A 72089-nucleotide genomic window follows, 5' to 3' on the forward strand; every position below is an offset into this window, starting at 1 on the left:
GACATTCCTATTGATGACATGACAGGAAGATGTTTATCCTTGTTCTTTGTATGTGTATTCTTAACTCATGATTTTCCATTTCTGTTATTTATGTGCTTATTAAACCGTAAATATTGTTTGCTTCTTGAATGGGCGTTTACATGACGTCATAAAATGTCATACATCTATGTTTTTTGTTCGTTATATACGTATTACATGAGTTTTTCTTTTCCATTAAATCACATTAAGTTCTTTTTACACCGTTACCGACTCTGTCGTCTTAACTCATTTGTTATCTTTGTTTAATATCTTGGTTAGCTCTGTATTTTCGTAATATCTGACCTTTAAATAATGTCCATACTGATACGATCTCGCAAATTCATTGAATTCGGAAACTCGTGGTATTAGATTTCAACTCAGCTATCCATAACCTTGAAGATCCTAGGTGTTGTTCTTGATGGAATCTTTAGTGGGCGATGTTTAAGATTACTAGGACATGATAGCCTTACCTATTTTTTTTTGATGGTTTCTTCAATAATATCTCAAAATTATATCAACCTATAATGAAAACCAGCTATAAAATAAAAATAATATATTTGTAAATATTCCATTGATGGGAGAAAATAAATTTTTAAATAATCTGACGTTTCGTGACTCACTGTAAACCACTTCTTCAGAGAATAAATAAACAAATTAAATTAGTATCTGAAGGGGATTTTTGTGGATATTATAGTAATTTGAATAGTTCAGATCATGAGTTAATTGAAACCAGACCACCATGGAAAACTTGGAAGCACTGGAAGGCCTACTATAATATCCACACAAAAAACCCTCCTGATATTAATCAACATACTCTCACTAGTGACTGGTTTCAACAGGTATTTCCTGGAGTTCTAGTGAGAAGCAGTGACCAGTGAAGTTCAACCAGGTCTGTTGTGAGATAGTAACTCACTAAAGACACTGGTGGATGTCTCACTTAATTTTGTGGATCGGTAGACATTAACACCGTTGGATACCGGCTCAGTGGTCTAGAGGTTAAGCGTTCACATGCGAGACTGATAGGTTCTGGGTCGAATCTCATAAGGCGGGATCGTGGATGCTCACTGCTGAGGAGTCCTACACTAGGATGAAACAGTAGTCCAGTGATTTCATGTTTTCCATTGTGGTCTAGCTACAAGTGACTCATGATCTCAACCATTAAAATTGAATTAAACCAAGTTTAAATAGTACAAAGGAGCGATGCAAGAATATTTGATGCGATCAATAAAAAATACAGGTTTGACCAAGTCAGTGTCATGTCATTCTGAACAAGGTAATTTATGTGAGGCATGTCTGTATATTTGTGTGTGTATATATGTTAAAGAATAATAAAAGTGACATTTGTGGTGAGAAAGGATAGAGATGAATTTGTATGTACTATAATTTATCTTCATTAATTTATTTGATTTCCCACTGCTTCATTAATTTTTGAAATACACAATAAGATATCAATTGATTTAATACCAAACGTCGTTATCATGATATAGTCAAACTCAACATTCAACAACATCATATATTGGAAGTCATTACATTGTAAGATTCCTTCTGGAAGCCTCCGATAATTCCTCAATGAAGTCTCTGTAAGCCCAAAATGACTGAAACGTTTCATTCATTCAGCATCAAATAGAGGTATCTCAGAAACACCCAGAAAAACGAAGGATTATGTGTCATATTTTAGTTAGATCATTAGTTATTTTTGTTACTAAATTCGGTATGTTTCCAGACGCTTCTAGTAGGTCATGGTCACTCACGAACATATAAATAAGCTCTCCTTCTGAACATAAATTAACCTTAGCCTTTTATTTACTTCGCTTGGGCTTTTTCTAGTATTCAGTCATTGGTACAAACTTACAAGCCAGGATAGAGAAAGGCTCTTAATTAACGTCAAGGGCTAGACAAATACGACACTGGTTACTACACAGTGATCAATCAATACAAAAAGGTGTCCACTTTGACAGAGTCCCCAAACCCATTAACTTGACCACAAAATATTTATTTTCTATTAATAATGAGGAATGCTTTACAGATAAGGGACATTTCGTCAATAGCGTATAATGATAATTTAGATATCCAACTTGCCACTAATGAGCTAAATAGGTAGGGCACATTAGCACAGATATTTCATTGATATTTTAGCCAATCTGACACTACGGTTTTCTGTAAGAGATTGAAGGTCACCAAATCGAATTACTAGTTCAGTATAGTTTCGCACATTGATCTGGATCCTATTATATTTCTATTTGACATAAGGTAGAAGATTGAAGGCAGTGAGTCTTCACTAAATGAATATCGATAGACATGTCTCATGATCGTTGGCTAATTGCTCTTTAGATATTATATGATAGTAATATGTCAATGAAATATCTATTAGGAATTTTATTATTACCCTACAAGGTCGGGTAAAACTTTGTAATAAACTTCCATCAGATTTGATCTGATAATTGTAGAATTTAGGTGATATTGCCTGATTATAGATCCCAGGAAATTACAAACTGTACTAACATGAAATAATGATTTTTTCCAGACATTTATAGGTTAAATATTATTTATACAGATGCTTATTTGAAACTGTAGGACTATTGAAAATCAAAAAACACTGCTTAACTGTTTCACTCAAATTTCTAAAACTTCACTGGTGGGTGACTGCGACCTCATTGGGATTGGTATCTGAAACATTCAAGTTTTGTTCTATCTAATTGTGAGGATGGTCCACAGGTGAGGTCAAGGAAGCTCTAAGAAGCCCAGAAGGAGCCGGACATATTCCATCAAATCAACTTTGGGAAGAATATTCTAGAATCACTACGTGTAGCTTCCCTATTGGACAATGCTGATAATTTCCTGTGTGCGGATTGGATAACTATAATGATGATTTCGTTTCTACTAAAAACTATAAATACCTGACAATTTTGTACCATAATCGACACTGTTTGGAATAGCATTCCTTCTAATTATCTTCTGTCTTCTGATTTGTGACTTGGGAGGGTTCTGGCGTTCGAGTGCTCAAGCATTAAGCGACAGACTAAAAAATCCAAGTTCGAGATATAACACTAATCAATAATATTTTAAAATATTGTCGAATTTATTGACGGAAACAAACTTCTGCCTCAAACACACACACGCACACAACTAGGAGATAACTAAGACAATATGAAAAAAATATAATCACGGGATAAAAATGATTTTGTGAAAAATAGACATTTCTAGGGTAATTGACCTAGTTTGGATCTAGTTTACACAAACGACTTTGTATACTCCTATGTTTACTCCTACATTTATTCTTACGTTAGTAATTACGTATTCATACAGCGTAAAAATATATTACTTCTTACCCAGTGACAAAAAATCCGTTTCAAGTCTGTTGATAATATCCCTGGTTCTTATATATTGCCACATGTGTTTGACGACACATAATCGCAACCACATGATACTATATATATATACATGATGGTCAAGGTCTTATGACATTTAACTATGTCTATTTCTCTGTCTACATTTTATACCAAAAGAAGATTGTTTTGTTAGAATATAAAGATCTACTGTCTTGTTTTCTGATATTAGTTCGTTGTGGGTTGCAATCATTAATCCCGTTTTGTTAACGTCTATCACCCTGACAATTTATTTCAATGCATATCATGCTTTCATTTAGAAATTCAAAAACACATTCGTATGATCTTGACTCATAACAGTGTTAACGGAAATGGGAATCGAAGTTATGCTGAGAAACCTAAATCGATTAGTATGTTAGGAGAAGGGAAAAAGTCATAGAATACTTATATTGCTATCATCAATTCATAAACTGACTTGATTGATTTTATGCTTTTCGTAAATTTACATTAATATTTCCGTATACATGAGTGAGCATTAAAGTGAAAACAATATCGTTCACTGCTATAAGTGTCGTTGTGATTGACTTCGATCTTCTGACCATAAGTTTCGTGTTAAAACATAGGAGAATCTATCTTGAATTTGATCACCAACGAATATGATAGATTATTGTTTAGTTAGATTGCTTATAGTTATGTAGGCGCCTTTTTTCTATTAAAAAGTAGTGTCACCTGATCAGAAAGTCTCAAGTCTCAAACTATTGATTAGTTTTATAAACAAAGATGGTTGATGGTTTGTAGTGGGAGCCAGGACGTGCATTTCGTCCTATTTTTCACTCATCAGCTGAATTCACCTAATTAGTTTTGCTACTGATTCGTTCACGATATGATTTACTAAAGTTATCATCAATGTTTTGAAATAACTTTTTTATTTTCACGGATTCATTTATTTGTAGCTTATTTTTACTCGGTTGATTTATCCGGGTAATAATCGTTAACAATCACAACAACAAATGAACGATCTTGTTTTCAAGTAATGATTATTTATAGTTTGGAAAAACAATAGACTTAAGTTTATAGTATGAGGTTGTCGAATTTCATTGAAGCTATGAACCGATCAACATTAAACCATAAAAAAAGCGAGGAAGCACTGGACAACCGTTTTAAAGAGAATATGTGGCCAGTGGAGTTCAGCTGTGTCGGGTATGAGGCAGTTACCCACTGAAGACAAGACACAGGACTCATGTTTAATCCTATTTCAGACTAATCGGATGGATGTGCCTACATTCTGAACCAAAAATAAAAACCCTTACAAATAAAATCAATACTTGTTCTTCAAGGTAACGGACATCTAGATTCAGTACTTCAGTGAATATTGTTTGAAGCGGAAAGCATTGGGTTTGAGTCTCAGTGTGAACGTCAACACTTGAATGGAGATATACTTATCTGATGAGTTGCAAGTTCGATTAAACAGTGATTCTGCATTCCACTTCTAGCCACTATCCAACTTTATACGACAATTAACTATCTGCTAGTTTGTTACAAGTTTACTGTCGAATATAATAATTTAACTTATATCACTATTTATTTTAATCGTTATGAAAAATATTTGATTAATTGCTCAAAGACATAACTGTATAAAATTAGTCTTAATAAGTTATAGAAACACTAAAAAATGTAAAATATTATAAACACATATTTTTGTGGGTTGTTTGTGGAGATTTTTAGTAATTTTTATATATACTTGGTCTATCGGTTAAGTGCTCGCGCGCGAGACTGGTAGGTCCTGGGTTGGAATCTCGTGAGGCAGGATCGTGGATGCTCACTGCTGAGGAGTCCTATAGTAGGATGAAACGGCCATCCAGTGCTTCCAGGTTTTCCATGGTGGTCTAGCTTCAATTGATTCATGATTTCAACTATGAAAAAAAATACTAAATCTCCACAAAACCCCTTCTGATAATTAATATATATATATATATATATATAATGAGAGTATATATATATATATATATATATATATATATATATATATATATAATGAGAGGAGATCATGGAATGTGTTCGTAATCAGGGGGGAATATATAAGTTCATACCATAATCTAGGACTCACTGAAAGGTTATTTATAGTAAACCATTGTATCATCAGACTGATTAAACTTAACGGACATATTAGACTAAAGGTCAGAGACACAACTACAAAATGAAAGATTTTGGTATGATTTTGCTAATGAAGATTAATATAAATGAGAATAGGAATTGATTAAAGATAACCAAATAATATCTTTATGAGTGAAATTAGTGGGCCGATATCACGCACAATGTTTTAATATTCAATAATTATGTTGTATCAGACGATTTCGTCCATTTATCTATTCATTTAGTGAGTGAAGGCGGAATATCTGAATGCATATTTCACTAAAAGCTGTATTTCAAGTGTTTTGAAGTCAACGATTACTGTCTGCCATGACTGTACCAGTTTGACGGGGGGTGTTGTCTACGAAATTGAGAGGACCAAAAGCGAATGTACGGCGCTTTAACCGGCTTAGTGGACACGGAAAATCCACCTAGAGGAGTTGGAAAACCCTCATTCAAACCAATGGTGCACATGGGCTCCAGTATCCTGAGGGAACAAATGGCGTATGAACCAATTATTGGTCACCGGCTACTATGGGACTGCATCTCCTCACGATGCTCCAATGCCTTGTGAATCAGACCTTTAGGTCAAAGGCTCCGATTGTGCCCGCTAAGAAAACCACCTTCAGTTTGGGCACCTGGGTAGTATCACAGCCCTCACACGAATCAAATGAGATTTGTGAGGCGCATATGTATCTGGTGTCCCTTTGTATTCAAATCAATCAATAAATAAATAATGAAGAGAATTTGATTTAGCAAAGAAAAGAGTCATTAAAACTAAATAATTTCATACTTTGTAGTACAAAGTTTCTGAGTCTAGAATTTTCTTTTATTATAAATTAACCGATTTGTATGTTCACATTACGGATTAAATTTAATTAGCCAACAGTTAAAAACAAGAAAGTACTAAACAACTATATCATCCTATTTTGGAATTCCTCAATAGTGCACATCCATAATTGTACCACAGATTGAACTTAGGGACTTGAGTTATCAAGGTGAAAACCTAACCTTCAGACCATTGTGCCGGTATGTAAAGATTTAAATTTTTAACTTCAATAAATTCACTTCCTGGCTTTCAATTGTTTTCTAACTATAATCGGTCGATGATGTAAATTATGAAATTAGATAATCTCCACAAACCCCTCATAGTGACATTTATATATAATTAGAAGGGAGAGAAATTCGTATTGCTTTTAAAGATGAAAATAGGCATTTTAAATGTTAACAAGTGAATATTTAATTTTGAAATCCTATTTTAAAATTTAGAGAGTTTCCTCTACACAGAGGTATCATCATTTAAAGAACAATGGTTTAAGTGAGACTGTCATTAAATCACATAACATTCAATAACTTTTGTGTGTAGGTGTATAGTAAAATTAAAGTCCCGCCTCGAATTTGTTTAATATCTCGCACAAAGTCATGAATATTAACCGTTGATAACTTATATTTTAGAATGAAATAGTCATTAAGTTTCCTCGAGGTGTTAATGATTGTCAAAATTCATAATATCAGTCCTTGACGAAAGTAATCCCTGAATTCAACTAAAATAATCTTCACATAAAACGTTTAAATAAACAGTCTGTTACTAATGTCCATTCTGATATATTTTAAATAAACCTATCACCAGATTAGAACAGTACATATATGTAAACAGTGTTGTTTACAATTAGATATTCATTATTATCGTAAGGGGTTTTTGTGGGGATTTAGTATTTTCATAGTTGAAAGCGTGAGTCAGTTGAAGCTGGACTACCATGGAAAACTTGGAAGCACTGGACGGCCGTCTCGTCATATTGTGGGACTCCTCAGCAGTGCGCATCCACGACCTCGCGTCGCCCAGGACCTACCAGTCTCGCTCCAGAGCACTTAACCAATAAACCACTGAGCCGGCATCCGATGGTGTTTATGTCTAACTCCAACCAATCCACGAAGTTTGAGCAACCGTTCACCAATTGTCTTCAGTAAGTTCCTATCTCACAACAGACCTGGTTTGAACTCCACTGGTCATTGCTTCTCACTAGAACTCCTGGATTTACCTCTCGAAGTCAGTCACTAGTGAGCATATGATTATTATGATCAGAAGGGGTTTTTGTGGAGATTTAGTATTTTCATTAGACTAATAAACACGAATATTTATATCCATATATGAAAATTATTGTGAGTCGATGTCAACAATCACGTCGATTAAATAATTAAATGTAGTAAACAATCTTGAAATAAATAAAAAATTTTGCTTCAGCGAAGAGTTTTCTTTTCGGCGGATTCATTTCCAAAGCTGCACAATCTACATACTTATTTTTCACGATGATAATAATTACAATAATGATGATAATAAACTTCCGTTAGACATAGTGACAGTGAGGTAGAATAAACAAAGGTATTAAAAAAAAGCTTTTTGTTATTTTTAAACAGGGAGACTAATAATCGTTTGATTGTTAAAAGCTTAAATATTCGTCAACAAATAGATAGGGAAATTATCATTGAGAAAGGGTGGTTCAGAATGACAACATAAAATGTTGAAATTGAAATGAAATGTAATCATGAGGATTATCACAACAGAAATAAACTAGCTGGGGGTAGAAGATTTAAGGAGAAGATTGAAGGAAAAGCAGATGTCTGTAAAGGAAGAAGAGTATGAAGAGAAACAAATTATGAAACATTAAGATGATAGTAGAAGAAGAGATTGTACCAATCTCTTTTGGATACACAATTCTGGTTTCCCTAGATGTATGGCTATCGCTTCGGCAATGTTAAGAAGATGCAATACAATTACCTTTAAAAAACTTTTGCTTACCTTGTAAATAACTTTGAACGCAGAGTCCGTGTTGATTGAGTGACCCGTATTCACAAGTTATTGGATTAATGAACTTCTCATTGTGATCCGTTTCCTCCTCTTATTAGCCACGCCGGGTAATGTTCTTGAATTCTTTTGAATAAAGTACGCATCGAACGACCTATATACCTGGCTACAAATGAGCAGGTAAATTGGTGAATACACATTGAGTTAGTCAGATAAGATTATTTATCCTTATGATTATTGATTAACAATGATCGGCTGGAGAATACTATTCGCAACATTATTGATCAGATTGTTAAATTGTGATATATTTGCGCTATACATTTCGAACAATCTGGTTACACATATACACATATATTTCCTATTCTTTCCATACAATGTTAATTTTTTCGCTTCCCTTTATTACCTTGTTTACTTGAACTTTCATTTAATTGACCTTTATTAATCTTCATATAAAATGCCCTGACAAGTATATGTGTGGCCAGATTGTTCAAGATTGTTAATTGTTCCAAGTTTTCGTATTCATATTTTTTAGTTTCTGATTACTTTTACACTGTGATTTTTAAGTTTCGTGACCTAATTTAGTTTTTGATGATGTTGATGCAAATTTTGCTAATTTTAATGGTGATTATGAGTAAGATATACCTGTAGTCTTTTTTATGGACATTTATATTCTACCTCTGCCCTTCTTTTTTCTGTGCCCTTCTCATGTTTTTCGTTACTTAAATAAAACTTCACTAATGGTCTGTTCATATGAGTTTGAACTCGTTTTTTTTAGGAAACTATACATTTTTGACGATTATCACGTAACATTTTATTTCTTATAGCTTGGTTTATGTATGGTGGTGAAATAATCCAAGGTACTACTCTGTTCGACATCCTAATACAATGTTCTATCGGTTAAGTGCTCTGGCACGAGACTGGGATGTCCTGGGTTCGAATCTCATGAGGCGGGATCGTGGATGAGCACTGCTGAGGAGTCCCATAATAGGACGAAACGGTCGTCCAGTGCTTTCAGGTTTTCCATGGTGGTCTAGCTTCAATTGATCCATGATTTCAACTATAAAATACAATGTTCACTATCAGTTAACTCAATAATTGAGCTAAGGTTTGTAATTACTGGTAAACTATCACACACGACTTCTTAGATAAATCATTATCCAGTGATTTTACAATAGATAATTAGATTCCTTAAGTCATCGATATGGTATCTGGATGTTAATAAATTATTTTAAATGAATACACTTTATTTCAAGCCGATTAAAAAATCGGTGTTCTGACCTGATTTTTGTTTATATACATTAGTGGTGACAAGTAGAGGAAATTAAAAATTGTCCATTATATGGCCGTGATTAATCGTGAAAACGTTTTCTTCCTGACGTGCACTAATCAAAGCTCCGATGGCTATATACTAGCAATCTTTATTACAGAGCTGAATGTCTTCCTTTCTACTGTTCATAGATGACAGTACATCAAACAAAAATATTATTATTAAGTTTTGTCTGAGTTATGTACACATTGAGATTTATTGTTTATGAGATGATAGTGGTCCAAGATCTTATACAAATATTTGGCTGGCCAGTCTGGTTATGTACTTACTTACTTAAGCCTGTCACCCCTTGTGGAGGAGCATCGGACACCCACCATCATTCTCCACCCAACTCTGTCCTGATCAATCTTTTCCAGTTGTTTCCAGTTGCTATTCATCCTTTTCATGTCTGCTTCCAATTCCCGACATAGTGTGTTCTTTGACCTTCCTCTTTCCAGTTACGTAATTATGAGAATATTTTTGTGGTGAATAAAGTATCAGTATGATAAAACAACTGTTAGGGGACCCAAAGTTAATGGATGTGGTCGGAATTCACGACAACTTCCAACGCTATGATCTTAATGTAATGCACTCGTCATGAAAATTAGAATTACTTCTTTCCATCTAACGTAATGTATGGACCACTAAGGAGTGCTGAATTAGGACGAGAAATCTAACCAGTGTTCAGTTGGCCTCAAAAATTTATTTTCCAGATGATGATAATCCATAATAAAAACGATCTACCTATTTCATTTGCGATCGGTCGATTACTGAGTAGTGATCAATGTCATGTTTTCTGGTCTTTCATTGTATTTTTGCGTACCACTGATCTCGTACCAAGAGACTTACTTATCGACTAAGAATATGTATATGACATAACTTTGTTTTATGAAGGAGCTAACAAAATTCAGAGTCTTCCGACGGCATTGAGCAACCATCGAGTATGTATGGGATGAGTTTCCCTCTAAGTGAGAAATATTCCCTCAGGACTGGTCTGCCTTAGAAGCATCGCTTGTGTATGTTGAGACTATCAGGTGAACAATGCTGAAGTTAGATACAGCGTACAAGGTAAAGGTGACAAATCGCTCGATCACTTAGTTAATCTTCATCGACCGAGAAAGTTGGGATATTTATTGTGTATGATCAACCACCAGCCACCCTGATGAGCAATGTTTGCTAATGTAGAAGTACGTTGGAAGGAAACTAGAAGAGGCCGAACCAAGAATTGATAACAGACAACGAAGTCATTGACTTCTGGACTGAACCATGTGGACAACCCCAAACTACCTGACTGGGGATTAAGCGATCATCGTAACCGATTGATATAGAAGTTGAGTGTTATGGTTCAGAACTGATTACAGTAACGCAGATTCATTCATTTTGTTGTCTTTTAAGATACCGTTTCTTTTCATTCCGTAAATTTATCAATTCTTTTCGAATCATATTATCTATACTTAACCTTTTCCACAATCACTGACACTGTTATTACTTCTACTCCTCTATCATTTGTCTTAACAATTTCACATCACTGTGCTGATTTCATCTGACAATTTCAACTAGTGGGCATATGTGCCAATTTTTATGTTGCATATGACTAAAATACAATTCATAATCTAAAATACTGTTAACTGACACACTACCCAAAAGTTAAAGATTAAAACAATCTACGCCCATACGATTTTGAGGTGGTGGAGATGATTTGTAGCTCATGTGGATGATTTTGATAGAGTTTTTTTCTCTGAGCTGAAAAGCTTGATTGTGAAGCTTTCATCATTCTTCTAAACGACATCATCAGCACAAATTTCGGATATATGACCTACAGCTTATCCTGTAGACTTCGATGTTGTTTATTTCTTATTGACAAGTTTAAGGTCAACAAGAACTATTCCAGCTCAGAGAATTTATTATTTTTATTCAATATTTTTACTTTCCAATGTTCTAATTGAATAGATTGTAGGGCCAGTGAAATGTCACTGAACCCTAGCCAAATCATCCGGCAGTTGCGTCACTGAATATGGAACAGATCATCGATCCCTGTCAAGGTCAAGGACAATCAACGCGCCATGGGCCATGGACTGGCCCATGCGGCAGTGGTTCTACTTCGCTTGTATCTACTTTAACTAATACATTCCTGTTATAACATCCCTTGTGTTATACAGTCTTCAGAGCATCCATGGTCCCTTGATACGTCGATGGGGCAATCCACGTAAGATGCTGGTCGCGAGATGTGACTCCGAAGTTAGCTTGTTCGTTACACCGTTCCCATCTAACTCGAGTAGGCCTCCAATCATTCGACAGAGATCATCAATGTTGATGGTCTACAAGATGCATGCTTAAATCTCAGTTTTTTTCAACTGTATTTAAATATATTTTTGTAAACTGATTAAACCTATAAAACGTTCTACCGATTATTCTGTAGGCGTCATCTTAGCAACATTAAAAAAATTTTTTTGACAAAAACCCTTAACCTAATTATATTTAATAGATTAATTTCTAGCATTTTATCAACAGTTTAACCTTATTATTTTAATAATTTACAATATAAAAATATCAGCCGATTAGAAGTGATTTCTAAATCGAACAATATAATTTCAGTAGTTGAGATCATGAGTCAATTGAAGCTAGATCACCATGGAAAACCTGGAAGCACTAGACGGCCGTTTCGTCCTATTTTGGAACTCCCCAGTAGTACGCATCCATTATCCCGCCTCGCAACATTCGAATTCAGGACCTATTAGTCTCGCACGTGATCGCTTAACCTCTAAACCACTGAGCCGGCTGGAATCCGATGGTGTTAATATCTAACTTCAACCGATTCACGAACAATATAAAGTCAATTTTTATATAAATTAGTGTGAAAAAGTTAATTTTTCCTTTCTTTTAATTATAAGTTGAGAATTTTTCGAATTAAGTAAGGGGTTCTATGACTACTGATGGTTGGATAAGGCTAATTACCTGATAGTTGTTGAGTTTTTTTATTAATCCGTCAATGAATAAGTATCTCTTTTTCAATATATAACAGCCTCTCTCTTAAATGTATCTTAAAAAGTTGGATTAGCTGAGAGAGACATTTATAATTAATAAAGTCTTGTTAAAAGAATAAGACTTGTATATACTAGACTATAATTTGCATAATAAATTTACTTATATCGTCTAAGGAATAGTATTTATACGCTAGAGTTAACTGAAATGACGTGAATGGTTAAGCTTCTTAGTCTTACATAGAAGCTACACTATCTAGTGACTTAATACTTTGGCAGACCCTAACCTAGTGACCAGATTATTATCGTTCCTTGGAACATTTAGAGAATAGGTGAAGGCTCACCAGAAAATGGGTGTGTTTGATGTAACAGATTACAATGGCAATGTTTGCATTCTATGACGAGTCTCTACCATTTGTCTGTTCTATGAAATCGATTAGCCATTCTGAGGTAACATTCATTGACCTTCAAGGTTTCTTGTCAACTATTCAACGTCTAGCTATCAGTCTTCCCTGCCAGGATACATTCAGCTTGATGGATAATTTGGCTAGGCTTCAGTATTACTATACCGACCAATAAGATATTTGATTTGAACCCATAACTTCTGATCATGCTTGTAAAATACTTTTGCACAGAATAGATTACCAGGTCGAAATATCTCAAATGAATATAACCATGTTGATCATTATAGAAATTGTCATTGTTTTGTGTAAATTTAGCTTTTTAGAAAACATCCGGTGGGTCTATCTCACATATCGAGTTATAAGCAAACTTGTCTGTTCATGAGTCTCTTGTTTGTATCTCACATATTTCGGGCAACGCTAGACTGGAAATACTCCTAGATAATATATGTAGCGTAGAATTAGCTATCGGGTGGAGACGATGTATAAAGTTATATTTGTATTTAAGTCATATGTATCTTCGTATTACTTTCAGAAAATCTTTTAACTATCAAACTATCCGAATACAAATGTCAACATTTATTCATAAACTTTGAAGATGCCACAAATATTTGGAGTTTGACAGCACCTTAACCAGTAACACCTTCTATTATATTTGTATTTTTACTATATAAACGACCCAGCTATTCCTATTGCTTAGTATTCTTATACGATGACACTCGACAAGACCCCAAAATCAGAACACGTTGAACAGGAATGAAATTGTATTCAAAATAATAATGGTATGTGAACAGCAATCAGCAATCAATAGTTTAAATATCGTTCATATATTTATAGTATATGCATAAGAAGCTTATAGATTTTTCTGCAATAATATGCCCGGGCTGATCGGTTTAAAATTAACCAATCAGCGCGCAGCAACACCATCATGCATAAAACATGCTTAATCCAATCTATATCCCACTAACACCTCCCCCTTGAGCAGATTCGTAGGATCTGGTGTTAGGGTCCAACTGCAACCGCTTTACTGGTTTGTGCTTCCGGTTAGTCCATCTTCTAGGTAATAAGGACGTTGTATCATCCTTCGTTTGCATCTTGACTGTCCTGTCTGTTTCAGGTGTTTTGATCTCAAAGGTGTCTAGCAGAACATCAAGAGGTAATCTATGCTGCGTTTCGTTGTTGGAGATCGAGGTTGATTTCAGTTGGTTAGCATGACGCACCCAGATTTCTGAACCAACGGACACCTCGTAAACCACATTTCCTTTCTTTTGCACGATCCGACCAGCTATCCATGTAGGATGTTTTCCTCGATAGTCCATAGCAAGTACCTTTTGACCCACACTGAACAATCGTTTTTGTTCCCCATGATGACTATTGTACTGTTTCTCCATCATCACGTTTCGTTGAGGCTTAAGAGCTGGAGTCGGACGAATGCTCTCAAAATGTGTACGTATTTTTCTGCCAAGTAACGCTTCCGCTGGGGAGACCCCATTTGTTGTCTGAAGGTTCGGTGTCGAACGGTAGATAAACAAGAACCTCTCTAAGATCTCTTCGGTGTCCCCCTCCCCTCTTGATTTTTTTAGAGCATTTTTGGACGTACCAACAAAACGTTCTACCTGACCATTCGATTGCGGATGGAATGGAGGTGTTCGGATGTGCCTGATTCCGTTCTGCTGACAAAATGCTGAAAAGTCTTTTCTGACTTCATCTGACGACACTGGAGTGTTTCGAATTGCCGCTGCTGCTACACTCCGTATTTCTGGAACCTTTTCACCTGTCTTTTTTGCATATGAGGTGGTGTCTAATGATGGACACGACACGTTACACACGCTGTTGATGGGTATATCCATTAATCCAAGCTTTTCTAACATATCTAGACCAAGTAGATCAAGGTTTGGTCGTTCTGTTAGATAGCATACTCCTTTACAGCTATTTCCATTGAAGGAAAATTCACACTGTAATTCACCAACTAGTTTCAGTACACCTCCAGATGCGTTTTTAGCCGTTTTCTTGGATGGCTTCATTGGCGGTTTTCCCAGCAAATTATAAGTCTCTCTAGACACTAGAGTAATATCGGATGCTGTATCAATTTGAAGACGAACCGCTATACCATTAATCTGGATCGTAACATACTTTCTCCGAATGTCATAGTCTGTTTGAAAGGCTGCTACCAGAGAAAGTGATTTAGATTCGGCTGACTTTATGTGTCGAGGACGTTTGTGCTTCTGCTTAGGCTGGGACGTACGATTTGGAGGACAATGACCTTCTTTATGCCCACGTTTGTTACACATCTGACATTTATGTTTCTTGAATGGGCAGAATCGTACATAATGCCAATCACCACATAACCAACATGCAGTCGTTGGTTTGCTACCACTTGTTTTCGGTTTCTGAACTTTTAACCTCGTAATAGCATTGACACTACTGCAGGTTAAATTAGGATTTACCTGTTCAATTAACTGATTGTCGTGTCTGATGTTCTGTAGCCGCTTAAACTCATCTGTTAACGTTCTGAGTGTGATGTTAGGATCTTGATCCAAACGAGTTAGAAGTCTGGTTCTAATCTCAGCATCTTGTGGTGACTGCAGAGCTTTGATGAATATAAGGCATTTAAATTGATCTTCTGTCAACGAGCGTAACTTGAACTTTTCACATTCTCTGTTGACAATGTCTGCTAGAGCACCATATTCATCGGTTTCTCGTTTCACCAAATTAAGACACTGGAAGCGAATACTAAACAATGAGGAAGATTCACCGAATATTTCTGACAGCTGAGATACTGTCTCCTCGAAACTGAGCTCTCGAGGTAACTTTGGTAATATATGATCAGCATAGCGTGCATGTTCATGACTTCCCAACTTACGCATCAACAGTCGAGTCTTCCATGCGTCGTCTTGATTACAGAACTCTATTCTAAATGTGTCTTCCCAACGCTTGAACCACGTGAGAAATGTATTGCCACATTCGGGGTCATAATAGAATTCTGGGATGCTGCTGGCAACTGCATCACAAGAAGAAGTACTTGTAGTAGCATGTGAACTCGAGTAGTGTATGTTAAGCTGTTGCGTCAAAGTTTCTAACAGGCGCATTTGTGCGTCAAGTTGTGCTTGCTGTTGCTGTAGTATTCGGCTGAGCTGGTCATCTGATATAGGCATATTGAATGAATTTTCCTTTTTCCCCGTCGCCACTGTTATATTTGTATTTTTACTATATAAACGACCCAGCTATTCCTATTGCTTAGTATTCTTATACGATGACACTCGACAAGACCCCAAAATCAGAACACGTTGAACAGGAATGAAATTGTATTCAAAATAATAATGGTATGTGAACAGCAATCAGCAATCAATAGTTTAAATATCGTTCATATATTTATAGTATATGCATAAGAAGCTTATAGATTTTTCTGCAATAATATGCCCGGGCTGATCGGTTTAAAATTAACCAATCAGCGCGCAGCAACACCATCATGCATAAAACATGCTTAATCCAATCTATATCCCACTAACACCTTCTATAACTGAAACGTGCCCACCCAATGAAATCAGAAGCGATGTCCGACGATATATTTGATGGAATATCGATATATCGAGAAGTAACTGATCTAAACTGGCTGGCGATTCTAAGAGAAGTTGAGCACAGCGTTCCCACTCGTGATCTGGTGCGGATAGTGACCGAGCGCCTTCAGCTAGATGAGTCCATTAAAACAAATGTGGTCGGAGACTTACAGAGTTATTGATTTTGGGAATTTATTTACCGCTACAACTTGTTCTATCATAAAAAGCTATAGATAAGTATTTTAGTAATTTTTTTATTGAGTCATAATTCATCTAATCAATGGAACTAACAAATGAGTTAATGAATAAAATTATTTTCTTGTTAGCATGACAATTTATGAACTTACTTAGTTAATTAAGATGATCCAAGATAATTTTACTAATTATGATTTGATAATCATTTAGAAACAATGACAATAGTCATGTTCGAAACATAGTCTCACATATTATCACCTAGATGCTCTAGTAACCTAATTATTGAACCTAATTCGGTTTCCATTCCACATTGAATAAACTTATAAAAAGACGAAGATTATATGTTATATATTACTTTTATATGTTTCGACCATATATTCACCCACCCTAGTGGGTGAACATGTACCAAATAGGATGAAACGCGCTTCAAACTGGATTCCACTGCTAGCCACTATCCATCTCTGCTCACCATGCTTGTGAATTAAGGCCATATCGAGGCAATACGCACAGTATGCACATATGCCAATTAGAGACTGACCAGTTGCAGTCCTAACACATCGATGGGAAGATTCAAACAAACAATACTAAATGAATGTACCAAAATGGTTGCAAAAACAAATAGAATCAAATGACCCAATAAGAGTAGAGGATAAATATCCATCATCCTCTATTGCCAAACATATAATCGAAACAGGTCATAAGATTGATCTTAACTCGGCTTTTGTGGTGTTGTATATAAGTGTAAAAGGGCGTATACTAAGGTTTATTGAAGCCTTAGCCACACAAAAATTCAAACCCCCTTTGTGTATTCAAAAACAGTTTGTTCTCACCTTGAACCTACCCTGGTAAAATTAGTTTGTTACCCAGAGTGATTAGGTGTCGAATTGTTTTCACATTATTTTTATTATTATCCTTGTCTATTCTTATCCCCCTTGACCTTTTATTTTTATATATAAATGTTCTTAACAAGTATATGTGTGGTCAGATTGTTCGAAATGTATTTCGCTAATATATCACATAGTTCTGATAATCTTTGTCTTATTACATTATCGAGAATTATTAAAGTTAAAATGGACAGACTGATATGATATGGCAGCATATAACAGTAAAAAAATAGTGAAAAACTTAAACACCCGTTAGATGATGCGCAGATTATGATGCATTTATATAGTATAGTTGTTGTTCTGAATAAAAACACCGATGACGGTAAACATGTACCGTTGTTAGGTAAAGTAGAAAATGTTTGTCAGCACAGTGAAATAGAAGTTAAGATCGAAAGACACAATCGAGTTATTCATTTTCTTGGAAATGCTTACCAATGAAATACTGTACATTATTATTGGAATGATTAGATCATTTAAAATGTTACACTTATTATCCTTTAAAAGGATTAGGACATTTAATATTTGTTAAGGCGTTGTTTGGTTAGTATTGCGACAGCTGTTCACAGTCAGCAAATCTATACTAACTTTTATACAAAATGGTAAAATTTGTGACGAGCACACTATACTGAAGCGCAGGATTGAGTACTGATGACCGAATAAACAAATTGAATAATAAGATACCTGACATTAATTACATAGAGAGTCAGAGTTATTCAGTGTAAAACTTAAAACCTTGGTAAACACAATCCAGATGTGAATTATGAAAACTGCATCGGTAGTTTTCAAGAAAAAGATCACTAAAGTAAACGTTTGAGGATCCAACCAGGCTAGCAGAAATGTAATTTATTCCGTTGTGCTGGTTCCTAACCATAGTTTCTTTCGAATAATCCTGATTATGTGGCGCTATGTCTCGAGGCATAATAAAAGTTACCTCAATATCTATGCTAGTAGTTTCATTAGTTCAATATTGCGTTCGATACTAGGGCTGATGTATGACCTTGAAAAAATCTGATCATTTATTTTTAAAACACACTTATGGATTGATGTAACGAATCAGGATTGAGAGTTACGATTTTCATCACTAACATTAACCATATTCCTAGTCTGCTGTCTAGTAATACAAATTAAACGTTAGATCTATAGAGACACGATCCATAAATTATTGACCTCCAAAACATCTTCGTACGATAATGATTACCACTGAAAGGGTTTGTATTACCCTATTGTTGGCATTAAGGACTGAATCTCAGTTTGTTGGTATACTTATATCCTGAGATAAACTCAGCATAGCAATATTGCGGCACATTTTATAGGATAGATTATTATGAAATTCGTCCCATTTGAGACTTGTAAGTAGGACATATTTGAATTCGTGATATTCACGATAGAATATCTAAATTTTTTACTAATGACACACACACCACACCGATGAACAAGTTAGAGACCATGTAGACCCACACATCTAGTGGGTGACACGCTAGATTTATAGTGAAGGGGACCGAGTTTGGGTTCAAATGTGAATATCGGCACAGCTGACCAGTTCCAGACAGAGCAATACGAACATCCTTGATTTCACTGCTTTCTTCTAAAAATCCTAAAACAATACCTATTCCTAACAATAAATAGATTGTAACTCAGAAAGAAATAAGCTATTGAAGTTAAACTTTTAGCTCACCCAAAGCTCCACTAGAAATTCAATATAGGACATTCAGACCTACCCACTATGACAGCACTTCATCTACTTACCTTGCTCAACAATCAGGTACCGAATCAAGGAGTTGGCTCCAAACCATACTCTGACGATAAGGATCACTGTAACTACGAAGTAGATTGAGCAAACTATCGAAACAATTAGCTTGATAGTTGAAAATCAAAATTCTTAACCATTTTTAACCTACTCGCATCCGTTTAATAGCTACCTTTCGACATTTAACCAAACCAGTCAGGGCAATAAAAAAGTCAAAACATACTTATTTTTTTTGTGTAATTGTATTGTTATAATCTGTTTTGATTTTTGTAAATGTCTAATGACAGAATGTAATAATGAAAAAAAATCCTATTAAAGAAAATAAGTAGCATTTTAGTAATATAGTATCATCTAGAATAATCTTTTTTAGTTTTCTTAAATTCTGATCAGAGAAATATAAATGATGCTATAGAATAGAAACAATATTGATACAAGTAATACACATATATACTTGTATATAAGCAAGAAATAAGAACAATGGTGTATACTCTGTGTGTATTATGTGCATGTATCTCTCTTCTGTATGTATTTATCATTAAATACCCACAGAAGTATTGTAATATAACAATCACATAGTGAGTGTGATTAAAAATGTATGAAAATGAAAATTATGTAGCAACAAAAAAATAAAGCTTTGGTAATACTCAAATGAAAGTGAGAGATTGGACAATTCAACATTGAACTATAATGGCGGCAGTAGCTGTTATTCAACATCTTTTCTTTTTTAGTACAACAGACAATTGATTGTGGAATTGAGGAAAGAAAATGAAATAAAAGAAAAAAAAGAATAGACATACTGAAATGATAAAAAACTGGAGATGACTAAAACCCTTAGAAAATGTTGAATCTATAAGTATGTAATTGCGTTGATGTACAAATTGAATATGAAACAGTAATAACAGAGAGAGAGAGAGGGATAAGCACGATCAACACCAGGGTAGGCTTTATGAAAAAAATTATTGAGTATGGAACACAAAATTGCATACATACTAAAAACCTAACAATGTTAACCGCCTCTGGATAAAAGAAGGACAATTCAATAAGAAACACAAATAGTGGATTAACAGGGTACTAATAGCATTGGTACCTGAATAAATAAGCATTTAAAAGATGTAAACTATCGATCTCGAAAAGAGGAGTAAAATAAACAACAACAACCCCGACAAACAATTGATGCATAGAAAAAGAATCACAATAGATAGAAGAAAACGGGATTGTTAAGATCTTGTAAACGAGAGACAAAAACAATCAAACAAACAAATAACAGACTGATGTGAAAAAATCGGAGAAAAAAAACCATAAAACCTATTCCTCATTGAAAAAATAAACAAATCTCAAATGTAAAATAAATTAATGAATAGGTAAGAAGATCAAGTCAAATCTAACAAATACAATAGGTAAGCGCAAAAAGAAGGGAGTAAAGATAAATAAGTAAATGAAACCAACATTGTTAAATGAGAAACAGAAAGAAGACCAATAATCTGTTGTTTTGTGCTAAGTTGTTATGTTTTTTTTTTCTCCTAGAGATACAATACACTATCCTACCTTATCGTTAATTATTGCAACTGAAAGAAAAATAGGCATAAACATCTTTTTAAAAATCGTACACATGGCATAATAAACTCTAACAGTATTAATAATAGTAATAATGAAAATAAAATGTAAAAATAGTATAAGCACAAGACTGAATCATTGTTGGTCAACTGAATCGCCCATCTACTCGCACACACACACAAATAAAAGCACATTTGATGAAAGGCTCTGGATAATACCACAAACAAGAACAATCATAACAACAATAATGATGATTAAAGAGAATAATTTATTACACAAGAAGAGAGATATGACTTGTGCATACTTTTTTAAACGTTATACTTTGTTAATTAATGTAACTCAAGATAGATCCCAGTTACATGTTCTGTTGTTATCATTATGTTACTTATTCATTGTTATTCATTAGAGAAAGAATTTAACTATCAAAGTTAAAAGTGTAACAAATCTACATCGATAGTTTCTCTCTTTTTTCTTTAAGTAAAAAGAGTGATACATATTAATGGGAAACAATAATTATTATTCAAAGAGGGTAAAGATCTACGAGATGTGAATATAAATTAATTTGTTAATACACTATGATAAATATGATAGAATTATTTTGATGTAAAAGTTTAAGGAGAATGAAAATTAAAACTGGTGATAGGTGATGAAGTAGTGAATCGTACGAAGGAAACAAAGAAAAAGATGAACCTGAGTAATAAAAGACAAGAAAAGTGAACACATAACAACATGACACAATCATTAAATTATAATACACTAACAATCTTGAGAAAATAATATGAATACGTGATAATAACCATAAATAATAATTTCAAGAGAGAAAAATGAACAAGGGCATACTATACATACACACACACACACACAAGCGGACATAGAAACACAGTACGTAAATAATGATAATTGAATAACGAAAAAAGTAGTAAAATGTTGGTTACAAAACAAAAAAGCTTCATGATGAAAAGGACAATAATAACAATAACAGACAAACAAACAAACAGAAGTCATCAAATGAAAGACTATTGTGAATTCATTATTATCTTAAATAAATGTGAATATACATAACTTTATTATTCTAGAAATGTGATTATATAAAATGGCATTCAATAATAAAAATGATAATGAATGAACTGTGAATAGATTGATGTGCATACAATGTGTAGAATGAGTCGATCATCATCGTCAGTAAAAAAAAATTGGGAAACTATGCCAGGAAATATAAGATTAACATTAAAAACAATCTTTTTTTTATATATTTAGAAATAAACAGAAAACATGGAACCAAAGAAAATACTCCTATTTAGTATATAACGTCCACAATAGGATAAGTGCAGAAAATCGATGGTAGAAATATAAGCTAGAACAATGAAAAATCATTTGTTACCATTCAAACATAACAGTTCATCAATGATAGAAGAAATGATAAACAAAACGAAAAAAGAAAAGTGGACAGAAAGGTAACTTTTTTCAAAAAAGCGCCAAAAAACAATCAAGGCAAAATATGAATAAGTCTCTTTTTATCTATCATCATATTTAAAAAAAACCCACCCACACACACACATTTGAAACGTTTCTCTTTTAAAAACATCTTTTTTTAAACTAAGTGAATTTGCTAATAAGAAAAATAACTAGAATTTCTATTTGATTCACTAAACAACCAATAAACAAGAGCAAATTAGATACATTACATGTAAGTGAATGGAGTATATATTTATGTAAAATATATAAGACTATCATTAACACATTATTACTAATGATAATAATAATAATAATCATATCCATATCACACAATCATTCATTATATAGAAAAACGAACAAAAAAACAGGAAAGATAAGTATATCCTCTACAAATAGTATATAGGGAAAATGGACAATGCAACAAAATGGTGGGTTGGTGGGTTACCACACACACACGCGCGCGCACATACACACACAATAATAGTAATAATAATAGCATTACACGACCGATACATAAGTAAGTAACAAATAAACAATAACCTAAAAGAAGAAAATCATATAATTTGACTGTGTAAATTGATTTGTTTCCATGTTTTTGTTGTTGTTTACTATGTCTCAGCGTGTATCTTGTTTATAAAAAGCAAACCCAAAAAGAAAAAGATTTAATTGAATAAAACAAATAGAACACAATGAATAATGGTAGTATCTCTAGTAAGTTTTGGCGCTAAATTTATATTGTTCATGATAACATACTTATGAAAATGTATTGATTCAAATATCAATAATAATAATAATAACAATAATAATCATAATCATATAAACACATAACTGAGAAGAAATATGCACGCAAAATATCTAAAATATGACTTGTAAGTTACTATGCAGTATTAAAGTTTATTGGTTAATAAGCTATCGGTAGCGGTTACTTCTCAATATTAACATTACTATTATGGTTATTGTAATCATCCATCAATCTTGTGTAACTAATAAACACAAACACACATGATGTATGTTCGTATACAGTAGTAGTAGTTGAGGCATGAATTGTTTCGAAAAAAAAGAACTTGTCAGATATAAATAAGTATAAAATTATCCCCGAATAAACATGTAATAAAGTGACTAATTATGTAGACTCAGAATCATTTGATAACAATTCACATTATGAATATGAAAATTGATACTATGAAAACGCTTTCAACAAACAATACTAGTAGATATTTTGCAAATACATGGATGAAAAACAAAAGAGAAATTAGCATTTATATGTGTGTTTCTATGTGCATGTGAGTGTATTGTATGTTTATTGTGTTGAATTTGCACAATAAATAAATAAATTACTACTACATCTAATAGATGACGACGTATGTTCATGGTGGTGGTCGTAGTGGCGATATTGACTTGCTTGTATTATTTATAAACATGGTAGAAAAGAAGAGAAGAAAGAAAGATAGAATCACTATTCCTCCTACTCTTATTCTTAATTATCTTCATGATTTCATCATAAATGTAACAGACTACTGAATAGTATTAATCGAAAGTATAAATTACGACAACAGAGAGAAAACAGTACAAACATATATATACATATCAGAAAAAACAATAATAATGGGAAAATATTGTTACAATGAATTAATTGTTAGCTTAGTTAATTAAATGAGACCATGTGTATATCTGTAAAATGTTTATGAAAATAGATAATAGTAATAGTAATAATAATAATAATAATATACGTAGGATCAGATAGACACCTAAACAATGTCGAACAATAAGTAAGAATAACAATACTAATAATGTAATCGAATATCTCACTAAGTATAAATTAAGAAAACAATAAGAATCTTGTCTAATAAATCTGAATCTAATTAGGGATCATCTTTTACATTTTATTGTGTATAAATTGTTTCATCTCTTATACCCTTGATCGGTTTCATTCATTAAACTTATCCTCTGTTAATTTTATTTTTTATTCTCTAATAACTATGAATTATGTACGATCATTATATAATAGTAATATAGTGGAACAGAGCCTAGAGAGAAAAACTAAGCATGAGAATGACGTAATTTTCTTTGTGTGTGTGTGTGTATGTATGTATGTGATACCAACAAACATATTAGACATTAGTTCTATGTTTAGATGACGATGAGGTGGATGATAAGCAACAGTTGTTGTTGTTATTGCTTTTATTGTTATCATTGTTATTACTGTCCTGATGTTGTATATCTAGGGATGAATTCTGAAATACAAAATTAGTACTGGTAGAATTAGTATCAGGAACGACAGTAGCAGTATTCATTATTGTATTCGATTGGAATGAGTCCTCTTCGACGACTGTCACTTCATTGGTCGTTACATTAGATTCTTCAAATGTCGTATTGTTAGTTAATATTGTCAATGCATTTGCCGTCGTGGTTGTTGTTGTTGTCAACTCAGAAACAGAAGTACTAGCCATAGTGGACACATCAAAATTCATAGAAGAATGTGTTAACGATTCTTCTGTATTACTGCCTTCTATTTGTTGATCTAAATCACAAGATTCTTGATTAGATAATGATAGTAAACCCGATGCAAAGAATAGATAATCATCATCATTGTCATCAGAATTGCTATGTGTACCACCATTATCAACACCAGCACATGTGGATGATAATAAACATGGATTATTGAAAGTTTCTTTGAGTTTATGGACAGATGTTTCATTATCATGTTGTATACAATCTGTATTATAGTTATTATTATTATTATTTGGTAAATTCCAATTTTGAAACTAAAATTGAATAGAGATACTTTTTTAGAAAAAAAAATTAATAAAATAAACGTTTATTCACTACAGAAAAAATCATGGATTAGACAAAATGAAAAAATCGGAATAAAACTTATCATCTATCAAGAATGTCCAAAGAGAGAAAGATTGGAAGTTAATGGCTTGTATGGAAAACTGCACACACATTTTTCTGTTGCATATTACATATGTTCAACAAAAGAGACAGAGTGAAACTATGATTCGGGAGAAATAGACTAAACACAATCTTTTTAGAAATGAATATCTCGCGTTCATGGAACACTAGTCGTTACTGATGAATTTTAGGTAGACAAAACTTCAACCCTAACCACTTCCTACCCGGACTGGTGGTATTACCAGGTGTAAGAATACTTTGCAAGATTACCAAGGTTAGTCAAGCCAAAACGTAACATCAATCCCTTAAGTTACTGACTATCAGTCTAAACTATCTTGATAGGTGTGGACTACATTCAACTTGAGATATTATTGAAAGCTAGGGACCACTATGCAATTGTTTCGTCTTAATATGAGACTCCGCAGCAGTACAAAAGGGTTGTTTAGTACAACCCTGTTTTTAAGTATTACCATCCCAAATAAGATCAATCCATGACGAATACTACACCCAAACAATTAGATATTAAAATAACGATAGCAGTAAGGCGACTGAATATCAAGCTCCTCTAAGAACAAGAGCTGAAATATTGACCTTTTTTAATATATAACAGGATATAGGTTGATAACTCCTAATCATTAACATTATACAATGATAATAAAAACCTACTACAAAACAGGGAGAGGGGAACGAAAAAATGCAGGTAAATATAAAAATTGATTAGAGTGATTATAATTACAGTTTTTTACTTTATAAAAAAGACGGAATGAACAGAGTAATCACGCATACTATCCTTCTCTTTAGAATAGAGAAGAGTACTTACCACCACGTGAACGAATAAATAAACAAAGCAAACATGTGCAATGTACTTATGAAAAAAGAAAATTAAAAAAATATATTTTTTTAAAAGTATATATCTATGTTGTTGTTGTTACTAAGTGAACACGTTTTTTTGAAAATATCTCTCTAGATCTATCGAAAAAAGGTAGGGGAAAGAATAGAAAGTCATGTGTAACACAATACAAACACTGAACATAACATACAAAGATCAGAAAACTAATTTATTCTATAATGGTATTATTATTGTAAAGAAATATATTACCTATACAACACATAACATTAGGAAGTACTATCATAGGCATACACACACATATAACTAATTCACAAGAGTGTATACGAAATTATTACAGGTTGCACAAATAGATGGATTCGTGCAAACAATAGTAATATCACTAACTGCAGAGAATAGTAGTAGTAGTAGTATAAGTTTTTATTAGATAAAATGGATTGAAACTCATTAGAAACTGTGACAGACTAGTAGTCCACCTTGTTATTGGAAGTTAATATTTAAAAGAGGAATTCGATCAGATGAAATCTCAGTACGAATTGAGAAAATCTAATGTAACTTGTTATGACACATGAGACATGTCAATTTGTCTCCTAATCAAAGGATAAGTATACTACGCAGTAATTTGTTCTCTTCTATTTGATAGTTGTGATAGTCGTAGCTCTTTGAAAAATCAATGTTTGTCAGGCCAAACCCCTTTACTATTACGGGTTTGGCATGATATTTTGAGAACAAAACTTCACCAAAATCATCCACCTGAGCTGCAAATCTTCTCTACCATCTTTAGATCAAATTTGGCAAAACCCCAATTTTCAAAGGGTAAATGCAGTTCAACATTCCTAGAGAGAACTAAAGAAATCTAGTTAATTTTGAATATTATTACATAAACAGAGTTGTTGTCCCACTTTAATTCTTGAATCCCTTTCTAAATAAAAAGCTATTCTGGAAGTCTCGCCTTCTTTATCTTATATTAGCATGTGCAATATTGACGTTGAAGTGTTACTGTGTGTTGTTCTATCGAGCTCGCCATCGAACACGTTTGCATAAGAATAAGTTCAATCGTTTCGTAATAAATAAGTATCATGGGCCTGTACGTAATCCGATCTCAAAATATAACACCAATAAAACTAACCTAGATATTTTAACTTACATATGATTTAAAACCCACTACATACTTGATCAGAAGAGGTTTCGAAACCACTGGCTATACGGGGTACTTACTGACCGTTAACAGTTATCCATACTTATGAAATGTAGATTTGTAGATTATGTGAACTAGTTTGGCAGAGTTCCGTTCTCTGAGCTTGATGGTTTAATCGTGAAGCTTTCGTTTTTCTTCAGAGCAAACACATCAGGAAAAACTTCTACTTCGATAAATTCGCGATATTGAACGACAATGTACACTATTGTATTCCTTGTCAGTGACCTAAAGGTTAAATGCCAGCGCGCAACACGAAAGCTCCGAGTTAGATTTCTGGCTATGAGATCGTGGGTGGGCACTTTCACTGAGGGATCCTATACTAGGATAAATATCTTCCAGATTTTCAAAAATTTGTCTAACTTTAATTTTTTTGCGGCCCTAACAACATTTAACAACCTCTACAACCCTCATACTGATAACAAATGTATTCGTTTATCATACAGTCAATTGAGAAATGCTTGCATATTAGTGAAAGCGCAGGTTCCACTGTCTTTCAGAAACAAGCGAGAAAAAGAAACCTGGTATCATATACCACTTGTTTTATATCATGGTATATTAAAACAAACATAAGGAGAATAAAAAACTCAAGAACTTTATAGATGAAGTTATTGGTCTGATACGTATGATATCTAAATGTATTTGTTATGGTTTATTGAAAGATGAAGTAGGTATTTTCTCGACTAGAAAGTTAATCTACCAAAACCTAGACTAGTAAATGTGAAAACACACAAAATTTGAAATACATAAAACGTGAGTACGGCAGTGTAAGATAACTTACCGAATCTAAAAGTTGTTTAACTTCATCTAATTCACGACGTAAAGTTATACGTTCTAGATCACAACCTGGATTGCTGAATGGAGACGATAAAAGAATAGGTGATTGTGGTAAGTTGGTAAAATTATCATTTATTGAATGCGAGAAAATCCTAGAACTTGTTCGAGTTCCGCCAAGATCCAGTTGATTGGGAGATGTAGTTGAAGATATATTAGAAATACCACCCTGAGTTGAACATTCTGAATATTGTTGTGATCTAGTTGACTGGTTATTGTCAGGCTGGTCTGTGGATTCCGATGTCTATATTCGAAAGTAACAATTCCATAAGATAGTTAGATATTGAGTTTCGGAATATGATGATGACAAGGTTAAAAAATAACTCACTTTAACCAATTTAACACAAGCATGATCATATGGAACACTAAGAACTACGTGGAGCGGTAGTTCAAGGACTGAAGCGTGCTGCTTCCAGCCACTAGGTTGTAGACTCGAACCCTGTCCAACCTACTATGATTAGGGGAACTGGATAATATCACTAAGCTTTAAACCTAGAGTGTGGCTCGTAATCAAATATACAAATCTGTACTCGATAAATGGGTTGGGTACTAGATCCGATTTGGCCATAAATAATATGGGAATATGAGTTCCAAGTGATATAGTGGCGATAAAATTTACAGCATATTTATTTAATCCTTCCCCCTTCAACTACTGGTGATTGAACCTGAACTGCTTCCTTAATCAAATGTTAAACTAATCAGATAGAACATCTGATATATACAAGAGCCGGAAAGTAAGCTACTTATAAATGGTTACTAAGGCTAACTAGACAATATATTGCAAGGATTACTTAATATTGAGATAATAATGAAGTAATACATTTGAGTACTTATTTTAAACAAGTTGATTGTAAAAAAACAGTATACAAAGCAGTCGTAATATTTTATATCCCCAAAAAAGATATCGCTTTTAATAATATATAGGTGTGAGTAGTTTGAGAGAATTTCAATACAAGTAATTTATGAATGATCCATTGATTCATAAATAAAATTAGTAGCGAAAGTAATTGTATACTAAGACGCAACTAACTATGAATAAAATTCATCCTTAAACTGACTAAATAGACCTCAGAGTGAAAAACTCAAACTACTAAGTTGTTTACATAAGAACTTTCGTCCAAATTAGAACGAATAGTTCCACAATATTTGAGTGCCGAGTTGATGTAAGACATTAAATAGGAATAATATATTTCCTCGAAAAAGTTTGGACCAGATTACCAGGCGAAACGTCGGATTTATTTCAAATTCATTGGCTGAGATTTTACAAATATATTATTACTAAGCAAAGATGGATAGTGGCTAACAGTGGAATCCAGTTCAACGCGCGTTTCGTCCTATTTGGGACTCGTCAGCTGGATGTGCCTGCATCTCAGAGTTGATGTTCACTCTGGGACTTCACCCCATTGCACAAGCAAGTGGCTATCAGGACTCCGTAGCTGAGTGAATAACGCGATGGCGTTTGAAGCGAAAGGTACTGAGTACGAGTCCCAGAGTGAACATCAACTTTGAGATGCAGGCACATTCAGCTGACGAGTTTCGAATAGAACGAAACGCACATCTTGGATTCCACTACTAGCCACTTTCCATCTTTGCTTACAATGCTTGTGAAATAAGGCTATATCGAGGCAATACGCACAGTATGCGCATATGCCAATAAGAGACTGACCAGTTGCAGTCCTAACACATCAATGGGAAGATTCAAACAAGTAACACTAAGTGAATATTATTACTAAGTTGTTTATTTTTTGTTCCCCCCAAAATCTGGTATATTTGAAATTGTAAAAAAAATGTATTTATTACACACTCTAATGAAAACCAACCATGATTATTATCATTATTATTAATGGTTAGGTAGGATGTCACAAAGTTGCCCTTTATTATTATTATTTTTTTTTCCTAATAAATATCAATAGTAATCAATAAAGTTGAAAATTTAACTTAACATAAATTGATTGATTAAGATTTAAAGTGCATTGTTAATATGTCTTATTCTTGTTAGTTTGTCTATCATTCATGATGTATTAAATAAACCAATCAAATTCGAGTAAATTGATAATAAAATGGACAGTGAAGGACAACAATGATAAATAATAACAATAATAATAATAACCAAATAAAATAACCTTCAAATATAAGATCACATGACCAATCTGTTATTATTACTAGGACGTTCATAGCAAACGTAATAATTGTGATCAATTTTTATCAAGGATACGAAAAATAAAATGATTTCAACTAAGAAAATAACAAAAACAAAAAAACAATCAAGAGATAGAATAGGTGTTGTATGAGGCGAAATCTATTTTGAGTATCCGGAGTTTAGAGAGGAAAATAAAGTTGTATTATAATATTACATTTATTTAATATTTAATACAGTTGAGATCATGAGTCAATTGAAGTTAGACCATCATGGAAAACCTGGAAGCAATGGACGGCCGTTCCGTCCTATTGTGGGACTCCAGGCAGCAGATCCACACCGCCATTAGTTACATCCATCAGAGCTGTTTCCAGAATGTCATCGATGGCAAAGTTGAAGAGGAATGGTGAGATTGGGCAACCCTGGCTAACCCCACTCGAATGGAACAAGGGAGAAAGGTGGTTGTATGCCCTCACTTTGCCTGAGGTGACAGAATTATATATATTTTGTAAGAGCTAGTAATATTGCTACTAATACTCATTTGACCTAAATAAATGTCTTCAAAATAACCAGTCATTTAGTCATAAGTAACGTAGAACTATGCGCATGTATGCACCGGTTCAATTTGTTACGCTACATCAGCATAGAAATGAAATTAACAAAATAATTGACAGAGAAGTAGAAGTAGTAACAGCATCAGTGATAGCAGGAAACATTAGGGACAGACAATATTATTCGAGAAGAAACAATTGTTTTGTGGAATAGGAAAGTGTTAGATAATTTTGAAACTGAAGATTCAAGGGGAAGGAGAGTGAATGCATCCGTGTCACTCAGACATATTCCAGGCTTTTTCATCTGAAATCTTCAGCTATCAGTTACAATAGTAGCGCGGACCCCAAACAGATAGTCTGCGGATACCAACATGACTCAGTTCGACAGTAGATAATTTTATGGACTGCCAATCTCTAGTTTCCTTTTAACCTACTTCTAAATCAGTTAACATCTTGTGTCGAGGTAAACGATAGTTGAGCATTGCGTAATAGTGTCACAAATAAATTAGTTGATGAAGATCCCTAACTTCATCAACCGACTCGTCATATTTAAATAGCACCTTCAGTTTTCCCTTCAAAATTCTAACCTAGTTAGTTAATTAATAATACAATAACGAGATCAATACAAACATTGTGATCAAAACAAGGAAATGGTGAATATGACAGAGTAGAACTAACCATTGAACAGTGATGAATGCGGGAGCCAATGGCACCAAATGATATAGCACTGGTAGAACTACTACTAGCACTACTGGCTAGTCCGGAAGCATTTAAATCGACTCCTGACACCGACGAAATTGGCTGATTAACACGTCCAAGGGGCGTACCAACAATTGATGAAAATCTATTACTATTACTACTGAGTGATACTGGAGAAGATATCGGAGAACTGTGCCGATGATATCCAGTTTCATCAATAAAACTTGAAGGCCAGCCTACGATGTGTTGATTTGATTTGATAAAATTACTCGATCGAATAATACTACTATTACTACTACCAGCCTGTTGTTGTAAATTGGTTGATTGCGCTGAATCATATTGTGGTAAATTATTATCTGATTGACAAGTGATAGAGTCCAAGAATCCACAACGCATTTGTAGACCTTTTACATCTTTACTATTATTTCCTCCTTTGCCAGGTATACTAACTGGATTTGATGCGTAAAAATTTGGTAATGATGAACAATCACTTACGCCAACACTACCACTTGTAGAGACAGTAACTAAAAACGAAGAAGAATGATGATGACGATGTTGAGGATGATCTAGTTCCTCGGAAGTAGAATGTGCCGAAATGAAACCATCATCAGATGGTGAATGAAAAACCATATCTTGAGAAATTGTTGGATAAACTGTATGAATATCATCGAATAAAGCAGCAGCAGTAGCAGACGTAGCAGTATTAGATGAATTATGTTGTTGGCGTTGTGATTGTGTCAGTTGAGATAATAGATCGACATCGAGATTACTGTTTAAAAATCCACCACAATCTATAAAATAGAAAAATACTTATGTAGACACGCATATGAGGATGATAACCATTTTTTTTCAATGTTTAGTAGGAATGCGATATCTATCATTTTCAAACATTCTTTTCGCTTGTTTAACGTGTCAGTCAGTGCTACAAGTAAGTGTAATTCTTACTGGGGAATTCATTCCAAATATTTAAAGACTTTTATAAGTCTCCAATGAACACGCCACTGTAGCGCATCCCAACTTGCCAGATGAAAAATTCAGGTAAAGCAAATTTGCAGCTTGAAAAAAAACCTCTATTAAAAATTATGTTGTTATATCCACGACTAGTTGACTAAATGAACAGAGGAGGGTTAGATATTTCACAGATATTGGACATAGGAAAGTAAATGTGCTACAAACTCATGGACAGATATTTTATTCCAAACAATTAAATATAATTTATAGCACATTATTATTAAAATAAAAAACAGACAAGTGTATATAAGTATATACATATTTTGTAGACTGCCATAATGGAGATAGAAGTGAAGACAGCCAGTGTAGCAGCAGCCTCAGAATCAGTAGTCTTCAACATACACAAGAAAGAAATCAAGAACCTCAAATACAACACAGAGAACACCAACCCAATCACACATAATGGAGAAACTCTGGAATATGTGGAAACGTTCACGTACATGGACAGCATAATCGATGAACGAGGAATGGCAAAGCAAGGACAGCATTCCTACAATTGATGAACGTATGGAAATCAAAACAACTGTCAGCAAACCAACATCAAAGTCACAATCTTCAATACAAACGTCAAGACTGTTAGTTCTACTGTACGGAGCTGAAACCTCGAGAACTACTACAACTATCATCAAAAATGTACAAGTATTTATAAATAATTGTCTACGTAAGATACTCAACGTCCGTTGACCGGATACCGTCAGCAACAGCCTATTGTGGGAGAACAAACCAGGTTTCAGCTGAGGAAATAAGGGAAAGATGTTGGACGTGGATAGGACATACATTACGGAAATCACCAAACTGCATCACGAGGCAATCCCTAACTTAGAATCCTGAAGGGAAAAGGAAAAGAGGAAGGCCAAAGAACACACTATGTTGAGAATTGGAAGCAGACATGAAAAGAATGAATAGCAACTGGATAGGATTGTCCAGGACAGAGTTGGATAGAGAATGCTGGTGGTCGGCCTATGCTCCTCCATGAGAGGTAACAATCGTAAGTAATAATGGAGAAAATAAAGACTTGGTTAATTATTTCTAAAAATATTTTCATAAAAACATTTTAAAACAATACAAACACATTATATCAACTAATCTATTAACCGAGATGTAATGGCTGACATGACGCAATCGTATTACATGAACAGATATAGTACAATATGGTCTCTATATACAGAAAAAAATATATCAACTATTCTCTTAAAATATCGGTTTTCGATGATACAGTTCATTTGTTTTTGTATTTTTGATCAATATCCATGTTGATTTTAACGCGTTAACTTTACCTCCTATACCTAACTGATTCAAAATGGCTCTCAAAGAGACTAAGTTGTGGCGAAAATCATTTCCCAACTATAGAAAATTCTCACGAAACCATCATCTTACTATAATACATTTGTACATTCGAATGACTTACAGAAAATTTAGCACAAGATTAGTCAAATGAATCAAATGTATGCTGAAAGCTCCGGGGCACTAAACATTCACTTTAGGTATTACACACGCAAAAATCTCTTTAAAGGCTCAGTAGTGTAATGTATTTCGAAGAAACAACTTAATATAGTCTAGATACAAAATAATAAGGCTTAAAAAAGGCCAAACAATAAATTAATGACAGCAGACTATGCAGACTATACAATGGAGCACATTTGAGTACGACATCAGTAGAATTTATGAATTAAAACTGACATTTAAACAGTTGGTAAAAATTAAATAGTTCTCATAATCAACTGGTTTTAGCTAAACAACCATTGATAAACTAGAAGTAGTGAACAAATGTTTCATTCATATATGGAACTCCACTTCAGTCAGTGTATATCTTGGACCTCATCACAAGAGATCGAACCCAGTACCTTCATACCTCATGGAGAGTTTTCAATTTTTAGGTCAGTGAACTGGGACTCAATGGTTTACATGATTAGGTCTAACCAATTGGAACATGGTAAAAATTAACTAGGATACTTTCGATTTGTAACAGGTACAATTTATGTTACGATATTCACGATAGTAGTCTAGACAACACTAGCTTAAAAAAAAACACCCCTTTCATACAATTCAACTAAAATTAATTAATTTCGGTTATTTTAAAAAACCAACTCTTACTTGATTCAAGCGGTGAAGTTGGAGGCAATGTCATATCAAGAACTAAACCACTATCACGACTAGTATCATCACAATTACTAATAGAAGATGTATTAGCAATCCCGACAGGCATATGATATTGATCCAAAAAAGTGTTGAAATCATTTTCTGTTTCATTAATTCCATCATTACTATTATTATTATCAGTACCACTTATATTCATTGTAGACCATGGACAACTAGGCGAGAAGTATTGTTGTTCTGTACTATTCGTCGATTCAAAATTATCCCATAGAATATCTTAAACACAAAAGAAGAATATATATGTATGTAAGAATAAGCAAATTTAAGGCAATAAGTCAATTAATTAAGAAAAACAACCAAATGTAATAAAAACTATAGTTATTATTAAAAGTAAAAACGATGTGACAAAGTAAACATGGAAGTGTATAAAGCTGACTGACTCTGTCCCAGTGTGTTTTAAACAACGTTGTATTCATTTATCCCATAACTATGCACTGAATACAGCAAAATTAAAATACAAACCTCGAAGTTATTACTTACTGAAAATGATATAAACAATGACAGAGATGTAAGAAAGCAGTCATTATATTTGATACGATAATTTAAACTAGTAACGCATAAGGTGGAGGGGCGATAAGGTGAGGATAAGTATTAAAACAAACGAAATGTATGTAATTACACCTACTAGGTTGTTGTTGTTTTTTACGAGTGACCACATTTTGGTAAATCCCAGAGAGATGTCCTAACAGTACAGGCTTGGAAGTAGCCACACCGACCATAGTCTGCTTCTGATTTGGTGTCGATAAACTAACACCATCGCCGCCGACTGTAACAACAGCAGAGGAAGTAGAGGTTCTATTCAAATTACCCACAATACAACCACCACTATAAGAACCACATCGACCTGGATAAGTTGAAGTTGAATCCAGATAGGCAGTAGGAGAAGTTAACTCTTTAACATTCATAGAACATTGTCCAATTTCAGAGGACATAGAACTACCGCTACGATGACGACCTTTATTATTATTATCTCGTGTATAACCAGCTGTTGACAGAGAATGAGTTAAAACTACTGAAAAAAATTACAATAAATAAAATCGAAATTATAGTTAATAGTTAGTGGGAATTAAACTTGGGAATACAATAGAAAAAGTGAACGCATTAAATTAAATCACCCAAAATTTTTGTTAAGAAACCAATACGTTATGTTGTGTATCAATGGCGAAATGAAATTTGTCAGGGTGTGGAACTGTTATCGTTGACAGTCAACAGAAACGAAAGAACAAATAGAGACCTAGAAATTCACGAAAACGACCAGATATAAAAAAGTCATCAGAAAGAAATGATTTAACACTAGATGAATAACTGAAAAGTTCATATTTACACGAAGTAGATGATGATAATGTCGTCCAGGAAGACAATAAAAGCTTCATGATTACATTTTAGCTGAAAGAATACAATATCAACAGAAAATCCAATCTTTTTCATAACTGGACTTTAAGGGATATTATGTAATGTAACGGCTAATAATATTACTCAACTGCTCGGACTTAAGTATATAGGAATGAGATTCGAATGTTTGACCTACTTGGTTGAAATTTGAATGTTCTAACCACCAAATACATTTAATTTATAGCATCGTATCATATCCACTAATTGTTTATGGACACCACTACTTATGCATCTACTGATAATCTTTATTCAACTGCGAATTGATATATTAATTGTATAATATCAAGGCACCTACACCAACTAGGTTCACACTAACAGAAAACAACGTGTTTAATGCATATTTATTTTGTAATCACGTGCTATTTGAATGTGATTCACATGGTTGAGCAACAAAATGTAAAGAATGATATCTATGATGGTCATATTGTGAACAGGAGTAGACCTACTGAAGATGGATATACACAAACACATATCTATCTATATACAATGAAAATAACTAAAAAAGATAATAAATCCAAACGTCAATTTAAATGAGAAAAAAAGTGATCAGTTGTTGATATTAGTTTTATATAAGGAAAAAGGTTAACAGAATTTAGTTAGTATGACGATTAATAAAAACAACCCAACTGATTGATTCATTCTTATATACAATTAGTTATCTAATATTAACATAGTGCACCTATAATGATTTACATTATATACACGGGAACAAATATTTGATTATATCACGTAATGAAAAGTATGTAACAACCATAACATATTTGTTACATTACATCGGATACATTTCACAATTGTGCACCCAAATGCCGAGAGTGGGTAGAGTCCGCTCTCTCTCTCTCTCTCTCGAAATGTTCACACATGGCCGTGAGCATACGGGCACTATGAGGGAAGTCCTACTGACTGCCTTCTCTCGGTGAGGGTGTTGTTTAGAAAATTGAGAGGACGAAAAGCGAATATCCAGCGCTTCAACCGGGTTGGTGGACATACTGGATTTACTTAGGGGGGTGGAAAACCCTGATTCCAAACCAACGGTGCACATGGGCTCCAGAATCTTGGGGAAATAAATGGCGTATAGACCTATTGTTGGTCACCGGCTACCATGGGACTGCATCTCCTTACGTTGTTCCACTGCCTCGCGGAATAGACCTCTCGATTTGGGCACCCGAGCGGTATTCCAGCCTTTACATAAATCGAATAATGAAGCATGGAGCATATATATTTGGTGCCTCCTTGTACCAATGTTAATGTGTTTGAATAAATACTCAGTTGTATACAATACAATTAATAGCATCGACAGAATATATATATATATATATATATATATATATATATATATATATATATATATATAGCTGAGTCAGATAGTGTAAATTGACAAAATCTAGAAAAGCATAACGTATTTATATGCTAAGATTTAGTCAATTGGAAGAAAACATTAAAACTGACTAGATTTTTCAAGTTCCCTGTGAACTACGTGAAGAGTTGAGATAGAATCAAATAAATTGAGTGACTTTTCATAGTCGCAGTATATTTGATATTTCTACATCAAATATCGACCATCACATCTAAAAATTAATATATGCAATGGAATAATTTATAATCCAGTTGGTGAGTGCGGAATAACTGAGTGCAACCAGAGGGTAGCCAGCAGTTGGTAGCGTTGAGTGATGGCTTGTAATCGGTTGCAATGGTACCGATTCACATTGCACCTTTCCTTAGATCTTGAGTTTTAAAATTATTTTAAACTTCTTTCTTTCTTATCGAATCATATTCTCGACATCTAATCTTTTTTACTGCCACTGATACTATTACTAATTCTGCTACACTGACGGTTGTCTTGATAATAAAGTTTTCTATGGATATATACAGAAACTTTTTCTAAAGCGACGGTGCTTTAGTGATTAAGGCGTTCGACTTAAAGCCATGAAGTCGCAGGTTCGAAACCCACTTACACCAACCTCAGTTTGCACATCAGGTTAGTATCATTACTATATTTCATATCCACAGTATGGCTTAGAGCTAAGCATACGAGTATGCAACTGACTGATGAGTTGGTGATAAATTAACTCTTTTTCATTTCGATCCAGATGCTGATGACACAAACACTACAGCTTATATAATTTATATAACATCAAAAAGCCTATCTTTCATTACACGGTTATTCCTTTTTACAAAAGACAAATAGCTAAATCTGTGTAAAAATAGTAAAAACGATAAGAAAAAATACTAAGTGTTCACTTTAAACGGTTTAGAACACAATGTTAAATGCATAACTTCAGGTCGGTAAGCAGTAGCCATATTACTTTTTATTATTTAACTTTTTTACGGATTCGCATAACTGGCTTCGAGTCATACTGTAATTATGCGAGGGGGAGTGATACTATCTGGTTGCCCAGACCGAAATAGGTAGAATGAGGTTCGAACCTACTACTTAGTGGTTGAAAGAAGAACTCCTCAGCCTTTACCAAAGTGGTACGCTGAAACTCAGCCAAGTCATGGCCCAAGGGAGGGGTTGTACTCTCAATTATTCACGCGCGTAATGACAGTAAAGTGTTGTAAGAGAGTAAAATTGGAAAAGTACAGAGCTAACACGATCTAAAACTACTCGCAAAAAGTTATGTAACCGACCTCTCCTAACCAAGTTCTCTTTTTTGTAACCTCAAAAAGAATTATTCTTCTGCAGTGTGAATAACTTGGAAGTGACAACCACTTTAATCCTTCTAACAACATTCGAGAACAACTATATTCTGTCACATATACTATGTGAGAATTTCCTATCAAAATTTAATATATGATATTGGTCATATAATAATATATTATACACAAAAACTAAACATAATAGACAAGAAAAAACCATAGCAATAACGAAAATCACATGAAACAAAAAAGCACAACTAGTTAAATAGGAGGAAAAGGAAAGTGAATAAAACCATTCAAGTACAAAATAATTGATTATTAGTGCAAAAAAGTGCAAAGGAAAAGAGAAGTACAAACTAGTATTAACAAATACATTTTGTTGTTGTTTGACAATATCGATAATTTGTTTATCGCTAATACTACTGATCATCCCTACTAGCCATCACCTCATTTTTATTAGTAGCATTAGCATCCGAACAAAAATAATCAGAGTTAGTATTTACAGCCAAATTAAAATAACCAACTTAGAGTTTGAAAGTTGAAAAAAAAATCAAGACGATTTGGATTTTAAGCCAACAAGCTAAAAGAAATACGCATCATTACAATGCTGTAAGGATATTAACCATCACCACTGTCGCTATTATATATACTTCCAGATACTGAAGCGTTGAAATGGATGTATAAATAAGAGAAAAAATATAGCTTTACATGATAACTCTACGTTAAGGTTCCAGATTTTACCACATTGTACTACTATTTCGTAGTTCCCAAAGGACTATTGACCAAAAATAACAATACACCTGATCATCAACTAGGATAGTTACTTAAATATGATTTGTGGACAGTATTTTCAACAATTCGAATAAAACAAATGCTTATGCAGAATGAATACGACCAGTGTTAATCAGTCATAACATTGAATCTATTGTGCTACTACTATACCGAAGTGTAATATTTACCGACTTTTCTAAACAATCTTATCCGAGAATGATATCCGGTTCCTGCCTCGGTCTGGGCACCCTAGCAGTATCATAGCCCTCACACAATTGTGTGGCACATATATATCTGGTGCCCCCTTGTACGAATATTGATGTGTCCAAATAAATAAACAAAGAAATATGCGGTTATTTTAAAAAAAACACGATAAACAAATTTCTTTCTGAACAATATTTAACAAGCTTACTTACCGTTATGAAATTGGCCAGGTATAGGACGACTTCGTGAATATGAAAAGTGAGTATTCTGAATTGGAGAGCAAGTCGAACCAACCGCATTGGGTGATAAAACACCCAAGGAAGAGCACGCTCCAATTCTAGCATCCGAATTCGATGGACCTGGTAATTGAGTGAAATGCTGCCTATCATTGCCAGGATTGGTGATCAAGTTGAACGTGGGCCACATACCTGTTGTACGGGGGGATGTACAACGAGCAAGACGACGCCCACGAATACACGATTGATTTAGTGCTGAACCAAGAGGTGATATCACGTTTGACGTCATAGGGTTCGGTGGTATATGAGAACATCTTCCAGAATGATCAATGGTACTAACTGAAGCAAAATATAAGGGGAGCGATATGTACGTTCAAAACAGACAGAAAGTACAACTATAAATGTTTTAAATCGGATATCATTTACTGATAAATATATAGGTAAATTTTAAAACAAGCAAGAAGCAGTTATAACTCCCTATTGAACATTTAACCATAGATTTCTGATAAGATGGGAGGAGCTAGACTGTCGAGTATGGAATATATTTTAGGTAACCAACTTGGCTTTGTTACACTACGCTACACTGTGTAATCAGCAGGAGATATACACAAATGTACATTCTGCACCTAATAGGGTGTAGATCGAGCTTTAATTCCGCGACTGGTACGAAATGTGAATAAATAAAAATCCAATCGTTTATAAGAAGTTTTAATGTTTCTAGAAAAGTTGATTGTTATACAACACGTTTGCGATAGCATAGAACAAAATAACAATAAAGGAAAAGCCAGGATAATAGTAATAATGGTGAAGAATACTGGATTTTAGGTCTATATCAGAATTTTAGCTACCAAAGTGTGAATACAAAAATCATGATTTTTAGGGGTGTATCCAACATGTTAGTTGGTAGACTGAATATTTTGTTCATTTATTTCATAAGTTACTAAATCTCAACATTTCGCCATTTAAATTTTCAAAACAGTTATGAAGAGGAGACTGGTGGTGTAATTTTTAATTTAAGGACTAAGTACACGTTTATTGTGTGATAATACATACATACATACATTGTATAATATATGATCAGCAGTTGGTAAACTGTATTCATATGTTTAGTGTATTGTTGGTTCATTAAGAACTTTTGTGCAACTGGGAAGAGTTTGTATTAGTGTTTATTCTTGAAGATGAATTGTAAAACGATGTTTGTTTATCAGGTTACTTATGTGACAATGATAGGCAGGAACTTGGTCGGTTCAAATTGAGGATTCCTAATGATTTCCTATTTTTAATCACTTCAAATTCTACTTTATTCCTAGGACTCAAAGAAAATGGCACGCAAGTAGTACTGAAAACAGGCGGGGTGTATTTAGGGACTGTAGAAAATAATAATAGATAAGCAGTAACACTGCAATATAAGTCTTGTTTACTAGTATATATTTTGCGAATATTTTCTAAAAGACTTTCATGCTGAGTATTTTTTTTAATAACTGGGGAAAAGATTGAAATTCGAAAGGTTTTCAACTAACAGTGAAGATTAAATTTCAACGACTAGACATTAATAAAGTTAAATTCTACACTATGGTCTAACTATCTTCAATAATACTGAAATGATGGACAAGAATTAAATCCAACATTAAAATCACCAGTTAGTGAACAACCTACTAAACGAAAGTTCTCCAATCTCACACATGACACTTAATCAAGTTAACTCTTGTGTAAGTAATTTGTATGTCTGTCATTTAATCGAGTAAAACCGTATTCTTCTGGATAATTGTCGTTGATCTTAGCTTTTTCGACGGCTTGAGTCTATAAATCAGTAGCATTCAGCCACAATGTATCAACACATTTTAACTATGAATTGGAACTTAATTCATCTATTTTCCAAACCCAAATGTCTTTCATGAAATTCCTTTCGTAACAAATTCTGCTCTCAGCCCAGACGGAACACTTTAGAGACCAGTTTAGCTGGCCTTCAGCTACTCTACAGTTACCCACCATTCCCAAACAGTCTGAATGGGACATTGAAGTAGGCCCTCCGACTCTAGCTGAAGTTCAAAAGGCTATAGCTAATCTGAAACGAGGAAGAGCAGCTGGTCCGGACGGATTGGCTTCAGAAGTCTTTAAGGATGGTGGTCCAATTTTAGCGATAAGGTTGACTAATATTTTAGCTGAAATCCGATTCGTCATAATCTCTGATTGTCCCAATATATAAGGGGTCAAAATCATCCTTGATAACCATAGAGGGACTAGCTTGACTAATATAGCATCTAAAATACTAGCCTCAATAATTATCGGGCGCCCAACTAAGACTCGTGAACTCCAAACGCGAGAAAACCAGGCTAGCTTCAGACCTGGTCGTGGTTGTATCGACCACATATTCACCATTCATAAGGTTTTAGAATACAGGCATGCTTATCAACGTCAGACAATGGTAGTTTTTCCTCACTACATTCACTGTGGAACATAATTCATTTAGTTTTATGTTGAACTGATGAGAGATTGGACTCTTTACACATAGTAGAAATATTTTAAAACTAGTACATATGTGGTCATGAAAGAATGACGTTACCACAATGAAAATGGAACTAAACTATTGAGATCACGAATCGATCTAAGTTAGGCAACTGTTGAAAACTTGGAAACGTTGGACAGCCATTTCATTCTAATATAGTACTCATCAACAATACGAAACTATGATCCTATGACCGGTAATCGAACCTAGGACCTTCGATCTCACACCCGAAAGTTCAAATTCTAGACCACTGAGCCAAAATACGATGGTGTACAAAGTCTAACTTTAATAAATCCATAAAATTAAACTAATTTTGTAAGCATTTTAATATATGTGTAGCCCAAAATGTACATCATTATATCGATAATAATAGCTAAGATGCAAAACTAATAATCCACTGAATTTACTTGACTTATTAAATTCCATTGTAGAAGAAGGAAAACTCATCAAATGCTGTTGATGGTAATGATGATGATGTTGACTAGAGGTTGTACGTTGAGATATCTGTTGTTGTTGATGTGATGAAGTAATCATAGAAGGTAAATTTGAAAAATTAGCGTTTAAATTGGACATTAAATTCGGTGGCAAGTTATTATTATTGATACCAGCAAAAGTAGGAGTAGTAGTAGAACTAGTGCCTAAAATACGTAAATTACTATTCATAGCACTTGGTGTAGATGGATGAAGATGTGGAGAATGAACAGAATATTGTTGATTTTCGCTTCCTCCACCACCATGAGAAATTACTGAAATATCAGAAGGAATATGACGATGATATTGAAAAGAACTAGTTGTTGTTGTGATTCCCGTCGTTATTGAACTAGATGATAATGAAATATTATTTGATGATAAACTATTATTATTATTAGATTCTATAATAAGTCCAGGTTGTTCCTGTTGTACATTTGCAGAAAAATCACGTCCGATTGACATTTCTGAATCACAATGTGCGAAGGCACAGAAAGGACCGCGTGGACAATAACCAGAATTTAATACATCGTTGCATTTTGTCGATTTATATATCTGATGAATTATATGTAATTTACAGTTAAAAAGAGAAACACAACACAACAAACCAATCGATTAGAGCAGATAAAATGCATAAGTGAATATTGTAATTTAATAACTAAAAGTTACACGAACGAAAGGCTAAATAGTTCGAGAAACTAAGTTATATAGAATGTTGGCTTACTGATTGAAACATTCGGCTACTAAGCAGTAGGCTGTAGGTTCGAATCCTGGTCTACATCCAAAGACTAGTCAACTGAATAGGACCAGTAGCATTAATCCCACAAACGAAGGAACTTAAGGCCAAGTACCCGCACATGGTATATGAGTTAAGTTATTATTATTATTATTATTAGTATAGGGTTTACGAAATTGAGAGGACGAAAAGAGAATGTTCGGCGCTTTAACCGGGTTGGTGGACACGGCGAGTCCATATAGGGGAGTTGGAAAACCCTAATTCCAAACCAATGGTGCACATGGGCTCCAGGATCCTGATGGAAAGAATGGCGTATAAACCCACTGTTGGTCACCGGCTACCATGGGACTGTATCTCCTCACGATGCTCCACTGCCTTGTGGATCAGACCTTAAGGTCAAAGGCTCCGGGTGTGGCCCCTTAAGAAAACCACATGCTTCAGTTTGGGCACCTGGGCAGTATCACAGCCCTCACACAAATCAAATGAGATTTGTCAGGCGCATATATATCTGGTGCCTCCTTTGTACTAATATTTATGTGTATAAATAATAAAAAAGGGTTGCAGAGGTTGTTGAGTTTTGATTGAGATCATGAATTGACTAATGTTAGACCACCATCGAAAACCTGGAAGCACTGTTTGACGTCCTAGTGGTGCGCATCCATTGACCCCGCACGCGGGACTTAAGCTCAGGACCTTCGGTCTCGCGCGCGAACGCTTAACCTTTAAACCAATGGGCCGTCACCCAACGGCGTTAATTATTACTATTATTACTGTGCTATTGACTGAAAATTTACCTTTAAAGTCGAATTGAATGGGACTATAACATATGGACGACCCAATCAGATTTAAGATAGCGATTCTTGGGTCTTAGTGTGAAATTCGCTCAAACATATGGCTAAATAGAATTTTAGTATTATAGATAATGTCAGTTAGTGATGAGAACTCTAACTCTGATTTTTGATCCCAACTTCTAACTTTACCTCCTAATACTAATTTCTCACACAAATTCATAACCATGTTTCCACCCCAGTAAATGGTTTCAGTTTGGTACTCTTCGAATATCGTCCATAAACTACAGTCTTCCCGGTTCTGTCTTAAGACTTATTCAAGATGAAAGAAAAAAGATGAGCAAGTTGAATTATTTTCAACCAAGCAGAAAATAAAACAACCATTGAAATATGAAACGGCTGAACTCCATGTTGATTATCACTGATTAAACAAAATGAATATAAAACTTCGATTACATACTGACCTAAGTTGGAAATTGATAAGATAATACAGTGAAATGAAGTATATGCGAAAACATTTGGCGAATCGCATATCTCTAACATTAGTAAACTTACAGCCACTATTTTTACAGAAAGCAAATTTTCTAGCCTTATTTATTTTGCTTAATTTTTTTAAGTTAACAGTTATCATGCTAAATCTTAAAACATACACCTATATGATATATTGTGATGAGGTGAATATTTAATAAAATCTTGATGGAAAGTCTATATACAACCAAATACAGAAAAATCTGAAACCTATCAAGTATTTCTATTCATTAATTACAACAAACATTGTCAATATTAGATATTATTCTAAAAAAAACAGATATTCAATAGGCTATCATCACTATTAAAACACTATAATCATACTCGTCTTGAAGCCGGAGAAATACTTTATTTTATTTTATTTAAACACATAAATATTGGTACAAGGAAACACCAGATATATATGCGCCTGACAAATCTCATTTGATTTGTGTGAGGGTTGTGATACTGCCCAGGTGCTCAGACTGAAGCATGTGGTTTTCTTAAGGGGCCACACCCGGAGCCTTTGACCTAAAGGTCTGATCCACAAGGCAGTGGAGCATCGTGAGGAGATGCAGTCCCATGGTAGCCGGTGACCAACAGTGGGTTTATACGCCATTCTTTCCATCAGGATCCTGGAGCCCATGTGCACCATTGGTTTGGAATTAGGGTTTTCCAACTCCCCTATATGGACTCGCCGTGTCCACCAACCCGGTTAGAGCGCCAGACATTCGCTTTTCGTTCTCTCACTTTTGTGAACAACACCCCCGCCACGAGAAGGCAGTGAGTAGGACTTCTCTGTCAGAGGCTGTATACGCGTGGCCATGTGAGAGCATTTCGAGAGGGAGAGCGAACTCTCCCCACTCTCGGCCGTGCCCTGGAGAAATACTAGTTTAAAGACTGTTGCCATAAACTATAATCAATAATGGTGGGGTAGTATTAGCACACTGAGAGGTAAATAAATAGCAATTCCAACAAAAAAGCAATGATAGGTAGTTGTTTCGACCTACTTTACAGTGCCTTAGGCAGTCAATTGGTCACCAAGTGAAATGAAGTATATTGTCCAACAAAAAGAAACAAATTATATTGTCAACAGTACTTAAAACATAGACAATTGACCGTAGATTTGTTGTTACCTTATAACAGTTTTATGTTACTTTGAAGCTACATCAATTATTATTAGCAATAATTGTAAAATTCAAGAAATCATGCGCACCTAAGTACATAGTAGTTGAGTTAATCAAGGTGATATTTAAAGATATAAACGGCGAAAAGAAATGAAATAAAGTAAACATTAATGCGTTGAATCTTTAATTAATACTGTAGATAAATATTGAGACAATATGACCCTTGAAACAAAATAGTAGTGGTTGTTACTTGAATCTCTGTACGTATGCTCTCTAATGTCAAGCAGAGTTAACATTATAGTTTGTAGGAGTGGGGGAAGAGTTGGGAATGCTCTATAATGAATAATTATTGTATTAAGAATTCCCTCAGTTAACGCTAAACGCTAATTTCATCACCATAATCAGATTATATATTACAAGTCACAAATTAACAAGGCAGCATTATTTAAATTCAGTTGATACATGGCATATCACGTTCCTTACAAAGTAACATATTACAATCACTACCACCTAGTATAAATAATACTTCTCTAATCACATACTGAACAACTAATTTGTCTGGATAAATTTTAATACAAAAAATCAATATAAATAGTGAAACAAATAACAGTAGTAAAAACGGAGATTATGCTTATTTGTACTTTGTAAAGTGAACCACTTATTATTTAGGAACAATGAACATTTTAATTATCTAAATAGACATGGATATCATGCACACACACACACACATGTACACTGTAAAGAAAAAATCAATGTACACTATATCAAACATTAAAGTACAAAATATAATTAGAAATAAATCAATGTATACATCATGTGCTTGATTATTTTCCTATCACGTGCCCTACATAAGATTACAGTTACTGAATGACTAAATTACCAAATATTACTTTTTTATTCGCAATAGCTCTAATGATATACACGAAAAAATCCCTGTTGATAATGAAATATAATATTTGAAGTTTTTGCTATTGGTTATTATCAAACTGAATGACTATTACCACTAATAATACTACCACTGCGAATCAGGGAGTGTTGGTCGATTTGTCGTAGATGGATATATGTATAGGTATAACCTCAATAAACGGGCGAAATCTCTTTAAAATGAATTTTTAGTTATAAGATAAACTGGAATGTAAACTAAAGGTTTTATAAAAAAACAGATGATTGTTAATCAGTTGATAGCAAGCAAAAAGAAAAGACAATAACGATAATTTTTCGAAAAAATTATGATGGATTGCATTTTCCTGTAGAGCGATATTGCGCATTCATTGAATTTAGAGAAGTAAACTATTGGATGATGTGTTCAGCGCTCGACACGAGGCTTGAAAAATCGAGGACTCAACCACCGATTTGGTCTTGGATGCGTAACACTGAGAAGTCCTATACTAGGTAGGATAAAACAGCTATTCATTGCTTTCTAATTTTCAATGGTTGACAGCCAGTGGTGTAACTTATCATATAATTGATGTATTTAACATATAAATGATCACATAAAAAAATAATCATAATTGGTACTTAAACAGATTAGTTTTACAAGTGTATGTGCAACTTATGAGAAAAGTTGAATGATTTTAGGAGATAAAATTTAAATAAATAAATTCTGCGAAGAATTCATCATTTGTACAAAACACAAAATTAATATGATCATTTCAATTTAACCATTTTATTTAGTGGATATACAACCACAGGACAGAGTGAGTTGGAGAATGCCGGTCGGCGGCCTATGCTCCATTGGGAGTAACAGGCGTAAGTAAGTAAGTAAGGATATAAATCCACTTATTTAGCAAGTTCACTTTGAACAACTGTAACACAATATTTAAATCAAGTTGTTTACTTTTAAAGCTTTTTAACTCACTTGTTTCAATGAAAAATTCTAGTCCGATTCATTTACAAGGCAATATAATGGGTACAATGAATCACAAACGTTTATACATGTGTAGTTTACAGGGAGTATGATAGTCATGGAATTAATGTCAATGTTATCGTTGCATTTCAAATGGGTTTTTTTAATCTAACCAAATAATCAGAAGGGGTTTTGTGGAAATTTTAGTAATTTTATAGTTGAATTCATGAGTCAATTGAAGTTAGACCACCATAGAAAACCTGGAAGCACTGGACGGCCGTTTCGTCTTATTGTGGGACTCCTCAGCAATGCACATACATGATCCCACCCCTAGAGACTCCAGGTTTTCCGTGGTGGTCTAGTTTCAATTGACTCATGAATTCAACTATAAAATTATCCAAATAAATTTGTGGTAACATATTTGACTATAACACTGAGTAATGAGTTTGAATCTCTAGTAAAGGGACACTAATTACTTTAAGGCACATTATAATGAAAGAACATAAGTACAAAACCGGGCTCCTTAACCATTATACATAACATATATACATTTTAGAAAAAATGAACGCATTATTAACTTACTTCAGGGTGAAATTGTTGTTCCGTTCGCGTATGACAGTAAACACATGCATCGCCAGTATCACAAAGAGTACTATCTTGCCATTCATCACCAGGTCGAACAATAGGACAAGGAGTACTGCGATATAAGAATTTATCAGGAGCTCTTCGTTTATCTTTTCCATTGTGATAAAATGGACATGAATAACCTTGACGACACATTCGAGGTGGTTTCTTGCATAATTCAGTCTTATAACAGCCGAGTACATGGAACATTTCTGAATAGAAGATGTTTTAGTATAAACAAGTGATATAGTCAAAATGAGCTTTTAAAGAAAAGAGAGTACTGAAGAAATATAACACTGAGAAACCATTTTCAAAAAAATGAGATAATAAGACATCTATTCAGTGCTTAACAGATTTCAGTGATTTTAATGATCAATTTGTAAGGACTGTTAATATATAAATTAAGTTAGATTTCATAGCCCGGAGAAATACCTACAGTATGACTGGGTTCTTTAGGTTAGTGGTAAAGTCGTGTAGGTTTTATAATCCATGTAAGTTCCTGATACTGAAATATACCACACTTTTCTTTCTACAGTCATGTGAGCTCATATATCTTGACGATGATGGCTTTCTTGATAAAGTAATGAGATCCAGGTTGAAAACAGTCAGTTTTCTGGACTTGATCGCCATATGCTTAGTTTCACTTAAAACTATTTGAATTTAAATGGAACACAAATATATGCTTCGATAAAAATGTTTTTTAGGCTGCAAACTCAATAATTATTAAATATCAATCAATAAAACGATACAAGGCTTTAAAAGTTTCAATTTAACAAAAGAGTTAAGAACAGGACCAACCATCCCGTCCCATTAAAGGTAATTACCATTCCACTTGGGATCTTCACTCAATACTCGCTCTTTCTCTAAACTAGCAGGTAGATTAACAGTGAATTTTGAAGAAGCATCCTGAACTTCGCGAATGTCATAAACAGGTAAACGGATGTCATCAGGGCCATGTGCAAAAGCACAATGCAAACCATTCTTGACACACGCTCCGTTTTCCATAGTTTCATATATACAATTTCCAGTCTTGAAATAGCGTGGATGATAACGTCGTTCTGTGTCACCAGCATTGCGGTGCGCATACGGGCATCTACAAGAATAAGCAAAAATGTTTGGGATAATTTAATGAATTTGCTAGTAACTAAAATTGGGAACAAGATTAGCTGGATTGATTTCAAAGGTGCTATAGCGGCTGTTACATCCTGGTTTTTCACATCAAGGAAGGATATTTCCTGAGGTATATGGAACGGGAACTGCGTAGAGGGTAGGTCTTAACGACTCAATAGTATAACTGCAGACTCATGAGGTCAGTCACATGGCCTTTATGTGAATAGGTTTAGCCCCGTACTTTTTACGTCTTACTTCGGCGATGAAGTGTTTAGTTTTTAAAGGCAACTTTTTATAGTCCCCAAACTTTGCATTATGGGAGGCCAGTATCGCTGGGGGTGCTGATTACATTGGGGAGACAACCTGCTGTTGTCAAACCTCCGTACAATAGGCAGTGCGACTGCTGGAGGTGTGGAATCTTCAAACGCAGCTTACAAGAAAAAAATCAATGCGAAATCCCAGGTCAACTTTTAACACATTTTCGTCACATTACTTTGTGGGCTTTCAACCCACTTTTTTTTACAATAATATGTGTTTAGTGACAAATACTCAGTCCACAAATTACAACCATTGTAATCAATATATGACCGATTAACTTAATTTTACTCTTCGATTCTCTGGAGGTCTTCATCAATACATTTTCCTTAAAACATTTAACCTCTTAATCATTGCGCAAGGGATATCTTTGAAACGTCGTGCATTAGTCGTCTAGCTTGTCAAATTAGCATAGATCTTGTCTCATACAGGAAAAAAACCAATTGATAATTAACGACCATTCGATTTACAACAGACTGTCTTCATATATTGAAAGGAGTAACATGTGGAGACTACTGTAATGTCTTTTTATGATTGAAAGAAGCACTTATTTTCGTGGCACATCTGACCGAAACGAAAATTTGAGCTTCTAGTCTTACCAAGATCTAGCAAACTGAGAAGAGCTACACTGTTTAGGAATCAAGTACTAAATCATGTCATCGAATACTTCCTCAAAGCATGCAAATGGGCGGATAAACCAATTCTATTTGGATATAAATTCAGGACTGATGTATGGGTACAACTACCATATATTCACTATCAGTCTATCGAACGACTGCAAACGTAATGCTTAACTGTGAGGTGCAGAAGAAAACTAAGAGATATAAAGACTATTGTTGAGTGATAGCTTAAACAACCAATTATTATCATAGTAAAGATTTTGAGGAACAGGTAAGTTGTCTTATACCCCTATCAATGATGAACCTTGACAACACGGTATAATTTAGCATTGAATTAGGACTGTTGTAAGTCAAAAAGATGATATAACATTTTGAATGTAGTGACTGGTTACTTTAAATCGTTAAACAGTAAGCAGACTCAACAACATGAACAGCTCGAAACCGCCAAAATCGTAAGCAATATTGCAATTCCTATCTGTTAAGTTGATGTGCTGAAGCCATGTGCAAAACAAACCTTAATATGGATGTTATCTAAAACCGGACTTCGTCACGTACCAACCTTGAGGGTTAGATAGTTGTTGAACGGATAATGACTCATGTAAAAAACACTTTCCATAAGTTTATTTATTTTCCACATTTCGTCAAGATTTTATTGGGCATCAAAGTGAGTTTCCAGATTGCCAGTTACAAGAAGAAAACTGATCTGGGCAAGATTGATCAAAAACAATTGAGGAACTTTCCGAATAAGATTTTTTGACCGTTCAGTGTTTAAGAAGCTTTAATTTACCATCATCATAACTACACAGAGACTAGCAGTTTTGTGCCTAGCAACAGTTTTACAACTAAATATTTTGAAGATACTATCCAGCTTTACCTTGACTCCTCAGGCCTTTGGATGCAATCACATAAACCCGATTATAAAACTGTATAAGAAGTAAATTAAAATTTTTGCTTCGAACTTGAGAGTCGATATTCAAAGCTACATTTTGTACTAATGCTATAGAAAAGCAATACTTTTGTTAAAAATAATTGGCTTAAAGCTAAATATACCAACTGCAGAATATGCAACGAAGTTAGTAGCATTAAAAGGCGAGTAATGGACTAAATGGAGACTTGGTAATCTCAAAATTTGGAGGTTTCGCCCAATATCAATATTACTGAACTCATTTTACAGTAAACTGAAACCTAAATTAAGAACTGCAGTAAACTGAGAACCATAGTACTAAATAGAAGACTTATATAAATTCACATTAATGAAATTAGGTGGGGGTAATTAAGAATCGTGGTTTCACTGTTTAAGAGGACCTTGTGTGGCGCATATATATCTGGTGCCCACTTGTACCAATATTTATGTGTTTAAATAAATAATCAGCCAACGTAACTCGTCCTTAGATATTTTTAATAACATCCATACACGGCTACATAGGATGCGTTATATCGAGAATTGCTTAAACCTTGTGAAGTCCACACCAAAACGATAACAGGATAAAATGATATGCTTAATATCAATGGTGAAACAACAAGTTACAGCCATATCAGTAGTTTGGAAGGAATGTAGTTTAAGCTTGCATATCTACATAATACAAGACTGGTTTACAGGACCGTAAGGTCGGTTACAAGGCACAGGGAAAAGGTCTGGACCGCGAAAAATTTAAAGACAGGAAACATCATAACTTACTCATCTCCATCAGCACATGACCCACTTGTTTCATCATATTTATCACAATATACATCCGGATTGTAATTAAAAGTTCCATCAGGTCTCTTGAAAGGCCGCCTCCGTTTCTGGTTTGGAAAGTGCCAATGAAAGCAAGTGTAAGGACGATGAAACTGACACTGCTGTTCAAGAAACAGGAGGCATTGTTGAGTACGAAATTCGTTTAAATATCTAAACATTCGAGACGTATCAATATATAGAATTACTTTAGGTGCCGAGGCTTTTCCTGGCGCATATTATACGTCTTTGGCGAGAAGAGAAACTGAATGGCATCATTATTCGTAACCATTATCATTATACTTTAACTGCCAGCTTTGAAAACCATTTCCCAAAACCCCATCCAAACAACGGTCAGCTCTGTTCGACCTTGAGTCGTGGCGTCGGGAAAGCAAACGGACATCGAATGTTGAACAGCTGTGCCAATGGATGTCAAGGTCGTTAAAACTTCAAAAGTTTTTACTTAAATTTCAGTGGTTGCCTTGGTACATCTTCATTATGCCCTCGATTATGTTAGTGATATAGAGATCAGTTTTACAAACTTCTCAGTATATTCTTGTTATTCTCTCTTATATTTCCTCATGACTACTTGATAAAAATCAGTCTACATTTCTACATTTGAGACTTGGTTTAATCAAAAGGTTATTTGGCTACTGGGCTGAAGTAATCCTGCCCGTTATATTAAGTAACTGAGAGCAAGTTTATTTTGAGACCCTTTTTGTAGGGTAATGTAGTTTCTGGACTGTAGCTGTAAATAATTCCCTAAAATCAATAGCTTTTTAAGCGCTCGACATTGGATGCTGACCACATTGTTTTAAGTGGACTTGTTTAACTGGAGGCTTTTGGTCATGCATCCGCACCAGATCACGCCACAACACAGCGTGGGAAACAACTCCTTCGTTCGCTAGCCAGATTAAAACAGTCGCTTCTAGATATATTAATAACGCATCAAATATATCTTTCCAACCTCTTCGCTTCTGACTTCTGCTTTAATTATGTGGGAGCGATTCGATTATAGGTGTTACTGGTAAAGTGTTGTAAAACTACAATACTGGTGGTATCTTCAGGACATTAGTTTTGTAGCGGTGAATAAATCCCCAAAATCAATAGCTCTGTTAGTCTCCGACATTTGATGCTGGCCACACTGGTTTTAATAGGCTCGCCTAGCTGGAGGCTTTCAATAACGCATCCGCACCAGATCACGAGTGGGTACTCCGTGTTCCATATCTCCTACAACCAGTTTAAATAAAACACTCCTCGATATACCGATATTCTATCAAATATATCGTCGAATCTCTTTGCTCCTGACTTCTGATTTTGATGGTTTAGCACGTTTAGATTGTAAAAAGTGTTACTATTTAAGATGTTGTCAAACTTCAAATACTTGTGACGTCTTTATTGGTGAGCTCGATGTGATCTGTTGCCCAAACTTGTAAACTGTGCGTCTGTTGCGTTTTAGACTTTATATACCAATTTTGATTTTCACATATCGTGATGTTTTTTTTTAGTATATTCAGGTATCTTTCCATTCATTGCTAAGCTTTATATACGTCATGACCGAACAGACTCATAAAATATTTAAAATCAAAACTCTCGCCACCCTCATTTAAGTTAATACCACTTTGGCTCGACAACATCGACACCTGGTTCTGTTACGCAGAAGCTAACTTCCACAAGCAGGTCTTGACCGACTCACAAACACGGTTCCTCGCAGTGGTGAAGGTACTACAGTGAGATTTCAGCAGGTATGTCACACTTAGTATAATTACTAGGGCTATCTCGGAACCCTACAAAACTCTAAAAGGGTATATTCATTAGCATGGAGATCTAACCGATCGACAAAGGTTAGATCAACTCCCCAACAACATCAATCTACAACATGGCTCAGCAACAGACATGTTGCTGTGAGTGAGAGAGGTCACTGGTCAACGTACTTTTGACAATAGCCTGTTTAGACAGCTTTTCTTGTTCAAGCTTCTCCAACAGGTGTAGGCAGTGCTAGGTTCACTCCGAAACAACTCTGTAGACGAGCTGGTTGCATCCCAGCTGGCACGCGTTAACGGCAACCGTAGCTGGTGAACATAGCAATCCCTCTTACAACATTGATGTGATTACGAAAGTTCGCTATCTCTTCGATGCTGGCTCAGAAGTTCGCATTTTTCCTTCAAATTCTGACGACAGACTGCAAGAAGCAGTTTTCAATTTACAGGCGGCAAATGGAAGCGAATTCCCACATACGGTAAGCGATATGTTAATCTTAACATGGGTTTACGCTAACTCATACAATGGATCTTTGTTGTTGCAGGTGTTTCCATGCCGGTCATTGGTATAGGCATCCTATAACATCACAATCTACTCATCGATACGCGCAAACGGAGAATATTAGACGGAGACACTAAGTTGTCTGTTGGCGTAACTTTTTTTCGTTGCAGGTTATCTCCCGTTACATATAGGAAGACATTAAACCCATTCTATCAACCATTACTCGATAAGTACTCTAGGATATACCAACCGCAAGCAAAATTGCCTTGTATAGCTAACAATGTTACACATCACATCACGACTACAGGAAAACCTGTATCCTTGAAAGCAGGCCGGCTGTCTCGCGAAAAGCTGAGGTTAGGCAAAAACTAATTCGGTCACATGGTAGAGAGAGGAGTCATTCGATCGTCAAAGAACACATGGGCATCTCCCTTGCACGTAGCCCCTAAAAACGACAGCAACGATTGGCGCCCAACTGGTGACTATCAGCGACTGAATGAGAACACCATTTCTGATTGTTACCCGTTGCCTCACATTCACAATTTGACAGCTACCTGTACAACTGTACAACTGTCTTTTCGAAAATCGACTTCGTTAAAGCTTATAACCAAATCCCCATGGCTACAGACGATATTCCAAAAACCGTTATCATCACTCCCTTCGGACTCTACGAGTTTTTGCGAATGTCTTCCAGCCTAAGAAATGTTGCCCAGACTTTCCAAAAATTCATAGATCACGTTTTTCGAGGTCTCGACTTCGCACATGCGTAGGTTGATGACTGTCTCATAGCAAGTCTGGACAGAGAATCACATCTCCAACATCTGGACATTGTTTTCGAACGACTTCAAAAGCATGGCATCACTGTAAACATTCAGAAGTGCCGACTCGGAACCGACTACTTAGATTTCCTAGGACACACTGATCATGCGCAAGGCATCCGACCCCTCAGAAGCAAAGTGGCGGCCATTCTGGATTACCCAGAACCGACCACCATTAAGCAATTGCGCTCATATAACGGTTTTGTAAAGTCTTACAGAAACATGAAACTTGCTGTTCCTTAGGATCTTGATCTAGGCTGGTGAAAGGGGATTCTTGGTTAAAAAGAGGTACAATGCTTATTTTCGTCCCTTAAGAACTTGAGACTATCAAAGATTGGTTAGCGACTGGACTGACGGAAGAATAAAAATTAAGGTAGTGTTCCCCATTGCCAGAGGAAACAAAGTAAATGCCCGCCTTATTTAGGATTACCAATCAAAGGATTCCACATTTATTGCCTGTGGCACTTAATTTCACGGTTCATGGATTCTAATGAAGAAAATGTTTGCAAGTACCTTTTGTGCATATTCTTTTATGTTTTGTGCATAGGTGATGTGTTTAAGGTGAGATGAATTAGTTTGTGAGCCATACGGTACATCACGATAATATCTTAATGCTTATACTTCACACTATAGTCAACTAAAGCATTGCATCGAAGCCTTACCCACAGTCCATAATTTGTAACTGTCCGATAAGCTTGTAAAATGGTACTTATAGAAATAGTGTTTTCCGACAGGATGTAAAACACAGAGCATTGTGTGAGGTATGATATACATCCAAAAAAAGCTTAAATGAGCCTGACATCACAAAAGGAGAGAGGATGGAGTTACTGACCAGCAAGCATTGATGATGAGGGCGATGACTTCAGTCCACCCGTGTTTGTGAGGCAGAACATTTTGTCTGTATCAGGCTCTTTATGGGTGGGAACAAGTCAATCAAACTTTGATATTCAGGCTGTTCTCCTACACTCACCATTCAGACTCATGTTTCTAATTTCTATGCTGGATTAACTATTCTACTGAGACAACCTATAACATGCTAACTCAGACTTTTACATGAAAACTGTGTGGCAGGCATCGGATGATGAAAAAACACAGACTATAAAGGATATGGTTGCTATTTTACTTAACACTCTACTCTCTACATGCACTTTCTGTTCTAATAAAGTCTTTCTCACTCCAATCTTGACTTCCTTTCCTTCATTCGAACCTACTCTATCTTAATAAATATCACAACTCATTGTTGTTTATTACTGCATTCTCTCATCTGGAGCCCCTGATCACATTTCACTCTAACAAATTGAACTAGTATCAATTGGATCTAATAATTTATCATACCTCAGTCTGTTCCACTACTAAATGTTAAGCATTGGTTATCGTTCATATCCAAATGCCTTGCTGCTCCTCGGTTTCTTCTTTTTTTGTCTTTTCAGAATCTTGCTCTGAGGGTGAAGCTATGTAACTTCTGATATCTAGAACAAGCTTGACGAACGCGCTTCCCCAAGATCATAATTCGCACCAGGCACTCCCGAAGTCTACTTTATAACAACTATAAACTTAAAATTTGCATTGCATAAACACTTAGCACGGCCAAAATCCTAACACAATTTTGCCGAGGTTGGATCTGGTATGTAACGTGGACGTGATGCCCCTATGGAAAATGTTTTGATGAAAATACATTGTATCTGAACGAATGAACTGCTATCAACTTTTATAGATGTTTACTAAACAACCATGCTTGGAATGCATACTGTAAACCAGTATATGTTGTAACTTGTAGATCATGCCTGAGAAAATGGCGTGTACATGCGATTGCAGAAATATATTATTATTATCATTTATGCACTTTGTTGCTGTTGAGGTTGCAAGTTTAATGACATCAGGCCAGCTATGTAGGGATTATTTCCCAATCCAAGTGTCTTTTTGCTACCCTTTTCTGGCCTGGTTCTATCAGAGAGATACTTTTTCTGAGTTAATCAAACAAGATTCTTTCTAGATAGAATCTTAAGTGAAAGACAAAAATCACTGAATCTTTCAAGGCTAAAACAATCTGAAGTCTTAGAGGAAAACTCAGTGATAGCCTAGTCACAGTGATACAATGCTGAACCCGGACTAAGTGATCGCTCAGGTTGGATGTACCCCACCTTGAAAGAACTACTTATAAACATTCAGTAGTTAATGGAGAATAACTCCGCCTGTAGCTCCTCCATGGGCTACTGCCGGTCCCAAGCCCGGGTAAAGGAGGAGGGTTGGGCATGGGGTTAGCGACCCCATCCCGTAGAAAATCAACTCGCTAAAAAAACGCTAACCAGAAAAAATCATTCAAACCATTCAAACTCTGCCCTGAGAGTAGAAGGAAAAATGACGTCTCATGACGAAAGCCGAGTTCCTTCGGAATTCATGAGGCCGATGCACCTTCTTACAACCAGAGCGAAAATTTTTATAGGTACATGGAATGTCCGGACAATGTGGGAGACCGGCAGAGTCTTCCAAATTTCTGCGGAAATGAGGAAATACAACCTGGAAGTGCTTGGAATCAGTGAAACACATTGGACGCAGGTTGGACAACAACGACTGTCTTCAGGGGAACTTCTGTTATACTCCGGTCATGAAGAAGAAAATGCCCCACATACACAAGGAGTGGCACTGATGCTGTCTAGAAAAGCACAAAATGCACTTATAGGATGGGAATCTCATGGACCGAGGATCATCAAAGCCTCCTTCAAAACAAAGAGAGAGGGCATTACAATGAACATCAACCAATGCTATGCGCCGACTAACGACTACGATGAAGACGCTAAAAACCAATTCTACGATAGGCTGCAGTCAATCTTCGAGAAGTGCCCAACCAAGGACCTGACCATTCTAATGGGAGATTTCAATGCCAAGGTTGGAAAGGACAACACTGGATACGAAGACGTCATGGGACAACATGGACTGGGAGGAAGGAACGAAAATGGTGAGAGATTTGCAAACCTATGTGCCTTCAATAAACTGGTCATAGGTGGCACCATATTCCCACACAAAAACATACACAAAGCCACTTGGATTTCACCGGATCACACTACACAAAATCAAATCGACCATGTCTGCATCAACAAAAAGTTCAGGAGGACGATGGAGGATGTGAGAACCAGAAGAGGAGCTGATATAGCATCCGATCACCATTTGCTGGTCGCCAAGATGCAACTAAAACTTAAGAAGCACTGGACAATGGCGCGGACAACATCACAAAAGTTTAACACGGCCTTTCTTCGAGATGCTGACAAACTCAACGAATTTAACATAGCCCTCAGCAACAGGTTCGAGGCCTTTCATGACCTACTCAATGGAGAGGGAACCACCATAGAGAGCAGCTGGAAAGGTATCAAGGAGGCAATCGTTTCAACATGTCAGGAGGTTCTGGGCCAAAAGAAGCACCATCACAAGGAATGGATCACTGTTGGTACACTGGATAAAATTGAAGCAAGGAGGAACAAGAAGGTAGCAATCAATATCAGCCGAACAAGAGCAGAAAAAGCCAAGGCACAAGCCGAATACAGAGAAATAAACAAGCAAGTGAAGAGGAGCATCAGGACCGACAAACGTAAATATGTGGAAGATTTAGCGATGACAGCGGAAAAGGCTGCAAGAGAGGGAAACATGAGACAACTGTATGATACAACAAAGAAACTTGCTGGAAATTACCGTCAACCAGAAAGACCAGTGAAAAACAAGGAAGGCAAAGTAATCAACGATATTGAAGAACAACGAAACAGGTGGGTAGAACACTTCAAGGAACTCTTGAATCGACCAGCTCCACTGAACCCACCCAACATCGAAGCAGCACCCACAGACCTCCCAATCGATATTGGCCCACCAACAATTGAAGAGATCAGCATGGCCATTAGACAAATCAAGAGTGGCAAAGCAGCGGGACCAGACAACATCCCGGCAGAGGCACTGAAAGCAAATGTAACAGCAACTGCCAAGATACTCCACATCCTCTTCAGTAAGATTTGGGACGAAGAACATGTACCAACAGACTGGAAAGAAGGACTTCTCATCAAGATACCAAAGAAAGGCGATCTGAGCAAGTGCGACAACTACAGGGGCATCACTCTCCTCTCAATACCAGGAAAAGTCTTCAACAGAGTATTGTTAAACAGGATGAAGGATTCCGTGGACGCTCAACTTCGGGATCAACAAGCTGGATTTCGTAAGGATAGATCGTGCACAGATCAAATCGCAACTCTACGTATCATTGTGGAACAATCAATCGAATGGAATTCATCACTGTACATCAACTTCATCGACTACGAGAAGGCATTTGATAGCGTGGACAGGACGACACTATGGAAGCTTCTTCGACAATACGGCGTGCCTGAGAAGATAGTCAACATCATACGGAACTCCTATGATGGACTAAACTGCCAAATCGTCCACGGAGGACAACTCACCGACTCGTTCGAGGTAAAGACCGGTGTTAGGCAAGGTTGCCTACTCTCACCCTTTCTCTTTCTCCTGGTGATCGACTGGATTATGAAGACGTCAACATCTGGAGGAAATCACGGGATACAGTGGACAGGCAGGATGCAGCTTGACGATTTAGACTTCGCGGATGATCTGGCTCTTCTATCACAAACGCAACAACAAATGCAGGAGAAAACGACCAGTGTAGCAGCAGCTTCAGCAGCAGTAGGTCTCAATATAAACAAAGGGAAAAGCAAGACTCTCCGATACAATACAATATGCACCAATCCAATTACACTTGACGGAGAAGCTTTGGAGGATGTGGAAATCTTTACATATCTGGGCAGCATCATTGATGAACACGGTGGATCAGATGCAGATGTGAGGGCGCGGATCGGCAAAGCAAGAGCAGCATACCTACAGCTGAAAAACATCTGGAGCTCAAAACAATTGTCAACCAACACCAAGGTTGGAATTTTCAATACAAATGTCAAGACAGTTCTTCTGTATGGGGCAGATACGTGGAGAACTACGAAAGCCATTATCCAGAAGATACAAGTGTTTATTAACAGCTGTCTACGCAAGATACTTCGGATCCGATGGCCAGACACTATCAGCAACATTCTACTGTGGGAGACAACAAACCAGATTCCAGCGGAGGAAGAAATCAGGAAGAAGCGCTGGAAGTGGATTGGGCACACTTTGAGGAAATCACCCAATTGTGTCACAAGACAAGCCCTCACATGGAATCCTGAAGGTCGAAGGAGAAGAGGAAGACCAAAGAACACATTACGCCGAGAAATAGAGACAGACATGAGAAGAATGAACAAGAACTGGATAGAACTAGAAAAGAAGGCCCAGGACGGAGTGGGTTGGAGAAAGCTGGTCGGCGGCCTATGCTCCATTGGGAGTAACAGGCGTAAGTAAGTAAGTTAATGGAGAATAATAAAATTGAAAAGGCCAGCATGAGGACATTACTGAGACAACATGGCTCGGCCGCGCATGATGCGTGCTTCTTCGTATCTCTCTTGCACCTATATTAAATATGCTGTTCTGTCGATAAGATTACATGTTCTTGTGAGGTTCTCAAAAACCTATCATATCCTGAATGTCATGATGAGAAACGTCATGAGGGACAGTCATATGGCATTGACATGTGGGCATGTAAATTAAACAGTTACATCATAGCGATCCAAATTTACTAGATTAGATCAATTAACCTATCAGCATAAGTTAAGTAATAGCGATCAAAATCCTAGACCTGAAGTGACTTATTCTTCATTGGTTGCTCAGTTTCAATTAGAAAAAAGACGTCATACTACTATAAGCGGGGTTACGAAATAATCAGTCAACATTGAGGGAGTTCTGATGGAGTTGGCTAAATATAACTCATTCCAGTTTGGAGGGAGGAATTCAGACTGGCCTAACTTAATACCCTAAATAGTCAATCTAAGAGAAAGTTATAAACAAGATGGTTATGTCTCAGTGAGCTCTTTCATATGGCCGACACGTAGGTACTACGTCCTCTGTTTGGAAAGGATCGGATATGGGTCCACGAATTTTTAAAGCTTCCGCTTTTCAGTTTCACCATACACGCAAAACGTATCATTTTTACGTTCACTGAGTTGAAGGATCCTGAATACTTTTCACTAGATATTTCATTCCAAGCACTGGCTTTCATTTTATTCGCTTTTTTATCCTAGAGGTTGGGACGCGATACACTGGCTTGTTCATTGAAAAAGGGATGGTTATCCTCGTGCATACTTGATAACCAACTCCTCCTGTAGCTCTTCTAGAATTACTGCCGGTCCCAAGCCCGGGCAAAGGGGGGAGTAGGGCATGGGATCATCACCCACATACCGTAGAGAACAACTTCGCTAAAAATTACTAACCAGAAAAGTAAGCAACTGATGAACAGACTGTATTATTTTAGTTCTTAATGACTCGCCTTTACATCTGTATATATTCATATTTATATAAATGAGTGTTTACAGTTTTTTGTCAGTCTGCATAGTTTCTTCTGACCCTGTAGAACATTACTTGCGTAAACGTTCGGTGACTGATTGAAATCTACGTACATATCTGCTTGGCAAACAATACTCTCGTCTACTAGCTCTTATGTAAGATTGTCGTATCGTTTGAAAAGAATGTTGAAACCAGTTTCTCCCAATAAACGTCGTTGCTATTACTATATATCCCGTACCGTTTGCGAATTATCGTGTTACGGGTTATTTAGTGGAATCGTATAAGAAATGAAAAGTGAGTGCGAAACATATTTTATAGTAGTACATCCTACGTAGGTACCGTATTTCTTATTTTTCTATGTTCACTGATGAACGAAGTCTAGAGTAACTCCACCTCACTTGTACCTCAGGTCGTTAAGACTGTATTAAGCATACAAGAAATTCAAAAGACCCTCTCTTTTTACTTCCAACAGGAAAATATTATTGGTGTAACTAACCTAGGACTTACAGTTTGTAATTTTTTGATACGAAGACAGTGTTCATACAAATATTTGTATGTATTTCCATTCGGTGTGTACATGATCCCAATTCAGTGGGAGTATTTGATTAAAATATTTCTAGGATATGTATTGCATTTCGTACAATTTAAGTCTCGACTTAAAGACATTCTGGAAATAAGGAATGATTCTCTCACCTTAAGAGTAAACACAATTGTGACTATGAAGCTAAGACGTCCAAAACTCACTCAAAGTGACCATACGTTCTGGTTTACTGTTCCGGTACTCTTTTGATAGTCATAAAATTAAATCATAAAAAGAAGGAAATTTATGTTTTGTGTTGTCCCCATCAGTTTCAAGTAAAATTCCGTTACTACATGGAGCACCTTCTAGCTAGATACGAGCTGCAACAAACATATATGGTACGTGCTTAAGTAGAAGCTTCGTAGTTGTGTGTAACAATCGTGATACTGAAAAAAGTAGAGAGGAAAAATGACCAGCCGGAATAACAATAACGAAAGATCGACAATGCCTAGTTGATTGCATTGGAAAAAGTTGAAGTGTGCTTAGTTGGTAGGTATAACTCAAACTAATTACTGTCCCTAAGGTGAAACTATCGCTAAAGAAACAAAGTGAATGCAGATACAGACCTCATGTTAACTTTTTAAAAGAATACTTATACAAAATGACAAACTTTCCCGTTCAGGTTGAGGCTATTAAACAAATAAACAAAGTTTTATCAAGGCAGAATATTATAAATCTTGATATGAATTTAAAGGAACAAGTCCTCTCTATAAGCATTGTAGCAGGTTTGACGATAGAGTCACTAGGAATGAATGCTGTATGAGACATAGATTTCTACTTGACATCAAAGAAACACCGGTTGACTCTGAAAATGTGACGAAGCTGCACTATGGTCAGAAGAGCCAAAATTTCTAACTATATATGGCATAAACACTGTTGACATCAGTTTTGATTTTCCACGATATACTGGCAGAATGTTTTGACAGTCACAATCAATCCCCAGCCACTCAAACATAGACCAAGGGCGCCCAACAAGTAAGGGTATTTCTGTCCTTATATGATCTATGAGATTATCTTTCCGTGGACTTAAAATCACTATGGCCGAACCAGACTACGTAGTTCGATTCGGTGTCATCCACCCTTCTGGCATCTAAAGAGCCTCGCCGATACACATGGTTCAAAGAGAAATGAAGATAGCTGAAGACCATTGAGTTCTTATGATTGTTGCTGATGAAATTCACAGTCGTGGATGAATAAACCGACTTATGTTCTCTGTAAGATACGTTTATTCACCAGTCCTATTTGGTAAGGCCATGAATTATAAAAACCAACGCGGCTAAAAATGTATTAAAATGACTTCTTTCAATTCTGATGTCACACCACAGAATCAAGAAATGTGTTCAAATGGTCATGTCAATAAACTCTAGTTCCACTCACATTTCAACTGCGAACCTATGCGAGCTGCTAAGACTGTTGCTTTAAGTTCTAGACTCGGTATAGTTGCATCTTCATCGGTGCCACCTTAGCTCCGGTTAGTGCAAGGAATTAGCAAGCATCAATGTTACGAAGGAGCCAAAATCAACCACAAACCTTGGAAATAAGCGTTTAGAACATGTTCCCTATACGTCAGGTATAAATAGCAATCTAAATTGTAAACGGCCCCTTGGTCGCACACATAGACCTGATAGCCTTCTTGGTCCGGCTCCCAATGTGAATACTATTCCTTTACCAAATGTTATATCCAATAATAGTGAGAAGACTTTTTTTGTACTTCCGCCGGCTTTTCTGCCGGCAACAATAAACATACTTCAAATGATGACAAAGTTGTTGAATCTATTTCCGATCGCAACACAACTCTCACCTTAGCCAATCCTACGAGTATTCATGTAAATACCAATTGTGATTTATACTCTAACCTGATTCACCATGGTAATTCTCAATTTCTTATTCTTTCGTTCAATGCCCGCTCTCTGCCCAATAAAATTACTCACCTCAAAACCCTTTTGTTGCTTGTAAATCCAACTATTGTACTTATTACGGAAACGTGGTGTAATTCATCTATACCCGATCACTCCCTGCATATAGATAACTATGTTTTCTTTAGAACCGATAGATGTAATGGATTAGGGGGCGGTACACTTATCTATGTCCGTTCGGATATTCAGGCCTGCAAATTTGAGGATAAATCCCTTGATGCTATAGACGACTCCACCTGGGTGACTGTAAACTGTGGATCTCGGAATTATCTACTGGTGGGATGCATATACAGACCACCACATGCAAACTCTAGGTTTGACAGATTACTAACGAATATCTTTTCCATTGCTTCACACCAACCGCATACTTTTAAAATCATCGGAGGTGATTTTAATCCGCCAAATATCACATGGGATTCGACTCCAGTTTCAGGTCGACATGACAAGTTAGTTGAAACACTAGAACTTTATGGATGGGTCCAACAGGTCCGACAACCGACTAGAAGGAATAATATACTTGATTTACTGTTTACAATCAACATAGATTCTATCTCAGTGCATATTGGTCAAGAGTTTTTTAAGAGTGATCACAGAGTAATATTGTGTATCATTCATTCTTTCGACGCCATACAATTGAATTCTAAAGCTGGAATGATGTACAAGAGTAGACATTTTGATCAACAAACCTGGAAACGGACTGAAAGTCTTATTCGTTGTTTACCATGGGAAACTTATTTCACCACAAATAATATTGACATTGCGATCTCTGATCTATACCACAACTTGATACACTGCCTCGACTGCACTGCTCCAATTATTAGCCATGTGGCTTATAACGCCAATAGGGGCCAGAATAATTTTAAAACTTTTAAAAGAAAGCTGAGGAAATTAAAACACCGTTACCACAAGCATAATGACTTGTATACACTACAGAGTATACTTAAGTTAATTGACAAGAGTGCTTCATCTAAACGCAAGTATTTTATGAATATAGAAAATAAAGCCCTAGGTAATAAGAACCCAGAATTATCAATACTTCGGCTTTTTAAATCGCGTGTGAAGTCAAATTCTCTTGGCGTGACCAAATTCTTCATAGTTAACGGAAGAATTATTGATGACCCCGATATTATTTGCGAACAATTCAGTCAGCATTTCTCGCAGTGCTATAACACTAGAACTGAAAGCTGTATCAATACATTTCCAATGCTGACGTGCAGACACCTGTCGAAAATTGATTTCGTACCCTCCAACATCAAGCAGGCCATAACTGCCTTGAAAAAGTCCTATGACGGTGGACCTGACGGGATTCCCTCATCATTTGTGAAATATGGTAGTAGAGAATTCCCATCATTTTGTTTAAAACTTTTCAACCTATCTATGGAATATGGGGCCTATCCATCTGTATGGAAAACATCTCTTATCACCCCCAGATTCAAAACCGGATCACACAGTGATATTGTTAACTACAGACCAATTAATTTGACATCCGTGCTGTCAAGAACTATGGAAAAAATCATTCACAAACAGCTATTATCATTTTTGCTTTCGGCTAATCTAACCAGCCCATCCCAACACGGGTTTATGACCAAACGCTCATGCTTCACATCGCACCTGGAATTTTTCAATCAAATTACCCAGAGAAGAGATGTTGGTCAGTCTGTGATAATTCTGTACTTCGACTTTAGTAAGGCCTTCGACAGCGTCTCACACAAACTTCTTATAAAACTCTCTTCATATGGAATACAGAATCCCCTTTTATCTTGGCTCAATTCATTTTTAGAAGAACGTAGCCAAATTGTCCGCTTTGGATCTTGCTACTCCAAACCTGTGAATGTAACCAGTGGGGTTATACACGGAAGTGTAATTGGTCCATTACTATTTCTCCTTTTTATCAATGACGTTTGCTCCCTCTTTCAATATGGTAAACCTTTTCTTTTTGCCGATGATCTAAAAGTGGTTTATTCATTCTCATCTCCCACAAAAGAAAGCTATATTTCAACAGTAATCCAAGAAGAAATAAACAAGTTGTACGAATGGACTATTTCGTGGAATTTGCCACTTAATGTTGACAAAAGTGGATTTATTAACATTGGCCATTGCCTTAACTTAAATCTGGCTATACACAAACATACACTGGAACCTCTCAACACTGTTCGTGACTTGGGTTTAAGATACAGCGACAGTTTGAACTTTTCGGAACACATTGCATCTCAAGTATCCAAAGCTAGAAAGCTCATCGGATTCATAATGATTAATTTCAATAATACCGAATCGAGATTATTATTATACAGAAAATGTATCTTACCAATTCTTGAATATGGTATCTTAGTTTACAGTAACTGCAGGCATAATGACCTGATTAAAATTGAAGGTGTTCAAAGAAGGTTCACCAAAGCTGTTTTGGGGTATTCTGACAACAAAGACTATCACCAAAGATGTCAACAACTCAAACTAGAACCTCTCTGGATCAGGCGTATCAAATTAAACCTTATCTTTCTCTACCGGCTTCTTAACGGTATTTCTTACTCTTCGCTATCTACCCCTTCATGTTCTATGATACCGTCCCACAATCTACGCAATAAGGAAAATATTCTAGCGATTCCAAAAACCCACACAAATTTACGCTAGAATTATTTCGTTATTCGCTACTCAACCATGTGGAATAGACTGCCAATGAACCTCCGATGCAGTGAAACTATAACCCGGTTCCGAAGTCTTCTTGATAATTTTCTTTCCGAAAGTGGATTGTGTCACCTATTGAATATCAACGTGCTTAACAATGATTTATACAAAAAAGGTCCGTCATCTATCTAACTGACTGAAAAGCAAAGTGAAACCTTTGAAACTTTTCATGCCTATTTTATTTCACTTTTATTCATCTTAATATATGAAGTCTGCTTATGTTCGTATTTATAATTATTACTGTTATTATTATTATCATTATTGGTCTTTCGACACATTAGATATTCATTTCATCTCTTCTTGTCCTTCTAAACATATTTTATTCATAAATATCCAAAGTCTACAATTAAAAACAAAAAACCCCTATGTTCCACTTAAACAAATAATTTTTTTTAAAATCTTCACAACATATATATAACATATAGAAATTTATATTTAATTATTCTTTGCAATTAATTGTGACTATGATAGCATCATTTTAAATAATTATTATTATTGCACCAATGTTTATACTAATAGCCGGTTTCACTCTGTACACTGTTACATAAATCTACACGTATTTATCCGTAAGGATTTATTATTGTTGTTATTATTATTAATTTAAAATTATTCGTTCATCTCAAAAGTCTATATCCATTACACTATTATGATCATGGTTGGACCCTTTCACTATGTGTTCATCTCTTTTCTCTCTCCCTTTTTTTCCTTCTAAATAAATATTATTCTTAAGATTACGAAGCTTTGGATTGAGACAATAACTTGTGTTACGTTGAATTCAACTTATCAGACTTGTTTTATCTTCACTATGTATATACACCTCATACATATTGATTATCTTTTGCACTTAATTGAGACATTCATAGCATCACCCAAAACTATGTCTGCACGAACAAACACTTATTCTAACGTCATATCTTACTGCAATAATAAGTTATTTACTTATTAATTTATTCTGTTTTATTTTATTTTTATTACTCGTTTTGCGATACATACATAGTTGTTTATTCTTGTTCTGCGTTAAGATATTAACGTATTCCGCGTCTCCTTTATTTCTATTTCCTTAGTTTCTTCCTTTCCTTCTTCAAAATCAATTCGAAATTCCTGCTAATTACACAGAACCTGATTTATTATTATTATTATCACTATTCTATTATGAATATTTTATTTTCCTTTTCCTTCCTTTCTCAAACATGGCATATGTAATGTTAACATTATTGAAAATTGTGTATTATTGCATTTTTTGAAGAAACCCGAAATGGTTTCTTCACAGCACTTATGTACCCATAAGGTGTTTGTGAATAATAATAATAATAATAATAATAATAATAATAATGCATAACCCAAACATATGCTACCACATGTATCGGGTTTTGAAAGTATCGCTGAAGATACGAAGCTTCAGGTGAAAATGATTTATATAAATTGGCATCAGATGGTACAGAAATGTGGTAATCTTGACCAAACGAATGTCATCCGAAAGCTCAAGCCAGTGGATGCTTCTCTTCTTTGAAACCTTAACATTCTATTCAAAAACATACTTTCGCGGCCCTGAAGCAACTTTAATATAGATATTATGAGCGGTGCTAGTAGTTATAGCGTGAGTTTACATTTATTATAAATCCACAACCAGTTGCCTTTCGTTTTGTCATATAAATCTTAAAGTGCATCATTCGTAATGCCCCTGAATATACCACGGGTATTGTAATTTGACAACACGTTGACCAGCAACACCTATGATTGTATCGTGCCCACCCAGGGAAATTAAAAGTTGGAAACGAGGAGGTTGGAAGATATATTTGATAGATTTTCAATATATCGAGAAGTGATTGATCTAAACTGGCTAGCGATCGTAGGAGAAGTTAATCACGGCGTCCCCACTCGTGATCTGGTACGGATTCATGACCGACAGCCTTCAGATAGGTGAGCCCATTAAAACTAATATGGTCAGCATCCAATGTTAAACACATACAGAGCTATTGATTTTGGGGATTTATTTACCGCTACAGATCTCTCCCCCTAGTGGAGTAGTGATGACCCTACGACGTGGCCAGCCAGAAGTTTAAACTCAATGAGTTTGTCGTTGATAAACACTCTTCTGATAGCTTGCTATGTTTCGCAGCGTCCGGTGGTCTTTCCTTACTATAGGATACCATGAAGTACAATATAGTAATAAGGAAACAAAGTACAATGAAAATTTCGGTTCCTTATGAACTTCGTCGTTCTTTTCCAGCCGTCCTGGAAAAGAAAAAAATAGAACGTGTGAGTGCATCTCGTAATACACTAGTACTTGCGTAGCGACACAAGGTGAGCGGAAAAAATAGTAAATAAATTAGTACGCTTGCGACAGCGTAAAAGCGATTGTAAAAAATTGTTTTTTTGTTTTTTATATATATAAAAAAATATATACGCTCATAGGTAAAAAATATTGTTTTTTTGGAATGAATATATAAAAATGAACATATTAAAAAATTCATTTTCTTTTATAATAAATAATGCGAAAGGAAATTCGAGCTAAAGTTTGTGTCCTACGTGCAATAGTCATTTAAAAGTTCTGGAAATCTTACTCTTCCAGAACGTGTTGTCTTAAGTTTATTTTCCGACGTTGACGAAGTATCAAGGTGTGTGTCGGCTGTCGTGTATGGTACTACAAGTGTAGGTGACGTGTCGTTGGAATGTGCCGAAGGAAAATCGACATAGCTAGGGTTTCCTTCTAAGTACGCTGCTTTGAGTCGATGGATACTGATGCTATCGTTCGTACCGTTCTTATCGACTACATAGTACTTAGGTTCGCGTTGAAGAACTTTGGAGGGTCCTTCATATGCGGATTTGAGGGGTCGTCGATGTGAGTCTCGACGAACGAAGACGTGTGTACTATGTCGTAAGTCAGGTTGAACGAAAACATCAGTTGATTGCGGTCGAGTGGAGATAGGTTTAACTGAACGCATTGCGTTTGTAAGCCTGCTCGTGTAAGAGTTTAGATCCATGTTCAATGAAGAAGATGAAGGATCCACGAATTCTCCTGTAAGTCGGAGTGTCGTCCCATAAACGAGTTGAGATGCAGTGTATCCAATGTCAGTCTTCACTGCATTGCGGATACCTAGCAAGACGAGTGGAAGAGCGTCAGTTCACTGTGAAACGTTTGCAGCTGATAGTGAAGCTTTAAGTTGTCGATGAAAACGTTCTACCAACCCGTTTGCTTGTGGATGGTAGGCAGTCGTTCGGAAGCGCATGATTCCTAATAGTGAGGTTAGACAACGGAAAAGTCCAGATTCGAACTGGCATCCGCGGTCTGTAGTGATAGTTGAAGGGCAGCCAAAATTTGCTACCATCGTTCGACGAAAGCGCGAGCCACTGTTTTAGCAGTAATGTCCTTAATAGGTACTGCTTCTGGCCATAGAGTGAAACGGTTTACGCATGTTAAGAGATATGAGTATCCGTTTGAATCGGGTACGGGTCCTACCAAATATAGATGAACATGGTCGAAACGAGCGTCAGGAGTTTTGAAAGAGCCTAAGAGACATTTGTTGTGTCTTATGACCTTAGATTTCTGGCAGCTTACACAGGAGCGTGCCCACTCCCTCACGTCTTTATTCATGCCAGGCCAGAAAAACCGTTCGGCTATAAGCTTGATTGTTGCACGAACACCTGGATGAGAAAGATTGTGCAACGTATTGAAGACGTTGCGTCGATAATGTTTTGGTACGATTGGACGATCCCTACCTGTAGATGTGTCGCAAAGTAAGGTTTCCTTACCTGTTCCCATCTGCTTAATACGTAGTTTAGGAGTTGTCGAGGATAACTCGTGCTGCAGATCAATGTCTTCTTTTTGGAGCTGAGCGAATTAAGGAAGGTAGATTCCCTGGAGACTGTTCAAGGAACTTATTCGAGACAAGGCGTCTGCGACTACATTGTTTACTTCAGAAATATGTTGTATATCTGAAGTAAACTGCGAAATGTAGACTAGTTGTCGAGAAGGTAAGAGGTTTATGGTCGGTAGAAAGCGTGAATTCTCTTCCTTCGATGGAATGTTGGAAATGCCGTACAGCACAATACATAGCTAGGAGTTCCCTACCGAACGTTCTGTACCTAGATTCCGCGTCTAGCAACCGTCTCGAGAAGAATGTCAAAGGTTGCCAAGAGTGGTTAACTCATTGTTGTAAGACTCCTCTGATTGCTGAGTCGGATGCGTCTACGGCGATACCAATGGGCGCTTGAGTGTCTTGATGCGCAAGTAGGGTTGCTTTAGCGATGTGTTCCTTAACTGTGGAGAATGCTTTACGGGCTGTGTCGTCTAAACTAATTGATTTTGCATTTCCACGCAGTTGGTCGGTTAACGGTTTCATAAGAGATGCGCATTTGGGTATGAACCGTCTGTAGAAACTTACAAGGCCGTTAAAAGTGCACAATTGCTTAATGGTGGTCGGTTCTGGGTAATCCGGAACGGCCGCCACTTTGCTTCTGAGGGGTCGGATGCCTTGCGCATGATCAGTGTGTCCTAGGAAATCTAAGTAGTCGGTTCCGAGTCGGCACTTCTGAATGTTTACAGTGATGCCATGCTTTTGAAGTCGTTCGAAAACAATGTCCAGATGTTGGAGATGTGATTCTCTGTCCAGACTTGCTATGAGACAGTCATCAACCTACGCATGTGCGAAGTCGAGACCTCGGAATACGTCGTCTATAAACCTTTGGAAGGTTTGAGCGGCATTTCTTAGTCCGAAAGGCATTCGTGAGAATTCGTAAAGGCCGAAAGGAGTGATGTTGGCGGTTTTTGGAATGTCGTCGGTTGCCATCGGTATTTGGTTGTAAGTCTTAACTAAGTCGATTTTCGAAAAGACAGATGTACTATCAAGGTAGCTGTCAAATTGTGAATGTGAGGCAATGGGTAACGATCGGGAATGGTTTTAGCATTCAGACGCCGATAATCACCAGTTGGACGCCAATTGTTGCTGTCCTTTTTAGGGACCATGTGCAAGGGATATGACCATGGGCTATTTGACGGTCGAATTATTCCTGAGTCTATCATGTGGTCGAATTCGTGTTTAGCTAACCTAAGCTTTTCGGGAGCCAGTCGGCGTACTTTTGAGAATACAGGTGGTCCTGTAGTCGAGATGTGATGTGTAACATTGCTGGTTA

General features: G+C 35.7%; 2 protein-coding genes across 2 annotated transcripts; one reads left to right on the forward strand and one right to left on the reverse strand.

Moving 5' to 3' along the window:
• The first annotated feature begins 20140 nt into the window (after positions 1–20140).
• On the forward strand, positions 20141–21697 carry Smp_059610 (hypothetical protein). The gene has a single exon (XM_018798294.1). The coding sequence runs from the start codon at positions 20997–20999 to the stop codon at positions 21306–21308; it is 312 nt and encodes a 103-aa protein (XP_018653250.1). The 5' UTR covers positions 20141–20996; the 3' UTR covers positions 21309–21697.
• A 1158-nt stretch (positions 21698–22855) lies between these two features.
• Positions 22856–52576, reverse strand: Smp_154250 (putative unkempt protein; the record flags this gene model as incomplete). The annotated part of the gene is made up of 12 exons (XM_018798295.1): positions 22856–22897; positions 24709–25122; positions 28076–28372; positions 31495–32306; positions 34621–34899; positions 35309–35695; positions 39900–40262; positions 42837–43452; positions 48484–48737; positions 49350–49618; positions 52249–52458; positions 52494–52576. The coding sequence occupies 12 exons, from the start codon at positions 52574–52576 to the stop codon at positions 22856–22858; spliced, it is 4026 nt and encodes a 1341-aa protein (XP_018653251.1).
• Between the last annotated feature and the right edge of the window lie 19513 nt (positions 52577–72089).

This window comes from Schistosoma mansoni, chromosome 6, assembly GCF_000237925.1.
Source record: "Schistosoma mansoni strain Puerto Rico chromosome 6, complete genome".
NCBI lineage: Eukaryota > Metazoa > Platyhelminthes > Trematoda > Strigeidida > Schistosomatidae > Schistosoma > Schistosoma mansoni.

What these genes read in the sequence shown, in the direction of transcription:
- Smp_059610 (XM_018798294.1), top strand. Translation starts at nt 20,997, where the DNA reads ATGAAAATAAAATGTAAAAATAGTATAAGCACAAGACTGAATCATTGT.